General features: G+C 40.3%; 3 protein-coding genes across 3 annotated transcripts; 1 reads left to right on the top strand and 2 right to left on the bottom strand.

Moving 5' to 3' along the window:
- Positions 1-8,964: 8,964 nt before the first annotated feature.
- Positions 8,965-12,558, bottom strand: hcar2 (hydroxycarboxylic acid receptor 2). The gene has a single exon (XM_004910517.4). It carries the CDS (start codon positions 12,169-12,171, stop codon positions 11,182-11,184), a length of 990 nt encoding a protein of 329 aa, XP_004910574.2. The 5' UTR covers positions 12,172-12,558; the 3' UTR covers positions 8,965-11,181.
- An 8,913-nt stretch (positions 12,559-21,471) lies between these two features.
- Positions 21,472-33,164, bottom strand: denr (density-regulated protein). Its single transcript, NM_001006813.1, has 8 exons — positions 33,154-33,164; positions 31,084-31,204; positions 29,031-29,050; positions 27,627-27,711; positions 26,705-26,788; positions 25,331-25,447; positions 22,318-22,457; positions 21,472-21,736 (listed from the first exon to the last, which is right to left on the bottom strand). Exons 2-8 carry the CDS (start codon positions 31,193-31,195, stop codon positions 21,692-21,694), a joined length of 603 nt encoding a protein of 200 aa, NP_001006814.1. The 5' UTR covers positions 31,196-31,204; positions 33,154-33,164; the 3' UTR covers positions 21,472-21,691.
- Positions 33,165-33,281: 117 nt separating this feature from the next.
- On the top strand, positions 33,282-54,334 carry ccdc62 (coiled-coil domain containing 62; the record flags this gene model as incomplete). The annotated part of the gene is given in 10 exon segments (NM_001112963.1): positions 33,282-33,603; positions 35,576-35,639; positions 38,519-38,711; positions 39,931-40,109; positions 40,617-40,718; positions 45,016-45,148; positions 46,913-47,014; positions 49,859-49,947; positions 51,355-51,455; positions 54,106-54,334. Coding segments are annotated over 9 exon segments (1,116 nt in total). The 3' UTR covers positions 54,287-54,334.
- Between the last annotated feature and the right edge of the window lie 9,556 nt (positions 54,335-63,890).

Here is a 63,890-nt window from a genome sequence, read left to right as displayed (position 1 = left end):
ACATTCAGAGAAGAGTCTGGCAGGTTAACCATGTCCATTCTGCAAGGTTCATCTAGCTCTTAAGATAGAGGTCTCCAAATAAATGAATTTTCTCCTGATATGCTAAGGGTGAAAATAGTGGGCATAGGCACCGTTGGACTGCATCAATGAGCCGATGCGGCCCCTGAGTCAATGGAAAATCAAACCTGCCCAATTGAGATCTAGCCAATTTTAGGCCAGATGGTGGTCAGTAAGGCCCTTCGGGGATGGCAGGTAAGCTGCCAAATAGGTACCCATAGCTTCTCCCTGCACATACAGTATCCCTTTTAAATGTACTTAGAACTTCCTTTATCCTGTGCTTTCTGCTAATTGCACTTCTGGTTAGACCTAAACTGCATTTCGTTGCCTTGTACGTGTACATGTGTAATGACAATAAAGTTGAATCTAATCTAATCTAAAAAGTGGTCTGAAGGACCAAAATCGGCAGGTTAAATCTGCCTGTGTACGCCCACCTAAAGCCAATCTGCCCACAGTATTGTAGCTTTGTTATCTTAAAGGCATTCTGTCGTGATTTTTATGGTGCACTTTCTAAATTACACTGTTTACTTAGCAAACAATGTTACACATTAGAACTGTTTCAGGTAACCTATTGTTTCTCCTACTCCCATGTAACTGGAAGAGTCATGAGTTGATTTTCTGCTATTGAGTGCTATTCTGATATCTACTACTTTTAGCAATACAGGTGTCAGGCTGCTGCTAACTTGCTACCTTCCCATTGTTCTGCTGATCAGCTGCTGGGGAAGAAAAGGAGGGGTCTGATACCACTCCAACTTAAAGCTCAGGAGTAAAGCGTGACTGATGTTTATCAGAGCACAGGTCACATGGCTGTGGCACCCTGGGAAATGAAGAATATGGCGAGCTCCATGTGAAATTTTAAATTAAATATATAAAAAAAATCTGTGTTTTTGAAAAACTGATTTCAATGCAGGATTCTACTGGAGAAGCTCTATTAACTGATGTGTTTTGACAGTAATCCTGTGTTAAGTGATATGAATGGTTGGGGAAACTACCCCAAGAAGAATAACAACGTCAATGTTAGAGAGTTTATTTTAGTTATATTTCCTGCCTCTTCACTTCTTCCAACCACTTCCCCACTTTTTACCGCTACATAAGTGCTAGCATTGCTTCTTCAAATCAGGAGGGTTTTTTTTAAGGCGGTTATAGATTAATTTTTCCTTAAAAGGACTGGTTTAACTGTAGAAAAAAATAGCAATTTTAAATAGACACAAGTCATCTTCATTTGCTTTGAATTTTCTATTTTCTACCATCTTCTTCAAATTTAAGTTTTAAAAATTTTTTTTTTTTCATTTTTAACTCTCTCTCAGGTGCCCCAGTAGCAGGTTTGTAATCCAGCTGCCTGACTTTCTTTTAAGGCGGTAATAGATTCATTTTCCCTTAAAAAGACTGGTTTAACTGTAGAAAACAGTATCAGTTTTTAATAGTCAGAAGTCATCTTCATTTGTTTTGCATTTTCTATCATCTTCAAAATAAAGATTTAAAAATGTTTTGTTTTTTTTTCTTCATCTTTAACTCTCTCAGTGTCCCAGTAGCAGTGTTGTAATCCAGCTGCCTGACTTTCTTTTATTGAATCTGATACCTTTCTCAGCAGCAGCGACCCCTACTCACCATGCACTAACTTAACAGCACATCCGATCAGTCACACAGTAACTATTACAGCTGCTAGGAATCCTCTGATGATGCAGACAGCCTCTATGTCTCATTTTACCAGTTTAGAAGAGATCTAACGTTTAGAAATAGTAATGAGCGACTTTTTTCAGCAAGCATGGATTTGTGGTGAAATTATGCCTTTCACCATCAGCTTATTTTTTGTCCGAAACTAGAAAAATTAAACTGAAAACAAAATTTGCCAAAAAGAAATTGAGTGGTACGTGTGGGGAAAAAAACACCCATAGACTTAAATGCACACAATTAAGACAAGTCATACTTTAATAATGTTAATGAAAATGATGTCTTTTGAAAAGGTGAACTACCCTTTTAATGTTTCTCAGAAGCTCCATAAAGCCACAGTCGTTTATTGTCAGAGAAAGACAAAGCCACAGTTGTACAGTTACGCTCATGACTATAGAGTTATTTATTTAAAGTATGAAGGTAGTACAGGCAGCCATGTATAGATATACGGAACTGGGCAATATAGCTTCATTAAATCCCAAATTGCTCCATCATTCATTAAAAGGGTGGTTCACTTTTCAGTTACCTCTTAGTATGTTATAGAATGTCCTATTCCTAGCACCTTTGCAACTGGTCTTTATTATTTATATTAAAAAATCACCAAACCACAGTGGGATGTTCACGTTAACTTTTAGTATGGGTCTTTATTATCTATTTTTTATCATTTGCTTTCTGCTCTCAAATGGGGTGTTATTGACCCTGGCAGCTAAAAACTATTGTTCTGTGAGGTTAAAATTTATTTTCTGTTACTTTTTATTCCTTATCGTTTTATTCAGGAACCCCGCTATTCATATTATAGTCTTTCATTCAAAACACTGTCTGGTTGCTAAGGTGGACAAAACTACTAGTTCCAAACCAGAGCTGCTTATAAAAATAAAACTGAAATATCACACAAAATCAAAAACAATAGCAAATTGTCTTTTAATATTAATGTCTATGTCATCCTAAAAAATACCCCTTTAAGTTGTTGAGTTGCTTTGAAGGAAAGATGTGTTCACATTGTTTTCAGGGCATTGAGTCAAGTTGGCCATAGATTAAAAGTTCTGCCAAATGAGCAGATATTTCCCCAATATTCCCACCTTGAAGTGGGCAATATTGGGCTAATCTGATCATTTCTCCCTCGTGCCAAAGGATTGGATCACAGCATCAGAAATGCAGGCTGTGGGGGCAAGGACCACATCAATGAGCCAGATATGGGTGGGGCAGGCCTGTTGGAGGGCCCTATTCATTAGCAAATAAGCTGCCAACTAGGTTTAAAGGGGCCAAATTAGCAGCTTCAATCTGCCTGTGTATGAGCACCTTTACCTATGTGCTGTTTGTTTCTGTGGCATGGGAGATATTGGCACCCATATGTTCTCTTATGAATTCATGCTACTATGCAGTTCCTATTGACTGTCAAATTCCTGGAATGTTTTCTTCATATGATTCGCTAAAGAATCCATTGTAAATCATGTTTAGCTCTAAACGAACTAGTTTAGACAGACTTTAGACTTCTTGATAGTACCTGGCATTTAAAAAAATGCTAAAGCACTGCAATTAATCTCTAGCCAGTTATTGGCTGGATCTAAAAGTGACATGTAAGTAGCCACAGAATTTTGTTTTCACACCTCTTCGATTGTTGCATCAGTGGAAGCTGAATTTAAAAAGGAGTAAGTTGCTGTTTTATAATAATCTTCATATAGATAATCAGGATAACATGACATAAGGGCACTCAGCTTATATTACAGGATATAAATTGGTATGGAAGAGGCAGGAGCATAGAATAACTACATATGTAATACCATTCAGAAGCACCTCTCATAATGCTGGTGTATATATAAGACAGTGGAAGGGTTTGTATGTGCAACTATTATTGTGCCCCCGAACAACTACATTGTAGCCTTGAATGGAGAAGGAAATGACAAAAAAAAAATTTGAGCTGTTTGCATGCATTGAATTTATATTTTTTACTTCTCTTGCAAACTGTAAAGCTGTTATAAATCTGGCTTACCAGAATCCCCACAGAGGAACATAAGACAATATTTTTTTCCTGTTGCTATAGTAAATGATAGCTAAATATTGCTGCCTGTACAACACATGCAAGCAAAGGACTAGCAGCAAGGCACATTTCACTGTAGTTCTGTGTGTAATTAGACACTGCTGTGGTTATTTTTGGAAACCACCACGCCATGGCTTTGAAGAACCCCAACCACCAAAAAGAGACTACAAATAAGGTAACTAAAATTGCATTTTCTATCACTTTAAAGACAACAGAGATGAAAAGTTATTTAAAACAAGCCATGTAACTATAATTCTCTAAGGTCTATAATATCTGTAAGTTGATGTTATGTAAAAGTAAAGCCTGTCCGTGTTGGCAAGAACCTGAATCTGAAAATTTGTAGGATTAGAACCATCTATTTATTCATTATCTGTCCCAGCTTGTAAAAGGTGGGCTGATGATCATGGTTATACAGTAGCTGAATAGTATACAGCACTTTTGTGCAGTAAACAGAGTGGCATAATTGTACCTAGATTAGATATGGTTGCCACCTTTCTTGATAAAAAAAAAATGTTAAGGTGGCCACACACGTGGCGATTTGCGATCGTTCGTGCGACCATCGGTCACACGAAAGATCATTAAATCCACCACTAACCTTCAGGGCTGAAACGGCAGATAAGGAGGTAGGAACAATAGGATTTCTACCTCCTTCTGCTGATTCAGCCCTGACGGCAGATTTTGCTCAGGCGCCTTCTATGGCGCCCGATCAAAATCTTTTAACCTGGCCGATCGGTGAGTCGACCAATATCAGCAGCCTTCTGCGATATCATGCAAAGTCGCAAAGGTTTGCCCGCTGTTTACGAGCGCTCAATACGAAAAAGTCGTAACGGCGGCGAAAAAGTCGCGACAATTTGCGGAAAAGTCACGACGGTGACGAAAAAAATACGAAAAAGTCGCAAAATGTTTGTTTCCAATCCGATTTTTTCCCATTCGGGATTTGGATTCGTGGATTAGTAAATGTGCCCCCTAGAGTTGCAGCAGGAAGCTTTAAAGACCAAGCTAAAATGGCAGTTGTCTTAAACAAACAGAGAAAGCTTCTAGGGCTCTTTACTCAGGTATGGTAATGCTTTCTGCAGAATAAATATAGTGTTCTAGGTGGCATTAATGTGGCAAATCTATTGGCAGTAAAATGCCAAAATGACTTTCCTTCTCCTTTAACTGTTGAAATATATTTGGTAGCTTGGCTATTCTGTGAGCAGTGCAAGTGCAAGGTCTAGGTAATGGGTAGGTAGGCTCCCCTCCCATTCCCTTCTTTAACTTTGTCCGAGTATAAGGTTAGGCTCTCTTTGTTACAACCACTCCCCCCTAGGACTCCTGGATTAACCTAATGACTTCACTAATTCCAGTTATCAAGCCCACCTATACTGTATATAGAGGTATTTCACATAAACGTTACAAAGTGTGGAGTTGCTGGTGGGAATCAGGTTCAGGTGAACTGACATCAGCTGCTAGTAATACTGCCAGACTCAATACCAGACTCATGTGTGTCATTATTAAATAGCTCTGGGGTGGATAAATGTGCCATAGCAACACAAATCATAGATACTACAATCTGCAGCACTTTAAGGTCGGTGTGCAGAGGCATAGCTTTTCAACTAGCAAGTTCACACTACTTCACACCTTTTTAAACTTGCAACTATACACTGCTTCACACCTTTTTAAACTTGCAACTATACACTGCTTCACACCTTTTTAAACTAGCACCTTCTTGCAGGCCTAGCACCTTATCACAGCCCCCTAACAATCACAAACTTGCTTTGCCTCTGGCCCACTCCAGCACTACTCCTGACTTCTGATTTAAATCCAATTGAGCATGCTTTTCCAAATGCTGAAGAGTAAACTTACTGTAAAGGGACAAGCCCCAGGAACAAGCAGCAGTAGAGGTTTGGCAGAGTATTACCAGGGAAGATACGCAGCACCTGGTGATGTCTATGAATCACAGACTTCAAGCAGTCATTGCATGCAAGGGATATATCTACCATTACTTTGTCCCAAACATTATGGTGCCTTGAAATAAGGGGAATTATGTATAAAAAAGTGTTAGAATTTCTACATGGTGAAACTGAAATGTATTAAAAAAAACTTTAAATTAAAGTCTGGAATGTTCACTTTAATTGCATTTGAATTGTTTCATTTAAAATTTTATACTGAGGAACAGAGGGGTAAATCAGAGAAAAAGTGTCTTTGTCCCAAACTTTATGGAGGGCACTGTATATATAATATACTGTATAACATAGAGTGACATCTGGGACAGTATTCTATCACCCGATAACTATAGTGTAGCATTAATATAGAAAAAGCTTATTGCAACTCTGAAATGAGAACATGAGGGGATTATAGGCAGATGGTGGGGGTGTTCTTTTTTGCCATAAAAATGATCAGCGTAGGTGGTTTTTCACGGTGAGGGCAGTGAGGTTGTGGAATGCCCTTCCTAGTGATGTGGTAATGGCAGACTCTGTTAATGCCTTTAAGAGGGGCCTGGATGAGTTCTTGAACAAGCATAATATCCAAGTCTATTGTGATACTAATATCTACAGTTAGTATTAATGTTGGTATATATGGTTTATGTATGTGAGTGTATAGATTGGTCAGTATAGGTTGTGTGTGCTGGGTTTACTTGGAAGGGTTGACCTCGATGGACTCTGGTCTTTTTTCAACCCTATGTAACTATGTAACTATGTAACTATGGGTATCTACAGTACAGTATGATTTGCTAAAATAAATGTAGTGATGCATTAAAAATTTGAATTGTACTTCTTTGGTTTCTATGCAAGACAGGACTCTCCATAAAACTATAAATAATTGTATTAAATTAAAGTATTAGTGTGCTCAGAAGACAATGGGCTTTTTAAATTAGCTGTCATATTGTGCACTTAATAAAAAAAATTATATATGAAGTAAAATTATAAAATAGTTTGCAACTTACATTGAAAGCTTAGATGGACTTAAAGAGTTATTATCATTAAGGGATCAGAGGATGTTGCCCCTGTGCCCTACTGACTGCCTGCATTTCTCAGGGGCCAACAAACTCCTATCCCTTCGTTTTCTCTGTCTGTGACATCATCTGGCTCGGTTACAAGCAGGGACGCAATATCATTGGAAGGCAGGACAAGTGCCTGAATCCTGCTAGGAGTTCAAGGGAAGCTCTGTGAAAGAAAGATGAAAAGAAGAAGCCTGAGTTTGGTGCCAAAACTAGAGGGTGGGCCATCAGAGGTACTTAGTAGAACTATTTGAGGTAAAGGGACAGGAACTAAACTGCGCAATCGTTATTGCCATCTGAAGTTAAAGGGATTCTGTCTTTTTATTTCTAAATGACACTGTTTACATAGCAAATAATTCTCTCTGTCATTTAAAGTATTATTCTTGAACCAACAAATATATATTTTTTAGCTGTAATGTAATGTTATCTTTGTGTTTCTCCCCCCCATTTTCTTTCTTTTCTCCTGTTGACTATACCCTTCTCTGATGCCAGCTCTTCTCTACTCCTCTCCCAGCAATCTTTTTTCCCATTTTTCATATGTTCTTTTTCCTTTTTAACCTCTCTATTTGCACGCAGGAGTGAAGAGGAGAAAAATAAAATTCTGGTATTACAAATAAAAAAGTTCTGGGACTTTTTCACAAAAATAAAGTAAATTGAAGGAATCACTGCATATCCCTCCCAGATTACAGCACTTGTTCTACTGTATTATATGCCCTTTGCCTTGGGGGAAGCCACTTAGAGGGGTAACTCTTAGTAACCACTTGGTGGAGGCGCTGTGCTGTAAAATCCCATATTCCCAGTCTCTCCCATCAAAATGGAGGCTTCCCAAGTTTGACTGAATCCTAGAAATTGAAGGCTACAAATTCCACCAGAAATTGTTATAATGGCTCTCACATTCACTAAAATTGGTTTTGCTTGTGAAGTTTATTACTTGTCACTTTCTTGTTGACTAATATCATCTTCATTTTGTTTCTCAAATGCTGCATGGGAAGCAGATGCAACAACAAGGATTTAACAATGATAGTTAACTGGGACCCAGGGAAAGGCAGCTAGGTTGGTTGGATCCAGGATTGAGGATTCTATTGCAACCCATCTGGTGGACAGTTCAATATGAAAGAGTGAAGCTAGGGCATCCATATCAACTGCAAAATATTGTTTTGTAAGTTCAAAACATCCTCTGGGACAGCAACAAACAGGGCTTGAAAGTAATATAGAGGTAATATTGAGGTTTGAAGAGATGTGTCATTTTTATGATAGTATATCTTCCAACCAAGGAATTCACATGTTTAGTCGAGCTTTCTAAATGATTTAGGGGGTCTTTCCATAGGAGAGGATGGTTAACTCTATATATGCTGGATACTTTAGGTACGTGGGCTGTCATTAAACTAAAAATGAGGTTCAAGTCGTGATATTTGGTGTCTGAGATAGTACTAGAGAAGTATCCAAGGCATTAATGAGGTTGGGGAGAATGGTGAACAGTTTAGTTACTAGAATCAAAATATCATCAGCAAATATACACTATTTATGTTGCAGATTACTAATATTTATCCCCAAAATATTAGTTTTATCCATGTTTTATTGAGGCTTCAAAAGTGCTTTATCGCTAAACAGTGCAAAGGTTCATTAGAAACACAGTGAAAAAAGGTCTCACCTTAAAAATGGCAAAGTCTTTAAAAATTCCAGGTCACCTGGCCGAAAGGCCCATCTTTAGGCCCACCTTTTGCTAGGACTAGGGTGGGTCCCTTTATCCTTGGCCCACCCCCAACCAAAACAGGTAACAGTAATGTGCGGATGGTGGGGGAGCAAGAGCCCGGAGTAGGGGTAAGCAGAAGAGGTATGTGCCTGGCACCCCCAATGGCTGCATCCTAAGCACCTACCTCTGCTGCCTACCTCTAGTTCTGCCCATATAGAAGTGGGGGTAAACATAGTACATATTCCTGTGTATGGCCAGAATCAGATATTTTTAACTTTTTTTTTAGCAGTATTTAACATTTTTGCTTGGCAGTTTAACATAAACACTATCATCATTGAACCTGGAAGATAAGCTATATAACAGCAGTAACAGGTTGGTCTGACGAGTATCAGTCTAACAGCTGCTAGGGGTTACTGGCTTGGGCAACCAGAATGCATGGTAAATGTATGTTTGGAAAGAGACAGGACAGAAATGCAATTAAAAATAAATAAATAAATAAATAAATAAATAAATAAACAAAGCCAATTTCAAAGCAGTTTAGGTTTAATCCACCTATATATTGCTAAAATATCATATAAAAGTGTACTTCCCCTTTAAAATGGAAAGCTAATGACAAACCTACACATATAATAATGCCCATTAGTCCTGTGGTATCATGATAAAAACCATCCATGGAATAGTAGATATATTACTAAAATGCTACTTACTGCTGGGAATTGCAGCTGTGTCTATTACATATAAATTCTGTAGAAACCCAAAAGGAAAACTAAAGCCTGAACATGAATATGGCTGTATTTTATATACTGAACCTATTATACAAGCACAGAGGCTCAGCAGCCCTAAAAAAGTAACGATCCAGGTCCCTATATTTATCAACATGTCCAGTCCGACCCCCACTGTGGTTCATGTTAGGCCATGTATTGAGTGTAATTGACATTGCACATGCCCAGTGTGCTCTGAGCAGCTGCTGAGAAGCTAAGCATAGGGGGTGTCCACAATTATGAAGCTAAAAATCAGGTTAGGCTATCACAGAAGCTAAAGCTACAGGGCTGATTATTAAATTCTCATGCAGAAGTACTCAGTGGGACTTACCAAAAAAGGTTCAGTTCATTGAATTGATGAAATCCTGTTCATTCCAACATTTTGGTTGCCTTCCTCGGCTACAGGTGGCCATACACGTACCAATTACTATCTTTCCTGTGACCTATGGTTGCAGGAAAGATTGTTTGTTCCCTCCATTGATGTTCAGGGTGAATAGTCGGATATGGAGGTAGAAACAATAGGGATTCTACCTCCACCTGAAGATTCAGCCCTAAATTCAGATTTTTTGTCCAGCCGATCGATGAGATGACTGATTCCCGAAGATTTTGAGATATCGGTCGTCTTGTCGATCTGCCATACACATACCGAATAGGTCTTGTACGATAATATCAGTGCATGTATGCCCAGCTTTACTCATGGAGGCAATTACCTCTAAAACTGATATCATTCTATCCACTCAAGTGTTTTTAGGTGATATAACAGGTTTGTTTTTTTGTCATTTTGATATCTGCAATGCATTGTTTCACCCACAATGCCTGGCACGTATCTGTCAATTTCCATCTCAAAGCTAATAAGGAACCTTCGGGCGACTTTGGAAAACTGCTTCAGGCAGCAGCAGAGAAGGGCCAGCCTGAGATCCCTGCTGAACAAGGGCAGCTGATGGATATTTTGGTGACTTGGTGGGAATAAACATAGATAACTGGAAAAGTGCTCAAGTGCAGTAACAGAATGAAGCAAGGCATTTTATTCCATTAGTCAGAAGTTGGCTATACAGAGACCAGTAAAATTTGTTGGCTTGGTCCTTCCAAATTGAGACAGCAGCTTAATGGCCCATGTACAGTATGGGACAAGCCAATGGGCCTGCTTGACTAATATTTGAGTAAAAACTAGGCATTTGCTCAAATCAGCCCTATATCACCCAACCTGAAGTTGCAGTATGGCTAGTGTTGGACTGGAGTGCCAGAGGCCCACCAGGGCTGCCACCTGGGGGCCCCCACCCCAGTCGTGAGGTCCTATTCCAATGCTAACACCCTCACACCATGTACACACTTGTGGCCACAGAGGTGGGGAGAAGTGCTGCACATTTGCAGACCAGGGTGCATGCCTGGGGGAGGCAGCAGGTTTTTTCCTGGTGCCTTTCTGGTCCAGTCTGACCCTGCACATGGCAGCAAGGTCCATTTGTTTGGTGACCTAGCCAATGACCTTTAGGTGTATGGCCAGCTTTATTGTTTAATAATAAGGATTAGTCTAATTTACCCACCAGGGGTGCTAAAAGCAGTGGCCCTATTGCTCACCTCCCCACACTATATAGCCTAGGCCGGCAATCTGCATATTCGTGCCAATGCTAGAGGGGCTCCTGTATTTGCCATAGATCAATATTTTGTATTGGGTCTGTGTGAGGCTGAAAGATACATGGGCAGGGGAATCTGGGATCTATGTATGAAGCAGTGGTGTAACTAAAAGGTACAAGGACCCCAAAGAAATCATTTTTGCCCCCCCCCCCAAAAAAAAAACTTTGTAAAGAATAGATTAATTTCCTTACTGGACCCCCAGAGGTGACAAGGTCTGCTCCTTCTGTTGTTACCCCGAAGAACCCCCCAAGTTGCACTTATCTGCAAAAACATAGAGTGAATGGGTGGATGTGGGCTCACACAGAGCTCTTTAGTAGCAGGGGTTAGAAAGTAAGCCTGGTGTGCATGGTCACTGCTGCAGCTGCTCATTAGTCTGGTATGTGTTGGCGACTTGATCGTTGGTTTCAGATTCGGAAGCCGCCTGGTTAGGGCACTTGGCGATCTTGAGGTAGAAAGCCTGGAATGAGGGGCTGGAGAAGTAATAGAGCAGCGGGTTGCACATACTGTTCATGTAAGTCAGGCAGATGGAGATGTAGAACGCGGTGTCGGCGCCCCGGTAGATGTTGCAGTCCTGCCACTGAGGAGAGTCCAGCAGTCGCAACATCTCGATCCTGGTGGAGACGCTGGGAAGGAAACAGAAGCAAAAAGCCATCCCGACCAGTACCATGCACTGTACCGCTCGCTTGATCTTCGCATGCCGGTCCAGGTTGCGCTGTCGGAGCCGCAGGATAACTCTGCAAGAGCAGAAAGCGACAGTGGCCAGCGGCACGAAGAATTGCACCAGGTAGATATAGTCGTGCTGCTTTTCCGAGTAGTCCAGGCATATGGCGAAACTCTCACACGCCAGCAAGCCCTCACTGCCCCCACTGAACTCCCTGCGCTTGGTCAGAATGAAGACGCTGCCGGCTATGGTGATAAGCCACACCACACAGGCGATTCCAGCTGCGCACATTGTAGACACGGAGTTGATTCTGTGGTGCGGGTGGACTACCCTGAAGTATCGGTCAGTGGCCACCAGAGTGAGGAAGAAGATGCTGCCGCTGCGGCTCATGGAGAGCACGAAGAGCACCAGGCGGCAGGGTATGTCCCCGTACTGCCAGTGCTTGTGCCGCAGGTAATAGTCCGTGCGGAAGGGCAGGCACACCATCAGCAGAAAGTCGGCCAGTGCCAAATTGAAGAGCCACACGGTACTTGCCTTCCAGGACTTGTTGTGAAAGCAGAAAATCCAGAGAGAGAGGCCATTAAAGAGCGAGCCCAGCACGAACACCAGTATAAGCACCGGGGGCAGCAGGTAGGAGAGAAAGCGCACCTCAAAGTTGCAGCAAGTCGTATTGGTCATGGTCAGTGTGCAGCCGCTCTGCGCTCACTCGCTCGGGTCCAGCCTGGAAGAAGGAAACCAGGGTGTAACCACATGTGAGACCCACGCATTCTCATCACTAGCACCCTACCTCCTCGTCTGGCCTCTGCAAGCCTGGCACCCTCCAGCTACATTGCCCCCTGCCAGTCCCCAAAGCATTGGGCCACTAATCCCTTGGGGGCAGTCAGCGCCTGGAAGCTCTCCATTCATTATTGGGAACTTAGTGGTACCTTGGCTTTTAGCCCTGGAGACGAGTCGCTGCTAAATACCGGCTGTCCCTATGGCCTCTAACCCGACCGATAGCTGGGGGGCCTCATCCCACTCTCAGAGCAGCAGCGGCGCAATGGGACTCCGTGTCCCTCATACTGACACCATACAGTACCACTGAGGGACACAAAGGCACTTTATGTAAGGGAACAGAGACTGGCACCACCCTGGCACAACTAAAATACACAACAGTCTGTCATAGATTACAGTGGTGTGAAAAACTATTTGCCCCCTTCCTGATTTCTTATTCTTTTGCATGTTTGTCACACTTAAATGTTTCTGCTCATCAAAAACCATTAACTATTAGTCAAAGATAACATAACTGAACACAAAATGCAGTTTTTAAATGAAGGTTTACGTTATTAAGGGAGAAAAAAAACTCCAAATCTACATGGCCCTGTGTGAAAAAGTGATTGCCCCCCTTGTTAAAAAATAACTTAACTGTGGTTTATCACACCTGAGTTCAGTTTCTGTAGTCACCCCCAGGCCTGATTACTGCCACACCTGTGCCAATCAAGAAATCACTTAAATAGGAGCTACCTGACACAGAGAAGTAGACCAAAAGCACCTCAAAAGCTAGACATCATGCCAAGATCCAAAGAAATTCAGGAACAAATGAGAACAAAAGTAATTGAGATCTATCAGTCTGGTAAAGGTTATAAAGCCATTTCTAAAGCTTTGGGACTCCAGCGAACCACAGTGAGAGCCATTATCCACAAATGGCAAAAACATGGAACAATGGTGAACCTTCCCAGGAGTGGCCGGCCGACCAAAATTACCCCAAGAGCGCAGAGACAACTCATCCGAGAGGCCACAAAAGACCCCAGGACAACATCTAAATAACTGCAGGCCTCACTTGCCTCAATTAAGGTCAGTGTTCACAACTCCACAATAAGAAAGAGACTGGGCAAAAACGGCCTGCATGGCAGATTTCCAAGGCGCAAACCACTTTTAAGCAAAAAGAACATTATGGCTCGTCTCAATTTTGCTAAAAAACATCTCAATGATTGCCAAGACTTTTGGGAAAATACCTTGTGGACCGACGAGACAAAAGTTGAACTTTTTGGAAGGTGCGTGTCCCGTTACATCTGGCGTAAAAGTAACACAGCATTTCAGAAAAAGAACATCATACCAACAGTAAAATATGGTGGTGGTAGTGTGATGGTCTGGGGTTGTTTTGCTGCTTCAGGACCTGGAAGGCTTGCTGTGATAGATGGAACCATGAATTCTACTGTCTACCAAAAAATCCTGAAGGAGAATGTCCGGCCATCTGTTCGTCAACTCAAGCTGAAGCGATCTTGGGTGCTGCAGCAGGACAATTACCCAAAACACACCAGCAAATCCACCTCTGAATGGCTGAAGAAAAACAAAATGAAGACTTTGGAGTGGCCTAGTCAAAGTCCTGACCTGAATCCTATTGAGATGTTGTGGCATGACCTTAAAAAGGCGGTTCATGCTAGAAAACCCTCAAATAAAGCTGAATTACAACAATTCTGCAAAGATGAGTGGGCCAAAACTCCTCCAGAGCGCTGTAAAAGACTCGTTGCAAGTTATCGCAAACGCTTGATTGCAGTTATTGCTGCTAAGGGTGGCCCAACCAGTTATTAGGTTCAGGGGGCAATTACTTTTTCACACAGGGCCATGTAGGTTTGGATTTTTTTTCTCCCTAAATAATAAAAACCCTCATTTAAAAACTGCATTTTGTGTTTACTTGTGTTATCTTTGACTAATAGTTAAATGTGTATGATGATCAGAAACATTTTGTGTGACAAACATGCAAAAGAATAAGAAATCAGGAAGGGGGCAAATAGTTTTTCACACCACTGTATATCATTGCTAGTGTGGTGCTTGCAGGGAGATTTGGGTAATCTGGCCATAAGGTGAGATTCCACGTTGATAAATAATAACCCACATCAGTAGGGCTCTGTGCCTAATGCATACTAGGGAGGACTATATCTCATCAGGTAACAACTTTCTAGAGCAGTTATACATCTACAGGGTTGGATTGGCTGAACATGAAGTTCCTGTGACTCTATTGCTCTGGGATCATTTTTAAAATTCCCTCAAATTTTAATGAATGCACCTTAGGAGTCTGATTTGGTTTTCAGCCAAATCTTTTGTGGAGGATTTAGTATTTGGGTAAAGTGATGCAGGCATACCTTCAGTTGTCTCAATAGTGCCCTTAAGTCTCCCCATATTTCACCTGCTCAGATGATCAGAAGCCAAACAGGAAGAAAAAATGCTGAGCTGGGTAAAGAAAGTTCCCATAATGCCTCACTCCTGCACTGAGACCCAGACCGATGTACATGCTTAGTTAGTTAGACTAAGTTAGCTTCCTGCTGATTGGCTCAGATCCACATTCCTAAGGGGGGGAGTGAGTTCTTAGCATTCTTGAGGGAGGGGGGAGCAGGAGAGGGGAGAGCAGAGAGCTGCGTGTCTCTGGCACATGAGTTACAGACACAATAAATCTTTTTTCAGAGAAGTCAGTGCAGCATTTTTCTGAGTGCTTATGGCTGTATTTACATAGACCTTTCTGATAAAGCTTACTTAGTTTTTACCTTTCTTTCTCCTTTAAAGCGAGATACCACACTCACAGGGCTTAAGGTGGCCATACACTGGCTGATTCTAGCTGTCGATATCGGCCCCTTAGACCAGGGGTGTCAAACTCAATCACATAAGGGGGCCGAAATCTAAAACACAGGCTAAGTCGCTGGCCAAATTTTTTATTAATATACTTAAGATACTAAGGGGTATATTTATCACAATGTGTAAAAAGTGGAGTAAGACATTACCGGTGATGTTGCTCATAGCAGCCAATAGATGCTTTGCTACTGTTGAAATCTGATTACTGATTGGATGCCTTGGGCAACATTACTGGTAATGCTTCACTCCACTTTTTACATAGCATGATAAATATACCTCTTAGTCTTAGTTACTATGTGAGGAAAATGGAAATTGATCAGGCTGGATGGTCAGACACACTCACCAAGGGCCACATAAAACAGCCAAGTGGGCCGGATTTGGCCCCCAGGCCTTGTGTTTGACATATATGCCTTAGACCAGTGCTGTCCAACTGGCGGCCCGCGGGTGTGGCCCCCCACCTGTCTGCCTGCTTTGATGGCTTACTCTTGTGTAAGCTTTAAATGGTATCAGTACTGAGATTAACTACCCCCTTGCATGGTTCTCACCTCAGATTCAGGCTGTAATCAGGCTGTATTGTTTAAACATGTAATCCCCTGTGTTGTTCACACCTTTTAATCTCTGCATTGTTTACCCCCTGCAGTGTTCACACCTCAGGCTCAGGCTGTAATCACTCCCATTGTTCCCCTGTTCACACCTCAGGAGCAGTAGAAACCCACAAATAAACCCTGCGCACACTACAAAAAGAACATATACTGAGGTGGTACTGCAATTAAAAAGTTTTTTAATATATAGTTATTGTGCAGACTGTAGGAGCAGTGCCAGCATTGTGTCACTGTAGGCTGCCTGTGTGTGCCATACACACAGGCAGCATAGGGCAAGCAGAGTATGGCACACACAGGCAGGGTAGGGAAGGCAGAGTATGGCACACACAGGCAGAGTATGGCACACACAGGCCAAGTTTGGCACAAACCAGCCAAGAATGGCACACACAGTGAAAGTGTGGCACGCAGGCAGGGTAGGGCAGGCAGAGTATGGCACACACAGGCAGGGTAGGGAAGGCAGAGTATGGCACACACAGGCAGAGTATGGCACACACAGGCCAAGTTTGGCACAAACCAGCCAAGACTGGCACACACAGTGAAAGTGCTGCACGCAGGCAGGGTAGGGCAGGCAGGGTAGGGCACACACAGGCAGGGTAGGGAAGGCAGAGTATGGCACACACAAAGGCAGGGTAGGGCAGGCAGAGTATGGCAGGTTTTTGCTGTACTACAACCATTAATATGGGTATGGTCATGTGATAACATGGGTGTGGTTTCAAGTGGGTGCGGTTTCAAAAAGGGGAGTGGTCAAAACTGGCTTCCATTATCGGCCCTCCACCACGTAGGTCAGAAAAATTCCGGCCCTCGGTACAACAGAAGTTGGACAGCACTGCCTTAGACCAATTTGCAGGGTCAGACTGGGCTGCTGGAACACTGGGACAAATCCCATTGGGCCCTAGCGGCCGAGACCCAACCCTTGCAGGTGCTCCCCCTTCCTGGCCGTTCCTCCCCTGGCGTGTTAAACTTTCGCACACTCAGGGGAGGCCATCAGGGGACACGGCCGGCGGGGGCACCTGCAGGGCCCTGCACAACCCAGTCCCCACCCCAGTGTGAACAGTTACAGGGGATTACATGTTTAAACAATACAGGGGGATTACAGCCTGAATCTGAGGTGAGAACCATGCAGGGGGGCAGTTAATCACAGTACTGGTACCATTTAAAGCTTACACACAGGTAATCCATCAAAGCAGCCAGACAGGTGGGGGGCCACACAGAGGGGGGTCACGGGCCGCCAGTTGGACAGCACTGGCATAGTGTATGCTTATACCTCCTCCCCACTCCTCTCCTCTTCTGATTGTCCATCCCTCTGTCAGTATGCAGAGGGCAGTGTTAATGTGTGAGTTCTATCCTCTTTCCAAATATCACACACACTCTCATTCTCATGTATTCCAGTTCTAACATGACATCTCTAATACACAGTCTGGCTATTAGTGCAGAATGCACTTCGGTGCTCTCTAAAGGAAGCCACAAACAGAAAGATATGCTTGTTTGGCAAGGTTGCCAGATGAGCAGATCTTTCCCCGATATGCCCTCCCTGAGGTGGCCGATATCATATTGATCTGATTGTATGGCCTTCGGGCCCAACAATTGAATTACATTGACTGGAAGGAGGCCATCGGGGCAAGGACCGCATAAATGTATCCCCTTTGCCCCAATTGGATTTTTATACCTGTCTGTTCAACGTCTGTACAATTTCAGCCAGATATAGGTCAGGTAGGCCCATCTGAGGGCTCCATAGACACGCCATGTGATAATAAGGTATGGTTAGAAGTTTTTATAGGGACATTGGTAGTTAATGATGTCAGACCCAGTTCTATTATTAGTAATCCAAGCTACCGTACAATAATATATTTAAGAGTTCCTGTGCTCTACAGCTAAATATTGTCTGGCACCTTGCCCTATTGTCCTTCCACAGTGTCCACAGTTTTTTATTCTCACCATTTTGTACCTCCCCTATACAGTAGCTAATGTGTATAAATGTAGGATTTGTAACTTAAAACTAACAGACATTAGTATAGGCAGCGCTGCAATACTGTATGAAAAGCTTTCCCAAAATCAAAATAGATCTTATCTACTGCAACCTGCCTGCACAGTTTCCTACTGCCTACATCATCAAAAGCAAGTCGATTTGTTTGATTGTATCTGTCCATGAAACTACGCCAACACCCCCATTCTGCAGAGCATTATTGTGTTGGGCTGAAAAACCCCGACCTACTGTTCTTCAACTTCAGCTTTTTCTTCTTCCTCTTCTTCTTCTTAGCGCCCCCCATTTTCTAAACGCTACTCCTCCTACAGTTTTAGGGGTACAACACCCTAACTCCCCACACATCTTCGCTCTATAGCGGAGCAGGTTGCTTGTGCTTTTCTAAGTGATCCCACCCCCGTCTTTTTGTGGCGCCGCTCTGAACACCCCAATTTTCCCATTGACTTTGACAGGGAAGATTTTCAAACTGCTGCCACGCTTACAGCTTTGAAGCTACACCCCCCAAACTTGAATAACATAATAATGGGATCACCCCAAATGAAACAGTGACATTTGTTGGAGGACCCAAAGTGGGAGGGGCCAACAACAGCCAATCAAATTTCACCCATTGACTTTAATGGGGAAATTGAAACTGCTGCCACACTTACAGCTTTGAGGCTGCACCCCCCCCAAACTTGAATCACACAGTCATGGGGTCAGCCTGAATGAAAATATGATGATTGTTGGATGCCCAAAAGTGGGCAAAACTGTGAACAGCCAATGAGATTTTACCTATTGACCTGGCGGAAATCCAACCTGCTGCCATTCTCACAGTAATAACGCCGGGGTCCCCAAACATTGCAGTTAGGCACCAGGTAACTGCAGTTCAAGGTTAGAAAAAGTGGACGGAGCCACTAACAGCCAATCAGATTTTACTTATTGATTTTCAATGGGGAAATCCAACCTGCTGCCATTCTCACAGTATTAACACCAGGGTCCCCAAACTTTTCACAGTTGGTCAGTCACTGGGTGAGTACGTACTAAAGGTTAGAAAAAGTGGACGGGGCCACCAAAAGCCAATCACATTTCTTTCATTGTTTTCAGTGGGGAAATTTTAACTCTTGCCATTCTCACATGTTTAATGTCAGGGTCCCCAAACTTTGCACAGTTTGTCACTGGGTGACTATGTCCCAAGTTTATAAAAGTGGGCGGGGCCAACAACAGCCAGTCAGATTTCATCTGTAGACTTCATATGTTTAAATTTTAACTGCTGCCATTCTTTAAATAATATTAATACTAAGGTCCTCAAACTTTGCAGCGCTAGTCACCTTGTAACTGCGGTTCAGAGTTAGAAAAAGTGGGTTGAGCCACCAACAGCCAATCACATTTCACCTATTTACTTTCAATGGTGAAGTGTAAAACGCTGTTAAGGTGGCCATACACGGGCCGACTATAGCTGCCGATATCGGTCCCTTGGACCGATTCGGCAGCTAATCGGCCCGTGTATGGGGAGAGCAGAGCGGCCTGGCCGACCGAGATCTGGCCTGAAATTGGCCAGATCTCGATCGGCCAGGTTAGAAAATCTGGTCGGATCGGGGACCGCATCGGCTCGTTGATGCGGTCCCCGATCCGACTGCCCCATTGCCGCCCACATAATCCGATCGTTTGGCCCCAGGGCCAAACGATCAGATTATTTTTTTTTTAACCTAAATGCTCCCCGATATCGCCCACCCGTAGGTGGGGATATCGGGGGAAGATCCGCTCGCTTGGCGATAGTCTCACAATTTTTATGCCTGAGTCCCCAGACTTTACAAAGTTGGTCACTGGGGGACTGCAGTTCAAAAATAGTAAAAGTGGGTTGGGCCACTAACAGCCAATCAGATTTCATCCATTGAATTTTGTTAGTTTAAATTTAAAATGCTGCCATTCTCACACTATGTATGCCAGGGTGCCCACTGTTTGTCACTGGGTGACTTTGACTCAAGGTTAGAAAAAGCCCCCACCAACCACCAATCACAATTTACCTATTGACTTTTATTGGTTTAAATTTAAACTGCTGCTGTTCTTAAACTATTAATCCTAGGGTCTCTAAACTTTGCAGAGTTAGTCACTGGGTAATTGCAGTTCTAGGTTAGAAAAAGGGGGCGGAGCCACCAACCGCCAATCAGATGTCACTCATTGACTTTCAGTGGGGAAATTGCTGCCATTCAGACACTATTAAAGCCAGGGTCCCCAAACTTTGCACAGTGGTTTTTACTATATAACTGTGGTCCAAGGTTAGAAAAAGTGGTCGGAGCCAACAATAGATCAGATTTCATTCAGTGACTTCACGTTTTTCAACTCAACATGAAGTTTGTTCTCAAACTTCCCTTTCTAGTCTTAGCAAACCTTCACATAATTTCCCTACAACAGATGTAAAGCAGCTGTCTATTCGCCAGGCTTAGTAATCTCTTTTTAAATATTGGAATTACATCAGCTTTCCTCCAATACAATGGTGCCACACAGATGAAAGGCTCTGAGAACATGAGAAATTTTGCCCTGCTAAAGCTAAACTAAGCTAAGTGCTACAGAGTGTTTTTAATCAGATTCTATAGAGATAGACAGGCAATCAGGAGTTCCAATAAAGTTGAATTAATGCTCAAGTATAAAGTAAATTCATTGTGGTATTTATTGATAAGTACACATATATGCTAAAAAGCCTAGGCTTTAAAGTTTCATTTGACGAAGTGCCATGGTGGAAGATTATCTGATTAACGGATAGCTGTCAGCTTGCTTATAAAATATATTTAAGAGTTCTTGTGCTGAATACAAGCAGCAAAGTTATCATAAAAGCCAGAGGAATTTTGTCTCAGGGCATCAACTTATTGCCTACCACAGTGTCGTCTTAGTTTGTTAACTTTTGGTTCCCCCCATACAGCAGCTAATGTATATACAGTATGTAGGATTTTTAACTATTTGTAAAAAAAAGTTTCCCATATGTAGGAGGGAAATCCCTGATTTGCATATGCCAAAGAAGTTGGGTATACCTGACCAGATAAATGCAGGACGAGAATCTGCCTACGCTTGAAAAATCTGATAGTTGTGCCTGCACACAAAGCCATTGCATTGGCCCAGGTGCAGGCAGACTAGGCAGAAGTTGGTACAAAATTGCTTGCCTATGCAGTATCACATCCACTTACTGTGCCTGCACCCAGGCTGACACAATGGCTCCAAGTGCAGAACAATCAGATTTTTCCAGTGTTGGGGTGGATTCTAGGCCTGCATTTAAATTACTTGCCTTTTTAAAGTGATAACATCATGGGTCACAGGGTGTCAGTAGGTATCTTCTTGCCTGGGATGCCAATATTCACGGCCTCACAAGGTACAATGTGCTTGAGTTTACTCTGCTCACTTGCCTCTATGCACTTGGAATGCCTTTTTCCGCTGTCTGTCTCTGTATATCATGCACTTGGGGGTGCCAGAACCCACAGCCCTTTAAAGCATAATCTGCTGGGTGACTGTACTCAGTGCCTTTGACTGTATAAAATGTACTTGGGGAGCCAGCACCCACTGTATTTGGGGAGCCTGTACCCAGTGTCTTTCAATATATGTGACTGTGAAACCTGTAAGCACTGCCTTTCACTGCATAAAATGTACCAGAGGTGTTTGCACCCAATGCTTCTCACCGTAACAATATACTGCTGTCTTCTAACAAAAACTATATGCAGTTAGCCAGCATAATGGTTTTTAGATAAGCTTTGACGTCATCAGATACTAGAGAGTGTTGAAAAGTGCCCCCTGGGTGTCATGAGATTAAAAAAGACAATCATGGAATGATCAAAATTATTTTATTATTCTAAACAGGTAATGCAGGAGAAAATGTTATATCCAGTTGAGCAGTTGGAAATAAAAACAAATGGCAATCTATAGAGATCTGCAGGTGCAAAGGATAAGGCTGCACTGTCTGACTGAATTGAACACAAAAGTTCCTCCTTGCTTTGGCTGCAATGACTGTTACATTGGGTTGTGATATACAGGCACAATGTCAAATTCATTTTTTCACTTCACCCAGATCTTCAATGCTGTCATCATCAACCTGCCAAGAAGAAATAAGCAAGAATGTACTCTTTAAATCATGTTTCAGCTACACAGCGTGTGAGTGAATTGTCTGTGAATTCATTGTGTCAATGAATCGTATATATCTTTATACACATACACAGTGTAATACTGACATCTAATGCTCACTTTTGATATACAATATGTAACATAACACATATGATGCTGTTTAAGCCTTCTAAAAGACTAACAATGCCACTAAAAATCATTACTGGAGGAATAACTACATTATTATTATAATGTTTAGCAGTACAGATACAAATTGTGGATTATTGTACGGAGATACTCTGGTAAAACTGCATTACAGAGAAATGGACCCCAGAGTACACTCTCATACACAGAACCTTTAAAAAAAAAAAAACTTTCTAATTTTACTAAAGAAAAAATCCTGCTCTGATATGTCCAATGGTCTTACAAGGGAAATGGGAAAGGAAATATTGTAAGCACAAAAGTACATTTAGAGGGAACACTGGGTTGTATTAATATTTGCAAAAATATATGATGCAGAATTCTAAAGCAAAAGATTCAAAATAAAGGGGTTTTCTCTCTTTTTATTTTTACCTCTGGCCATTTTTCTTGAATTACATCAATAATATCATCTGTAAAGTCCCCCTGAATGATGATTTCATCTTCCCCTGTTACTGAAGCTCCGCAGGAAAATTTCTGGGCAAAAAATCTTTGTGCATCCTTAAGTTCAATTTCTGGAGACAAAAACAACAAATCAGGTTATTCACATTTATGAACAAATTACAATGGATTCAGTGCAACAGAATAAAACTGTCCTTGCACAATTCTTCATTAAAAAGAGGTGTATATGTGCGTGGGTATACATTTATATAAATATATATATACAGTGGCTTGCAAAAGTATTTGGCCCCCTTGAACTTTTCCACATTTTGTCAAATTACAGCCACAAACATGAATCAATTTTATTGGAATTCCACTTGAAAGACCAATACAAAGTGGTGTACACGTGAGAAGTGGAACGATAATCATACATGATTCCAAACATTTTTTACAAATAAATAACTGCTAAGTTGGGTGTGCGTAATTATTCAGCCCCCTTTGGTCTGAGTGCAGTCAGTTGCCCATAGACATTGCCTGATGAGTGCTAATGACTAAATAGAGTGCACCTGTGTGTAATCTAATGTCAGTACAAATACAGCTGCTCTGTGACGGCCTCAGAGGTTGTCTAAGAGAATATTGGGAGCAACAACACCATGAAGTCCAAAGAACATACCAGACAGGTCAGGGATAAAGTTATTGAGAAATTTAAAGCAGGCTTAGGCTACAAAAAGATTTCCAAAGCCTTCAACATCCCACGGAGCACTGTTCCACCGATCATTCAGAAATGGAAGGAGTATGGCACAACTGTAAACCTACCAAGACAAGGCCATCCACCTAAACTCACAGGCCGAACAAGGAGAGCGCTGATCAGAAATGCAGCCAAGAGGCCCATGGTGACTCTGGACGAGCTGCAGAGATTTACAGCTCAGGTGGGGGAATCTGTCCATAGGACAACTATTAGTCGTGCACTGCACAAAGTTGGCCTTTATGGAAGAGTGGCAAGAAGAAAGCCATTGTTAACAGAAAACCATAAGTCCCGTTTGCAGTTTGCCACAAGCCATGTGGGGGACACAGCAAACATGTGGAAGAAGGTGCTCTGGCCAGATGAGACCAAAATGGAACTTTTTGGCCAAAATGCAAAACGCTATGTGTGGCGGAAAACTAACACTGCACATCACTCTGAACACACCATCCCCACTGTCACATATGGGGGGGCAGCATCATGCTCTGGGGGTGCTTCTCTTCAGCAGGGACAGGGAAGCTGCTCAGAGTTGATGGGAAGATGGATGGAGCCAAATACAGGGCAATCTTGGAAGAAAACCTCTTGGAGTCTGCAAAAGACTTGAGACTGGGGCGGAGGTTCACCTTCCAGCAGGACAACGACCCTAAACATAAAGCCAGGGCAACAATGGAATGGTTTAAAACAAAACATATCCATGTGTTAGAATGGGCCCAGTCACAGTCCAGATCTAAATCCAATGGAGAATCTGTGGCAAGATCTGAAAACTGCTGTTCACAAACACTATCCATCTAATCTGACTGAGCTGGAGCTGTTTTGCAAAGAAGAATGGGCAAGGATTTCAGTCTGTAGATGTGCAAAGCTGGTAGAGACATACCCTAAAAGACTGGCAGCTGTAATTGCAGCAAAAGGTGGTTCAACAAAGTATTGACTCAGGGGGCTGAATAATTACGCAGACCCCACTTTGCAGTTATTTATTTGTAAAAAATGTTTGGAATCATGTATGATTTTCCTTCCACTTCTCACGTGTACACCACTTTGTATTGGTCTTTCACGTGGAATTCCAATAAAATTGATTCATGTTTGTGGCTGTAATGTGACAAAATGTGGAAAAGTTCAAGGGGGCCGAATACTTTTGCAAGCCACTGTATATTTAACACCCGGGGGATAAATTAAGAATTACATGTGAATTTGTGATCTCTTATGGAATCCTGTTATCCAGAAAGCTCAAAAGTACAGAAAGGCAATCTACCTTAGACTCCATTTTAATCAAATACTTCACATTTTTTTAAAATGATTTTGTCTCTGTAATAATAGAACAGTAGCTTGTACTTGATTCCAACTAAGATATAATGAATCCTTATAGGAGGCAAAACAATCCTGTTGGATCTATTTAATGTTTAAAATGATTTTTTAGTAGACAAGTATGGTCATCCAGATTACAGTAAGACCCTTTATCTGGAAAACCCCAGGTCCCAAGCATTCTGGATAATGGATCCTACCTGTATATAACATGAGGCCAAGCATTGCTGGGATGATATTATAAGGAGCACATACAACTTCTCAGCTTAACGGGCACCTGCCACCCCAAAAATGTTTCCCCCATCAGAGATGTAGGCTAATAGGGGAAACAATGGTTTTCTTTATAAAAAATGCCCCCTCACACAAGCACTAGGCCACCTGTGCCGGGAGAGAGCTCCTGTTGCACATGGACATGTTGTGGCACTAAGGTTAAGGGGACATTATGTGCACCCCTAAACATGGCCCTCAGGGAACAAATTAAAAAAATAAAACAAAACTATTGTTTCCCCCCAATCGGAGTGCAGGTTCTATTAGCACTTTAAATTTCTGAAAATAATTAACTCTGTGATGTCTGGAGCTAATGGCATATGAGGCTTTTTAATTTGCCCAGATTTTTATGGCAAAGAAGCAACAACACAGAATCATCATTTGTGGATCACTTTTCAAATCATGTCAGGGTAATCCTGAAAGTTAAAAACACAGATGTACTTTATTAATTATTAATGAGAGAGAAAATCCCTATTTAGACAACAATTCTAGTTCTATTAAACAATAATTTGAAGTTCAGTATGTAACAGAAAATATCCACTTTCTCATTATTCACTTGGTGTCTCTAAATCATCCGTTTCTATGATTAGATTCTGGCACAATGGACAGTTACCAATTATCAGAACCAAGTGTGAATGAGGTGGCAGACAGACAAACATACAGACATACATACAGACAGACAGTGCCAAATGTACTTACCAAATGTGGCAAGGCCGCAGACCCTTGTGACATATTTCTTTTTGGCTCTCGGAATTTTTGCTATTGTAACCTTTTGAGGTACAGTCTTTTTCTTCTGTTTAATTTGACCTCGGCCACCAATAGAATGAAAATATACACACAGTAAAGTTTTGGCAATCAAAGCAGCAAATCATACATATCTGCTGACATTTCCTGGCAAACAGTACATTTTAATTTTTATCTGGTTTTCCTTTCCAGCCTCTCACAATAGAATACTGTAATTTCATTACAACAGGAAAAATGATTGATCCTTCCTCCAAGAAACACTATAGCATGGCATACATGATAACTCCAAGATTTCATTTTCTTCCTGACTGCAACACCAAAGATTTGCTGTCCTTCTTGGCACTGACCAGGGGAATATTTCCTCAAAAACATTTGAAGATCATCGAAAACCTGCTACCACATCCACATGTGGTTCAATGTGCAGGTGATAGCAATCCCTTGGCTACATTTGTAAAAGGAAGGGGGGGGGGGGGGCTAAAGTAAATAGCAGCCAGGTTTCAGGGATCAGTGCTGCTGTTATTCATATGGGAAATTCTGCAACCCCAACATTTTCTGACAATGTTTTTCCTTAACTTAATTTCTTTATAGGGCTAAAGTTGGTACCTCTTGCTTTCAAAATGATTCCCTGAGTTTGAAACAGACATTCACAAGTGCTGAGGTAGAGTGGAAGTAAACTAGGTAAAGGGAGTGAAATGTAATGATGTTTAATCTCAGTAAATGGCTGTGCAATATATTGTCACTATATAAAGGATAACAATTGCATGGACATAAAGTGCAGCATACTTGAGTATGCACTTATGCACCAGCAGTGATACAGGGATTATAATGGCTTTTATAATCACCGCTTTTAAAGGAACAGTAACACCAAAAAATGAAAGTGTATAAAAATAATTAATATATTATATACTATTGCTCTGCACTGGTAAAAGTTGTGTGTTTGCTTCGTAAACACTACTACAGTTTATATAAATACCCTGCTGTTTAGCCATGGGGGCAGCCATTTAAATTGAAAAAAGGAGAAAAGGCACAGGTTACTAAGCAGATAACAGATAAGTAGCATAGATTTCCATTGTATTCTACACAGTTTATCGGTTATCTTCTTATGTAACCTGTGCCTTTTCTCCTTTTTTCAATTTAAATGGCTGCCCCCATGGCTACACAACAGCTATTTCTATTAACTACAGTAGTCTTTCTAAAGCAAACACACAACTTTTACCAGTGCAGGGAGACAGTACATTATATTTTAATTATTTTAAAACATTTTTATTTTTTAGTGTTACTGTTCCTTTAAGACAATGGAAGACACAGAGAATGCCAAGATTCCCAAACCTCTTTTTTGCTTCTTTTTCTCTTCTTCTTCACCAGAAGTTGCTTGGCCTTCAACAGTACCAGTTTCTTGTTTTGGAGAAATTCCTAGGGAAAAATGGTAATATTAGTGAACAATAAAACACTTTCAACGAAACCCACAAATTTTCTCAACAAAATCTTGGAGGGTCAATTATCATTTATGGATTCTCCATTGTGCCATATGGGGGATATATGTTCCACAAGCTCTTTTGGGCAGAGCCCTCTTTACCTCTTGTATTGGTTATTAGTTGTTTTGTATGTTTTCTTGTATGTTAAGTGTATACAACCATTTATTTTAAAGCCCTGTAGAATATGAAGGCATTTTATAAATATGGGTTAATAATACTAATAATAATGTTAACAGTAATAATAATTCATATAAAGCCGACAATACAGTGGATCAAAGCAGGCTTTTGTGAGATCTAACAAACAACTGTTATGAACTATTTGGATAATCATCAAGTTCTAGATTTACATGTTCACTTCTTAAAAGGTGTTTTTTGGGGGGTTTAAAAACCCATTATGAGAAGCCAGAATGGGCCAACGTATGGCAACAGTGGGGAAGCAGACAAACTTGAACAGCCTAAGGATATTGTCATATGCTGCTCAAGAGAAACCAGCTCTGGTTCTGCCTAATGCCAAGCCCGTGGCCATGTTCCAGTGACATATGCATCCCATTCATACCTGTTTATACCCACAAGGATGGCACTTGTATTTATCTGCCACCAACACGTGAGATTAGCCTAATACGAATTGGTTAGGTATAGAATTATTGAAGGTTCTTCACTCTGCTATACAGCGCTGCATACATAAATAGTGCTATATAAATAAAAATATACAACCATACTACACCAATGGCACTATTATTATAAGTAAACTATAGGCATGCAGATAGAGACATTACCTAATGTAAGCTTTGAAAATTCGTCTGGAAAATTCTTTTCAAGCCATTGTCTACACTTTGCAACATCAGGCATGTACTCACAATACTGCAAAACAGAAAGAAAACAAAAACATAACTGTCAAGAACCAGGAATGTTCTATATTTAAGGTAAAGGGTAATTATATGGATATTTTATACCTCTTTTCAACATTAGCTCAAAGAACAGGACTTATGCTCAAGATGACCAGTTGGGGGGAAGTTCCAGCTTAGGGGTTAAGGTGTGTCTCTTTTGGTGCCTTCCAGGGCACAGCAGGGACCCCAAACTTTATCAAATTTAGTAAGTGCACCTCTAATCTCATATGTAAGTTTATACAAAGGAATGACCTTAAAATTTCCATAACCTAAAATACAGTCGGGAGTTGTTTTGCGAAATTATACTCCTAGCAAACAGGTTGCAGGTACAATTACAGTAGGAAATGATAGGTTAGCTGAGAGGAAGATAATCACTGCTTCCCAGAATATAGAAATATGGGGACAAAACCAGATCATGTGAAGAAATTAGCAAATCTTGCTCCACATCTGGGGCAGCGGTCTGTCTGGGTAAGGGCCACGTGGTGTAGCCTTAATGGAGTGATGTAGAGAAGATGCTGTATTCCCTAAGGTCTCCAAATATTTCATATTATGACATGGCAGAATATGAAATCCTGAAGTATTGATTTATCTCAATTAATTTGGCAATTAATTAAGTCCAGAGTAATTGCATTAGGGCAGTTAATGGCTCCCTGGGATCTACAAGCTGCCTTAGTTTTAATCATGAAAAAAAAATCTATAGATGTATGGTTTTTATTACTAAAGCTAAACAGTGAGACTGAAGCTACTCCAAGTGATCTATTCATCTGTTTCCAACTAGCATCTGATAACTGTAAAGCCCTGCCCCATCTGCTTAACATGCTCTTAGGCACACAAAGATTTAAGGAGGCACATTCATCTGACACTTAAAGGACATGTCAACCCCCCATATTTTTTTTTTGCCTAATAAAAGAAAACATGATTTTAAGCAACTTTCCAGTGCATTAAAAGTTATTTGTAAATGTAATTGCTATAGAAAGCAGCATTTGCTGAACTCCTTGTTGTTTCTTTTTAAACAATGTTGCAAGTGCCAGGCTCCTCCAGCAAGTCAGGGCTGTCAGTCTGCTGCCTTGTGTTACATTGTTTCAATTGCCAGAACCCCCAGGGCAAAGAATAGAAAGGACAGGCAGACTCTGCTTTTAATAGCAATTATATATACAAATAACTAAAAAACATTATAAATATGTAATGAATGTATATTGAATAGTATAGTTGCTTAGAATTAAGCTTTCTTTTATTAGGCAAAAGTTTTTTCAACAACAAACTATTTAAATAAAACTATTTAAAATGTCTTACCTCTGTTGGCAGAGAACACACTGTAAAGGAAAAAGCAAGAGTAGTTATTTAATATCGAGTACACACAGAAGAGATTTATTTATTAATACATTGCTACTAGTAAAATTCTAAGTTGCAAATCATGAAACATGGTTTAGGCCAATAGTGCATTGGAATACATCAGCTGCTTTATTTTACTCAAAGCAGGGTCACTTTTAGGCTTTAGCCCTGTTGTTTGTGAGACAATTCATGATAAAAACATGAACTGATGAATTTTTAAGAAGAGAAGACATGTGGCATTTTGATGATGCGTGAAATAAGTGAGTAAAATGTTGCAAGGCAAAAATCTTCCCATTGTCAATTGTCATTAAAGGAGAAGGAAAGGTAAGCTTTATCAGAAAGGTCTATGTAAATACAGCCATAAGCACTCACAGAAACGCTGCACTGAGCTCTCTGAAAAAAAGATTAGTTGTGTCTGTAATTCCTCTGCCAGAGACACGCAGCTTTCTGTTCTCTGCTCTTTCCTGCACCCCCTCCCTCAAGAATGCTAAGAACTCACTCCCCCCCCTTAGGAATGTGGATCTGAGCCAATCAGCAGCAAGCTGACTCAGTCTAACTGAGCATGTACACTTTAGTCTGCATGTCTGTGCAGGAGTAAGGCATTATGGGAACTTTCTTTACCCAGCTCAGCGTTTTTTCTTCCTGTTTGGCTTCAGATCTTCTGAACAGGTGAAATATGGGGAGACTTAAGGGCACCATTGAGACAACTGAAGATATGCCTGCAGCTTGAGATTAACTCTTTACTAGCCTTTCCTTTTCCTTTAATGGCTGGAAATGTTAGACTAATGCTACATGGGTCAGATTCTTGGCCTGTGGATAAATGGAGGCTGAGATTCCGGCTCTATGCTCAAAAAGCTTTTGGCTGTGCCTGCACCTGGAGCCACTGCATTGGCCTGGCTACAGGCACACACAGCAGAATATAAAGCAAAACTGCTTGTGTATGATTCCCATAATGCATCGCTCCTGCACTGACTGTGTGACCGGAACACTTTAGGCAGCGCATGCGCATTGCTGTTTTGAGTGTGACAAGCAGGCGCGCTCCCCCCTCCCCTACCCAGAGGACACAGAATGAGGAGTGATCAGAAGCACAAAGCGAACAGGCGAGCGCTGTGGGGAGCGGGGGGTTTGAGAGTGTGGCGCTGGGGGTGTTAGGTCGCGGGGGTGTTTTTTGGTTGTGCAGGGACGATGCTGGGGGAGCCGGGGGAAAAATCCAACATGGTGGCCACCACAGAGCGCAAAGAGGGGGAAGTTTGAAGGCTCATTTTGGGACAAGGGAGGATTATTTTTTAAAAAAAAGTTGGCGATCTGCTACAGGCAAGGGGGCTCTACAATATATTAAGGGCTTTAGTAGAAGCCTTTCCTTGCTCTTTAAACACTAGTTTCCTGTTGCATGTTTACATTGTAATCTGACATGAGATCCATAACATCATGCCAAATTGGCATAATAGGAATGGAAACATAAAGCATTTGATGTGGACAGATCAGTTCTAATGTGTTCAGCAATATCAATAAGATGTTTTGTCCGTGCTGAGAACATAATAGTGCAGCCTGGTGCAAAATAGAACAGATAGGATCCTCACTGAAAAATGGATCCAACAGCACCAGGACACAGAATGAGCTCACTGAGGATACAAACACACAGATGCAGAAGACAAAAATATATGTTACAAACTCTAATAGATGGTTTATGCCCACATAAATAATATTTGCCTCTATTTGTATTGTTTTTGAGTTACTGTAGAATTTATCTCCCATAGTTTCAAAGTATAATTTACACTACATATAACAGTTGCACCTCTTCTATTAAAATAATGAACTGACTCTGAGCATTGGCTAGTAGTGTAAAGTTGCACCTTTTTCACCACCCTGATATTCCATGCACAAAGGACCCTGGGCCAATGCATTTTTTAATAAGATATAGGCATTCTGGCCTCTTTTATAAAACTGTCTAATAAAAGCATTTATTGAAACCCTATATTATTTATAGCAGTACTGTACAGCAAAATGCACTTGCCTCCGCAGTAAAGAACTTTAAGTGGTAAATCTCCATCAAATTTGGAGATTTTTAAATCTCCTTTGCAGTCTGATGGTACTGGCTCTGCATTCTCAATAGCTATACTGGCCATCTGTTAGACCTGAGGTGAAAACAAAAGCAGATATGGTAAATATTCACTACATTCATTTTAAATGAAAAGCTTAGCAAACACAGCATTGCTTAATAAGAAAACCAAATTAATGTGAGAAAAAATGACTTGAGAAGGATATACCTAAACACGTGAACATTTTCACACCATACATAGCTCTTTGCAGGTTGCCTATATTTTGTTTTAGTATATTTTTTTCTTCGAATTAGTATTTAAGTTTTTAGCGAGTTTTTCTGACACTCTGCTATTTGTTTCAGGGGATGGCAATAGAGAAATGAATTCTGTAAAATGTAGTCCTAAATCTTGTGGTTAACATTCTTCAAGTCCCTTCTTGATATCAAAACAGGGCTCAATGATAGTGATAGAAATATCTAGAATCGTATATAAACAGCACTTCAAGCTTGTCTTCCAAAAGTATGATGGAGATGAAATAGGCACTCTTCCCATGGTTTAGCACTATACAATTTTTAGAAACCACTGTAATGGCAATAAAGGTAAAGGAAATGGTTGCTGCTGTTGTTTTTCTGCTGATTTTTACTTTTCCAAACATAAGGAATAGGGTATAGTCACTTTAAAGGAACAGTAACACCAAAAAATGAAAATGTATCAAAGTTAAAATATAATGTATTGTAAGGCCAAAGACACTTGAAGCTACTTGTTGGGGTTACAAAAATAGACAATGCTGATCATTTACTGATAATTGTGTCTATGTCTGTTTTAACAGAGGCAATTCTCAGTGTTGTCTATGGCAGGGTATTTTCTGGCATTTAGTATCTGTGACATGTAGCTGCTACTAAGTAGCTCTGTGTGTCTTAGCCCTAAATGTTTGTTTGCTTCATAAACATTATTATATATTTTATATAAACAAATCTGCTGTGTAGCAACAGGAGTAACTATTGTAACTGAGGGCTTAATGGCACAGGTTACACAGCAGATAACAAGCTCTGACTGGTGGAAAGCTTCTGGTCATCACCATACCAGATGTCTCGCCAGATGCATTTCATTACAAGAACTGCCCCATGCACCCTGGACTTAATTGCATTTCTAGAAGTGACTTTTTAATGTGCTCAAGACATTTTTATATATCTATATATATATCTTCTTTTATGCCAATAAAAACAATCACTATGGGCCCTGCCCCTGTTATTAAATTGCTTTTATAGAGGAAGAACTTTGACATGTCCCTTGGATTTGTTTTGTACTACTGAGAAATGACAGATAAATCACACATACAAAAGACAAGGCTTCAGGGTGAAGACACACGAAGCTACTAGTACTTGCCATGGCTACTAAAATAGACATTGCTGATCATTTACTGATAATTGTCTCTACATGTATTTTAGCAGAGGCAATTCTCAGTATTGTCTATGGCAGGGTATTTTCTGGAGATTAGTAGCCATGAAAAAGTAGCTGCTGCTAGTAGCTCAGTGTGTTTTCACCCTCAGAAGAAGGAAGTTCTAATATGTTCACTGTAACTGTCATATCACCGAAGTACACACACACATCACCAATATGATCAGGCCACACTGAATCATGCCTAGGGCATAGTATAAAAATTACAAGGATACTAATAACCCAGTGCATTTGGGCTTACAGTGTTTAGTTCAGCTGGCAGTGGCATCTCTGCAATAAAGTATTTTAGCCACTTTGGCCCCTAGACGCTCGCGGTCCATGTTCAAAGAGGTAAAAATCATTATGAGACAAGCCATATTTAAGCCAGTGTAAAGGATCATGCAGCTGTGTGATTAGCCCGTGGTGTCTCATGCTGCACTAACTACTCAATCCCTGACTAAGCCTGCCGAACCTTACGATCCCCATAACCATGCTACATTAGAATCACAGTTCGCGGGTTCGCCAGGCTACATTTCGGCAACTAAGCACATGAAATATAACGGACATTAAGCGTTAATAAGCAAAATCACCCACTATGTTTTTCCTACCTCAGTAATGCCAAATTGAGAAGCAGGGAAAAAGAGATCCTCCTCCAAGCCTCGCTTTAGGGTAGGCTCGACATTGATTGGCTCTGATTCGTCATGTGCTACAACATGAGCTTCTCACCAGCGCATACTGGGAAATGTAGTTATCAGTTTCTTAAACTTTACTGTAAAATGGACATCTGAAATACAAGTCCCAGAATGCTACTAAAATACAGGCGTGACTTGTGAATTTGTCCAGTTTTAATTTGACTAGGAGCTCGTTGGTAGTACTTAAAATCTGCAGCAGCAACTGGAAACAAAGCTACTACGTTAGTAATACTTGTTACTGTCATAAAGTATGTGTCATAGTAAGAAATAAGAACTGCTGTGAAGTGATGGTTGCAGGAGCTCCTCTTCTTCTGATCCTGACTGAAGTGAGAAAGTTGAAAGGTTATTCTGGATATTAATATTTATGTAAGTATGTTTATAATATGTATGTTTATATGTGGCTTTTACTGCTTATTAATATGTACACTTAAACTAAACTGAGGGTGCATAAAAATGTGGTTACTAACTTAGTATAATGTTGGACCTAATAGGGATAAAACCAAGGTTAATGTCACAGAGTTGCAACTGGTCAGTATTTACAGGCCTGAGACTGAAGTTGGCCATAAACTGTCTGGTTCAGAATGTTATCCAACTGTCACGCATCCTGAATGGATGGATATGGTATGAGTGGCTATACATGGACACCCTTCCATTGATATATGTATATTTAACTTTATTTATAAAGCGCCACAAGGGTACGCAGCGCTGTGCAATCTTACAATACACAAAATTACACACAGGGAGGACAAGTGTTATAATAAATAAATAAAATAAATATATATAAATACACAGGGAGTAAGTGCCATGTGGTATGAGACACAGTTGGAAGGAGGTCCCTGCCCCGTAGAGCTTACAATCTAAGTGGTTGGGTAACATACAGGCACAAATTGGAAGGTAAGAATTTACCAGGTATGGGTATTTGCCCTTAAAGGAGAAGGAAAGGCAAAGTTACTTGGGGGTGCCAAAATGTTAGGCACCCCCAAGTGACTTAAATCGGCTACCTTTTACCCCAGGCTGGTGCCCCTGTTAGGAGAGAACAGCACCCGGGGTAGCTGCAGCGCTTCCTCCTTCCTGTTCGCGTGAGCGCACATGTGCAGTAGAGTGAAAATGCAGAACTTTAACAGAGAAGTTGGTTTTTCACTCTACTGCGCATGCGCCTGTCGTTTAGTCCTTACAAAACGAAGCAGGAAGGAGGAAGCGCTACAGGTACCCCGGGCTGGTGCTGTTTTCTCCTAACAGGGGCACCAGCCCGGGGTACGAGGTAAGTGATTAAAGTCACTTGGGGGTGCCTAACATTTTGCCTAACTTTCCTTCTCCTTTAAGCACAGGACTAGGCAAAATAATGTTTAATGCTCCAGAAATTCATTTGGACTAACTGCCTGCCTAGTCAACAAACTGGGCAATATTATTAGTACATGCATATCTGTCTTGATCATTGGCCCACCATTAGTGATGTGCAGACTGGCCTGCGCATCAGTCCATATATGTACCTTACATGTACTAAAAATCATGCAAAATTTGCAGTAGGTGTATGGCCAGCTTGAATTAGTCACCACCTGTAGAGAGTTTGCATGTTCTCCCTATGTTTGTGCAGATTTCCTCCAATTGTGGGCAGGGGTGTATTTTGGTCTGGTGTTGCCCTAGGCATGTTACATCACGCGCACGACATAGATGTGTATGATGTCAAGCCCACCAACGTTGCAAAAGTGATGTCACTTCCACAGAGTTCCGTGATCCTCTCACCCCCCCAGCTCTGTTGCTGTAGTATGGAATTCCATGTCGGAGGCTGGGGACATATTTACTTATCTATTTAAAATACAAAGAGAAAATATAGGCACCCGAGCCCCCCCCCCCCCAAAAAAAAACCTGCCGCCCTAGCACCATTGGATGCCTTATAAATACACCCCTGGTTGAGGGTACTCCAGTTTCCCACCACACTTCACAAATATAGTGGCATGTCAATTGGTTCTTGATAAAACTGCTTATTGAGAATGTGATAGAGACTTAGTAAGATCCACAGCAGCAAGAACTGCTATGAATTGCATATAATCTCTGTAAAGCTCTGCAGAATATTTTGAAACTTGATCAATAAAGTATAATAATAATTCATAATAAACAAGTGCTTATTCAACATCACTCTCCTGGATGGCCAAAAGTGTTTAACGTAAGATGTAAATATACCCATTAGACTTGTATAACCTTTGAAGAGACCCACATTTCTTAACTGAAAATCAGGAAATGGCAAGCATCCAGAGCACCAGCATTCCTTTAAATTACACCCCCCATATTTTTATATCAGCATAACATTAATTATTTTCTAAACATTTTATATCCACAGCACTGCTAGTTCCAGTCACAGAATACATATGAGCTCATCATTACAGATCACTTCTTCACTAAAGGTAAAGTAATCTAATAATCGGACAGTTTTTCTTTAAAGGGGACATATCAGGAAGAAATGAAAAGAGAAATCAAAATTTTGTTATGAAAAATAAGCTTTGTTATATGCTTAAAAATATGATTAAAAACCATGCATTGTTTTATATAAAAAGCAGGTTTTTGTAACATCCACCTGCCTCTTCTCCCTCACTCCACATGCAGTTCTAAGCGGCCTCTGACTGCAGGACAATGAACGTATCAGCAATGCTCTGAGTTCCAAATCACAGAAGAGCTTCATGCTTGTCTGTTTCTTCTTTAAAACAGGTAGTAATCTCCAAAACAGGCAAGCATTTTGCTTTTGTGTGATTTGGAACTCAGAGCGACACTGTCACCTAGAACCGTAGAAGGAGTGATTGTGAATAAGCAACCTGCTATTTCAAAAATCTTTTCTTTTTTTTGTTTTATTTATTTATTTATTTTTTTTAATTTCTATAAAACAGTGAATAATTTGTAATTAAAACATATAGGAAAGTGGCTTGTTTTTTCAAGGGAATATGGGTTTAAATGTGTATTTTTCATAATATGTCCCTTTTAACTTTTTATGATCTATTAGCCTATTATAAGCTTTTGCCATGTGTTTCTAAAAGGGGTTTTGCTAATTAATATTTTAAAGTTGCTGACTAATATGGAATAGAAAAGTGCTTACTGAAATTCATGAATGAATAAAGAGTAACCTAAGTATACATAAACTGTATAGTCTATATGGCACCCCAAGTGTTTATGTGGGGTCATTTTTAACAACAAGATCACCCAGGTAGGCCTAACCCTGGTCACAAAGGACAATTAGCTAATGGGCCAAACTATATATATATTTTTTTTTTAAAGGTTTATTTTTCTGAATTTGTAACAGTACATAACAAAGGTACAACATAATACTTAATAAAGCAGGTTACATAAATGAAGCAAGAGTTTGGTACATTTATTTCACATTTCCAACATATTTACTCATTATTGTGAGATTGAGTCTGGCCTTGGTCTTTGGCATTAAGTTGGGGATGGCCCATGTCAGTTGGTTGGGGGTCCGTTGGACTCTCACCACATGCCCCAAATTTTTTCAAATTTCCCGTGTGCCCCTCTAGTCTCATAGGTGAGTTTTATAAGAGGTAAGGCAGTGTTAATGAGCTGGTACCAGAGTTCGAGTGTCGGAACGCTGTTGCCCATCCACCTCATTATGATCGCTTTTTTGGCATAGAATGTAAGGGACCTAAACGTTGTCCTAGCTGCATTGGTGGGGAGTATGTCTTCCACCGTGCCTAGAAGGCAAGTTATTGGATTAAGCACATTAGGTAGCGCTAGTTCTGTTTCAATGGTGTTCATCACTGTGGACCAGAACTGCGCAATGGGGGGACAGCTCCATATTAGATGGAGGAAGTCTGCTTGGGGGGCTTTGCACCTTGGGCAGGAGTTGTTAGGTATTTTACCAAATTTGTGAAGTTTGTTAGGAGTAATATACAATTGGTGTAATACTTTGTATTGAATCAGCCTGTCCCGTAGTGAAATTAAGAACTCATAGCAGCTATCTGTGGCTTCCTCCCATTGTTCTGTCGTTAGGTTAGGGATTGAGGAGGTCCACAGTGTACGGGCTCGTTCGAATGGTTTAACATTGGATTCCAAAAGGTGTGCGTATAGTCTGGATAGGAGTTTGGGGGCTATAGGTTGGTGTCCAAACTATATATTTAAATGGAAACTATAACCCTGAGCATTGCAGGTGTCTATAAAAATATATTTCCTTATGATATTTAAACATTTCTTCATGTAAATAAACAATTTCTTAAAAAATAGTTGAATGTGCCAAATGATAATCCTAAATAGAAAATTGTCATTTTAATTGTCAATTTAAGGGCCACCTCCTGGCTTGTATGATTTAGTGTGCTTACACACAAATGAAGGGCACACATACATGTTAGGTTACATTAGCTAGTGAACGGACAGAGCTCCCTCATATCTTCCTAGTACAGTTAAAGCTGCATTATTTCCTGTCGGGTGATCTCTGAGTCTCTGAGATCATTTGGAAATGGTGGCTAAATGTAAAAAAACGTTTATTATATTTATATAAAAAAAAAAAAAAAAAGAACCCATTCAGTCTTGTCATTTATTTAAATACAAATGACAGTTTGATATGTCCTGGAAAAAAACACACATTTGCAATTTTATTCAAAATCAGCTGTTAAAAAGATGGCTAATGTCACGTGGATTCCATTTAAAAAAAATTACAGGCAGCAACGCCATGTTTGGGCTTTTTTTCCTGGCTGAAAAATAACGCATGTGAATGTGCCTAGTGTGCAATAAGCTTTGCAGATGAAGTGACCCAGAGGAGTCATGCAAGGGCTACCTGACTCACCAGACTCCAATTCTGGACACTTCTAAATCTCTGCTATCTTAAAGGCCATTTGATATTTTATCATAGAGATGAAAAAGGTAGTTTTGCATTTCATTCTTGTTTTACTGTAAAAGAGTTTGGGCTTTAAAGTCCTTCCATAAAACTGGCTTGGTTGATGAAAGGTATTTATATTTAATCTGTTTTAAGAGTTTGGTTAAAGGGTTCTCCACCCTTTTTGCATAACCAATTTCTCTTCATATATATATAGAAACTAATAGAAGCCACTCTCACAGGTCTTATGAAAAAATAAAGTGTTTTTTTAATTGAAGAAAGTGAACTAACGTTTTGGCTGTAGCACCAGCCTTTCTTTTTGAGAGTGGCTTCGATCAGTTTCTACATTTATTTATTTTTGTTGAAGACACAGGCATACTAGTCTTCTAATGACGTGAGTGCCTGCAACCCCCTGTTCGATATATATAATGACATTCAGTGTTTTGATGTTTGATATTTTTGTTTCTTTAGCTTCTTGATACAGACCTGGAGAATTCTACCATCCAGAAGCAGAGGAAAGAGTTGCAGTTATTAATTGCTGAGCTGAAGGACAGAGACCAGGAGCTTAATGATATGGTAGCAATTCACCAGAAGCAGATGCTGGCTTGGGAGGGTGATCGGCAGCAGGTTCTTTACTTGGAGCAGAAATGCAGTAAACTAGAAAGTAAGTAGGATATAAAACTCTGTCGATTTTACAGTCTGATGCAGAGAACAAATAGTCATCTCATTCCAAAATGAAAGGTGCTTTCTATATATCAGCTAGGGTAGTATAGGTGTGTATACATGCATTGCAATGACTTTTCGATAAAAATGTATTTAAGACTGGCTGCCAGTTATTGTATGTGTTGTTAATTTAAGTTGTAACTGATGCAACATTTATTATACAATAAGTAGAGAAGAACACAACACTGCTATTGTAATAGTATATTTAAAAGGCATCTGGGCCTAAGAACTATAACTTGGGGTAGTTGTGTATAGTTATCTTTACTTTTATGAAGCTCTTTTCACCCACAGAGATGCATCAGCTCTGTACAGATTATTTTTTTCATATATACTAACATAGTAAGTTAGGTTGAAAAAAGACGTACGTCCATCACGTTCAACCATAATGCCTATATATAACCTGACTAACTTTTAGTTGATCCAGAGGAAGGCAAAAAAACCCATCTAAAGCCTCTCTAATTTGCTGCAGAGGGGAAAAATTTCCTTCCTGACTCAAAGATGGCAATCGGACCAGTCCCTGGATCAACTTGTACTAAGAGCTATCTCCCATAACCCTGTATTTCCTCACTTGTACTGAGAGCTATCTCCCCTACCCCTGTATTCCCTCACTTGTACTAAGAGCTATCTCCCATAACCCTGTATTTCCTCACTTGCTAAGAAGCCATCCAACCCCTTCTTAAAGCTATATAATGTATTAGCCAGAACAACTGATTCGGGGAGGGAATTGCACAACTTCACAGTTGTATTATAAATATATGTTGATATTTAGACACTTTCACAGTCTGGGTTACAAGTTGTATCTACCAGCTAATGAAGGTGACCAGAATTGGCTGGCAAGAGAACTGAGTCTTAAGTTAAATTATTTACAGTTTACTTAAATTGATCTGAATTAAAATTATAATTGTGCACCAGGTCTGTTGACTTTCCATGTTACATAAAGGATAAGGCTGCAGTCACACAGAGCGTGGCTCTGCTTCTTTCCGCCTGTGTTGTGTAGACAGTTGAAGAGAAGGCCAAACTAGAGCTAGGCTGAACATTTCTTGACATCTGTGTGTGCATAGGCACTCTCTGAAATGTGTATTTGTGCAAGTACCTTTGTGAATAGTGTATCATCCAAGTATATCATCCAAAATACTAATTGTGGTACTTATGTATTTTAGATGAACTTCAGCAAAGAAATGAAATAATCAGATCTTTAACAAAAAGGATAAAACTGTTGCAATCTCAGCAACACAACCAGAGAGCAAGTCTTGAAAACACCCTGGAGAGCACCCAGCATCAGCTTGAGGAATTGTCCCGCAGAGCATCTGCGGCATCCAGTCAATGTCAGGACCTGGAGGTAACAAAAAAAAGGTGCAAGGAATGATGAGTTGGCCATACATGCCAAGATATTGTATCACAAACAAATGGCCATAAGATCAATTGTTTGGGTTGAAGAACTGCAACAGTGTACACAATAAATTGTTATGTGAATTACACATTTCTATTAAATTAAGTGCATATTGTTGTTAGTGACCAACTTATTGAGTTTACAGGTTTCTCACCCATTAAATATGCTAATAGCCGTGTATGCTACACTGAGTGCATCATGAAGTATCCCACGGGAGCTGTATGTTCGTGTCGCTCCCCTGATTATTAACTGCTACAGCAGTCAGCAGTCAGAGAAAACTGGACTTATAAATTTTACTTTATGTACTGTATAATTTCATTATCCTATTATTGTTTATTATTACATAAACCTCCTACAATATATTTTAATTTTACTGATATGCCCTAATAAAATATTTTGAAGTACAAAATATTGTAACTTGTTAAATGTCAAACCTAAAATGACTGTGTTCTGTAGGAGAAAAATCGGAGTCTGAGTGATACCGTTTTGGAGCTTTCCGGACATGTCAGACGATTGCAGGCAAGAGAACAGGAGCTGGCTACTTTGCTGAGACTGAAGGTAAACAGCACTGGGCATTTTATTTCACGCCTAGTACTGCATTTTTTTATTCATTTAAATCAAATGCAAAAACTTAGACTCTAAATCACTGGCCATTTGTAACTATTTGGTCAGTGATGTAGATTTTGCAATTTGTGCAAGAAAACATTAAATACCTTGTACCCCGTGCTGGTGCCCCTGTTAGGAGAAAACAGCACCAGCCCCGGGTACCTGTAGCGAGCGTTTCCTCCTTCCTGCTTCGTTTTGCCGGGACCCCATGACCGGCCCATGCGCAGTAGAGTGAAAAGCCGACTTCTCTGTTAAAGTTTGGCTTTTTCACTCTACTGTGCATGTGCACGTGAAGCAGGAAGGAGGAAGCGCTGCAGCTACCCCATCTGGTGCTATTCTCTCTGAACAGGGGCACCAGCCCGGGGTAAAAGGTAGGCGATTTAAGTCACTTGGGGGGTTCCTAACATTTTGGCACCCCAAGTGACTTTGCCTTTCCTTCTCCTTTAAAGGAATACTGTCATGGGAAAACATGTTTTTTCAAAACTCATCAGTTAATAGAGCTTCTCCAGCAGAATCCTGCATTGAAATCTGTTTTTCATAAGTGCAAACAATTTTTTTTTATATTTAATTTTGAAATTTCACATGGGGCTAGCCATCTTATTCATTTCCCAGGGTGCCACAGCCATGTTACTTGTACTCTGACAAACTTCAGTCACACTTTATTGCTGAGCAGCAAGTTGGTGTGATATCACCCCCACCCTTTCCCCCCCCCAGCAGCCAATCAGCAGAACAATAAGAAGGTAGCAAGATAGCAGCTTCTTGACACCTGTATTGCTAAGGGCTCTGGCACACGGGGAGATTAGTCGCCCACGACAAAACTCCCTGTTCGCGGGCGACTAATCTCCCCGAGTTGCCTTCCCCTGCCATCCCAGGGAACCCGCGAACAGGGAGTTTTGTCGCGGGCGACTAATCTCCCCGTGTGCCAGAGCCCTAAAAGTGGTTACACTGAGCAGGGGAAATAATAACTTGTTTGAATAGCAGCTTGAATGCAGTTCTAAGGAGCGCTGGCTCCTTTTGAAAGCTCAGACTCAGGCACAATGCACTGAGATGGCTGCCTACACTTCAATATTACAGCTAAAAAATACATTTGTTGGTTTAAGATTAAAATTTTAAAAAGTAGAGTAAATTATTTGCGATGTAAACAGTGTAATTTAGAAATAAAAAGTACACCATAAAAATCATGACAAAATCCCTTTAATTGACTAGTTCACCTTGTAAATGAACCAGTATTTGGATTGTGTAACGCACAGCCATCTTTAAATTTTCCTCAAAGGTGTGACCTGATAGACATAGAGACTTAGAGAGTAAGTACCTAAACAGTGGGGAGGAAAGGTGGCAGTGAGGAGTTGGTGGGGTGGGTTATTCCAGTGCAAGGTGGTGGGCCCAGTCCGAAACTACCAAGACAGTTTGCAATTGGTCTTCATTTTTTGTGGGTTTTGAATAATTTAGCTTTTTATTCAGTAGCTCTTCAGTTTAGAATTTCAGCAGTTATCTGGTTGCACTTGATCAGCTTATCCTAACAACCAAGCAATTGTTTGAATGAGAGACTGGAATATAAATCGAAGGGAACCTGCATAGAAAGAAAAGCTATAAAATGTTGATGATACCCTAGATCTTGTATTAGACAGTGATCACTGACCAATATATAGATATGTTACCCTAGCAATACTGTACCTTTTAATTTAAACTTTTAATTTCTTCAGAAATATATTTAATTTTATTTTTTAAAGTGTTTTGTTTTTTTTTAAGTTAGTTCTTTATAGTAACTTAGGATAGAAAAGGACATACACCCATCCAGTTCAGCCTGTCTAGCTGCTAGCACACGATTTTTAGATTACTACAGTCTATTTCATAAAAAAAGATAATTTTGCAAGTGAAAGTGCTATATGGAGTGTTCACAGCACCATTAATTTCACAGTGAGGCTTAAGTACCTTTATAAACAGAGGATGGCAGCACAGGAGTAGATTTGTACACATCTGGGTGTTGCTGTGGGAGGCAGATAATGTAGAAGAGCTGGGCAGGGCAGGTTTATGAGTCATTGTTGTCTGTTGCAGTTTCTGCCTTGCAGGCTTCCTTAACAGAATCTTCCTCTCAATAACTTCCTGGGATTGCACAGAGCAATGTTGTGAAATCCTTTTCTGAAAGAGATACTGACACCTGAAATTAATCATTTTTGAAATATATCATAACCGTGTCTTTGCATGCTATTTATAATTTTGCCATGAAAGTATTGCCTGATACTTTTACCTTAGCTATCCAATCCCCCATGTTCCTCTTATGAGGGGGGCCATATTTGTGCAGCAGGAGTCTGTTAAGTCTGCATTAGAAGCTATAACTGACAGGCTGAGAAAGGACGGTCAGGTTGGCAAAACAGTCAGGTTTAAGAACTTCAAGTAACAATTACTTACAAAAGCAGCCCTATCGACAAAACACGATCAACATGACCTATAGGTAACTTTTTATGCATATTAATATTTTGAAAAGTATTTTTTTTGTGTCAGTATCACTTTAAAGTGAAATCAACATAACTAAATGAATGTTCTAGATGGAATAGAAAACATAGACATTATTTTTTGTGTTCCAGAATTTATAACTTTGGCACATGCTTTGTACTCCTGCTTATTAATGGTCTTGCAACAGCCTTGTTGGTTATTAAATATGTGTGGATTTATGCTGCTTTCCTAATGACCACAAATAGTGGAATTTTCTATGTCTGCCTGTTCTTACGCTAAAAGAAAAGCAGGGGCATCTCTGGAGAATTGCTGAGCACACACCTTAACCTTTTCCCATAATCTTTAGATCTCCACACTGAGCAAACTGCTCTGCCTTTTTTATTTTCATTATAAACCAAGAACACTGCCACAGTGTTGCTTTGCAGCCATTCAAAGAGGCTATATCTAGTACTGTCTGAATTAATCCATGGTTTGTTCAATCAAAGTGACAGAACAATGCATTTGAGTTTCCTATAAGTGGAATGTAGCTCTGCCAGTACATTGTATAGTGCAGCTACGTCAGTCCCAAAGTTTAGAAACCACTGTTTTATCCCTCTGTACAGTTTAGGAGCAAACTTCATACCTGTATTTGTACAGCAATCGATGGTTAATCTGTGCTGTCAGTGGGAACAGCCGATCAGATATCCCTGGCATTTTTAGGTATTTTTAATTTTCTATTGAAGTACAGCAAAAAATAAAAATATTGTACTTCATACACACATATTCCTCCTCTCCTCCTTTATATTAAACAATAGGTAAATGTGAAAGCTGCACCTTTAGCTTATTGCAGCTCCTCTGGGGTTACACTTATCTCAGCACTTGGTCGTCTTTAGAAAAGTTGCATAGACCCTCTCAGAACTAACACAAAGAGAAATGTTCTTTTATTTTTTTACTTTACATACCTGATTCCCTTGATTAAAAGGAAACCACGATAGACATACAATCTATTTCCCAGCCCCTCTTAGGCTCACAGTGTAATGCAATCCCTCTCTTGTCTTGTTTCATTCTGAAGTGATGGATTCTGGGACAGGGAATTTCCTCTGTTTTCTGTTGTGGCTGGTGCAAAGGTTCTGTAGAAAGCAAAGGCACTTCCATATCCCAGAATCTATCGTTTCACATTTCGGTCTTGCTCAGAGACTCATCTGGAGTGAAAAACAAACTTCATCTTCACTCCAGATGATGGTTATAGATCCTATACAATTGTTAAAGATCCTATACAATTGAATATTTGTTGGAGAGTTCCCCTCTGTTGAACTACAATAAAAATTAGCATTCCAATGAAAATATTTAGTAGGGATGCACCGAATCCCAGATTAGGTTCAGGATTTGGGCTGAATCCAGCCTTTTTTCAAAGTATAAGAATGGTTAAATGTTAGGGTGGGAATTTTCCCTTACTGATCCTGATTAGCATATGCTAATTATGATTCGGATTTGGCCGGATTCCTCAGGGTGGGTTTGGCTGAACCCAAAAACAAGGGTTTGGTGCATCCCTGATATTTATGTATATACAGGAAAGAAACTTTAATCATTTTTATTGGTGCTGTTACTAGCCCTTTAAGTATGGTCATTGTGTGCTTGACTGGCTTCAGAAATTATGAATCAAATGAAGTTTGAATATGATGTATTTTCTGGGGACAAGAGCATCAGTTATAAGCAACGATACCCATTAAACAGACCTGGTGAAACCATATGGTAAGGTAAACCCACAAGGTATATTAGAGGCAAATGTTTCACTTTTAACTTCTGTTTGCTGCAGGACAATGATATCATTGAAGCAACCAATCACATTACAGAATTTACATCCCGATTTAAGGAGTTAGAAGCAGGACTGAGAGAAGCTGTAAAGTCAGGCTTAAATGGGCAGAAATGTGAAGTTAATAAACTGAAAGGTAATCCTATTCCCAGCAATGTTCTAAAGCTACAGTATGTAATCATTATTCCTGTATCAGGATACATTGGAACAGTAACAGACAAATATTCAAGAATTCCATATCATCCATAATTCTTTTAGCACCTTTAATTATGTAGACAAGCCCTACTGTTTATTTTAACTGCTTTGAAGGAGAAGGAAAGATTAAATCACTGGGGTGGCACATGTTCGGTACCCCCCAAGTGGCAGGCGCAGTAAACTGAAAAGCTGAGCTTTACACAAAAAGACAGCTTTATCATTCTACTGCATCGGTCCAGGGCCATTGGAGAATGAAGAAATGTAAGAAGATAATCACTTTATGGTGCTCACTCAGAAGTACCCCGCGCTGGTGCAGTTTCCTGGTAACTGCAAGTAATTGATTATATTTATTAGGGGGTGTCTAATATTTGCCATCCCTTCAGTGATTTGAAGAATAAATTAGCCTTTTGTTAAAATCCCCCTAAACAGCCCTCAGAATAACATACCTTTCTCCTTGTATGCAGACTTATTTTGTTTCTCTGTTACAAGCAGCTGAACTGTAGCTCTTTTACTGACTTCCTTTTCTAGCGTGCAGCTCCACACTGCTCTCTCCAACTATGAAGACCTCATAGATACAACATATATTTATCAATTTTTTTCAGGATTTTGTAAATGTAAATGCTACTGGAATCAGTATCTGTCTGTCTATTGCTGTATTCAGTACTGGTGGTTCTGGCTATTGAAACCCTTTAGTAGAAGCCGGCTGGTAATAAAAAAAAAACAAAAAAAAAACAGTCAAGGCACTGGGGGTATCGGCTGGTATAGAGCTGTCTTTTGATACATTATTTCAAGAACCAGGCCAGAGATTACCTCCAGTTTCAATTGCAATTACATTTACAAACACCTTTTAAACCATGAAATTGTTCAGAATATGATTTTCTTACATAAGGTGAATTTTTTTGAACACCGCCTTTAACCCTTTTCATGTCAGCTGTGTAGGTAGTACAGTGATAGCAGGGTATGCGAAATCCTGGCAGCAGCAACACCCTTTTTGACATAGTACCTACATTCCTGGGTTTATGCTTTTCCCATAGTGAAATGAAACCTGCTAGATCGCTGGAAGTTAAAAGGCTAAACGGGTAGTTCACCTTCAAATAAACTTTTTTATAATGCAGACAGCGATATTCTGAGATAATTTGCAGTTGTTCTTTGTTTTTTATTTTTTGTGGTTTTTCAGTCATTTAGCTTTTTGTTTGGCAGCTCTCCAGTTTGGTATTTTAGCAGCTTTCTGGTTGCTAGGGTCTTTTTTACCCTAGCAACCAGGCAGTGATTGGAATGAGAGACTGGAATATGAATAGGTGATGGACTGAAGAGAAAGATAAGTAATAATAAGTAAGAATAACAATAAAAATGTAGTCTCAGAGAGCAATAGATGTTTGGCTGCCGGGGTCAGTGACCCCCATCTTAAAGCTGGAAAGAGGCAGAAAAAGAAGGCAAGAAACTTTAAAATATAAATAATGAAGACCAATTGCAAAGTTGCCAAGAATAGAGCATTGCATAACATACTAAAAGTTAACTTAAAGGTGAATCTTTATTAATAATCTTCCTTTTTTCTGCCAAGATTTTTGAATATCCATAAGCTGCTTTCTGCCATTTGTAGATGACTGTTTGCATAAAGTGCACCTGCCTTTTATACACGCTGCCCAATGCCGACTGAGTTCTGTGCTAGTTAATTATTAGCCACTGCTATGATTTATGCTTTCAGATGACCTCAGCCAAAAGACTGCAGAAAACAATGAGCAGAGAGAGGAAATCATCCGCCTAAAGCAAGAAAGTGCTTATTTACATTCTGAACTCATTTATACAGGTTAGCTGTTCATTTGCATAGAGAGATGAGCCAGCCTTGGGCTATGCCATACTATAAGCCATATTTGTATATATGTATATCTCTGTTGTGGCTATTGCAGGTGGTGGTGGCAGTTGTGGCCCCTGGGGCACAGAGTTCCTAGGTGGCCAATAACTGTGGAATGAAGACAGACTAAGGGGGGAGCTGGGGGTGAAGGGTGAAGCTGGGGTATGATGGAGGAGGGAAGGGATTAGGGGCAAAGAGGGGTGCACAACTGAGGGCCAAAGCAGCAATTTATCCACCCCTTGGTGATGGAGTTAAATTTGCTGATCTCACACATTATATGCTCTGCTTACAGAAATCTTTTTAACCCATTCAGATTAAGTGTTCTCCAGTAGCTGAGTGTCATATTTCCTCATCTACTTGTCTAAACTGTAAAAAAGTATTTCAAAAGGGCAGATTGGCCAGAGCAGACCCAGGTAATTTAACTGATGATCAATGAAAAGAAGAACTTTGAGCACTGGCAGGTGTCTCATTTAATTATTAATACAGAACGCTTCACCTATGTATTCTGTACAAGAGACACAAGCTTAATAATCTAAACCTTTACATGTGCCCATTTTCTACCTACTGTAGTAATGAAATTGGTACAGTATTAAAAAGCATCTGGTCTTGTCCTGCTCTTAAAGGACATGTAAAGCCTACATTTGCCTACAATGTATATCAGTTGGGCACGTCTCCCCCACCCAAATGGCATCATTAGTGCTGCATATATCCCCTCCGTTTGCCAGCACCATCACATACATAATCAGATACAGTTAAATCTGCAAGCAGCATACACGCACAAAGACCCTTATTCAGCATACATTTCATCAAGAATACAGACTCACACAGGCAGAACTGTCTTTGATAAAAGTTCTGCTTTGTTGGAGCACTTTAATGATAAATCTGAGCTCAGGAGAAAAAAATTGCAGCAGATAGCTAGAGCTGAGTTTCTATGGGAACAGCAATGCCATCTCTTTACTGGCTGTTTTTAGTGTGTTTAGTAATCTGAGTTTAGAACAACTGAGCATGTCTGGCAAGCCAGAAATCAAAGCAAATTCCCGAGGGGGGGGGGGGCAGAGTGGGTTACAGGACGAGAAGGAAATCTAAGTGATTAAGGAGATGTTGCAGCCTTAAAGGAGAAAGAAAGGCAAAGTCACTTGGGGGTGCCAAAATGTTAGGTGACTTAAATTGCCTACCTTGTAGGTAGCTGTCAAGAGCGCTTTCTCCTTCCTACTCGCGCTGCAGCCAAATGTCCCGGACAATCGCATATGCAGTAAAAAGCCGACTTCTCTGTTAAAGTTCTGCTTTTCACTCTACTGCGCATGCGCGCGCGGCGAGACAGGAATAAGGAAGCGCTGCAGGTACCCGGGGCTGGTGCTGTTTTCTCCTAACAGGGGCACCAGCCCGGGGTAAAAGGTAAGCGATTAAAGTCACTTGGGGGTGCCTAACATTTTGGCACCCCCAAGTGACTTTGCCTTTCCTTCTCCTTTAATATTAAACTCTGGACAACCAGTGTGGCAGGTATTGAAAGATTTCAAAGAGGCTGTTCACTGATTACATTTTTGTGGTGGGGTTTACATGTCCTTTAAATGTGTAGTTAACTTTTAGTATGTTTTATAGAATGTTTTCTTATTTGCAACTTTTCTACTGGTGTTTATTGTTTTAACCATTATTCTTCAAATTCTGTTTCTTTCAAGCTTGTTCTGTAAAATATGATCAGGTTTTTATGGGGGGGGTCAGAAACTAACTTTTGCTTTGTAAGGCTACAGTTTTATTAATATGGTTACTTTATATTACGTAGTTTTCTATTCAAGACTTCTTTTATTCCTCTCCAAACCTGTAAAGTCCTCTTGGACTCTTGGTAAATTGGACCCTAGCAACAAGATTAAATTTGAAATTGAACAAAAATATTAAAACACCTGTAAAAAGACCAACTGCAATTTGGCTTAGATTGTGACTATTTACATCATGCCTAACAGGCACAGAGGTCTATTATTAGAACTGAAAATACCTCACCCGCATTTTAACCCCACCCAGATTTAAATAGATGACTGAGCTCAGTTAAATAAAAAGAACAATAGATACCAAAGGAGGTGTGCTTATGAAACACTGGGACAGCTGACAGATTTGTTTAAATAATGCTCCCTGATGATTTGTGTATGTGTAAACCTGCCTGAGCATCAAAGTGTGTGGGTTCGTTTACCTGAAGTCTGGGCTAAATCTGCATATTCTGCTGTTATACCAGAAGCACTTCTGTCCTTTCCCAAGCTCCCCGACAATCTCACTTTCTGGTTTTTAGCTTGTGGAGGGTATTTGTTTAGGTGTGGGTTGCTGGCAGCTTTGTTGGTTATTTAGAAGTGCCTTGGAGGGGGTCAGTTGCATGAGGCCCCTGCAGTTTATATTAGGACATTTAGGATTGGTAGCAAACTTACACCAACTAAAGTACTAAGTGCTCAGTTACCAACTGTACTAATGGCTGCTAGATGAATTAATTCAGTTAAAATTAAAATTAGAAGTAAAATGGTATTCCAGTGTGCATCTGACCCCATTCTTATTCTATAACCCTTTTGTAAGACCCGTGTTTGATGTATATTAATGTAAAACACTGCATAAATATAAATAAATGATGATGCTAGTGTCTAATTTAACCCAGCTTGTGCCTGGCTGCAGTTACCTGAACCTGCCATTCCTAAATCATATAAAAGCTAGTGTAGGAAGCAAACCAGGTGCTGCTGTTTTATGATTGAGTTATATATCAGCATAATATTCTATGATAGCACAATCCGAATGATAGTGTAAAAAGGTTCATTTATGTTACAGCTGAAAGGGAGAATCGAAAAGATCAGCTACTTCAGTTGGCAAAATCTAAGCAAGATAGAACTGATACTGAATTACAGAACCTTCGAAAGGTAAGGGCAAGATTCAGTTATTTGTGTATTGCAGCTGGTGGGCTCATAAGGTATTTATGCACTCAGTCAATTAGAATCAGTCAAATGCTTGCACAGAAAGTAGCAAGAATAAAGCTATTTATTAAAGGGAAACACAACTTAAGCTCTTGAAAAGTAATCATAATTTCAAGCAATTTTACAATATACATCAATTAAAAAATATGCAGTCGTTTCATGATTTTCAATGTAATAATAAGGATTGGAACAGTTAACTAAGCCTAGCTTTCTGTTCTCCTGCTGATCTTGCTGATTACATTGAGACTTAAAGGAAAAGTAACACTAAAAAGTTTTAAGTAAAAAATCTATTCTACCCTGCCCCAATAATTGCCCTATCCTGCACACCATTTATTATTACCTGCTAAAACTTGGCTTCCATTGAAACTTGGCTTTCCATTTGAAATAGGGTGATACGGCGATGCAGGGCCGAATCCACTATGCGATGATCGACTGATCGATCCTAGCCTTCCTTCTGTATAGGAAGGAGTCGGGCTGGGATTGATCAATTGATCATCGCATAGTGGATTCTGCCCTGCATCGCCGTATTGCCCTATTTCAAATGACCGGAAGCCAAGTTTTAGCAGGTATTTTCTAATAAAGCATTCAAAATAATAAATGATTTGCAGGATAGGGCAATTATTAGGGCAGGGTAGAATAGATTTTTTACTTAAAATTTTTCAGTGTTACTTTTCCTTTAAATAAAATGTAAAGTAGTTGACTGTCCTCAGTTTGCATTCAGCCTCATTCTCCAAATCCCACAATTCCCTGCACATGTGATGTCAATAAGGAAAGGAACATCATAGTACAATGCACTGTGGGTTATATAGTTCTTACATGCTGTCTGTCAGCTGTGGAGAATTTGTTACAGTTATTTTAGACTCTTCTCCCCTGCCAAGATTTCAGATAATGTAGAAAGAGAAGAACTGTTTTGCAACTGGTTTTTAGCATATAAACATGTTATCTATTCATGCTTTTTGAAGGAACAAATTAAAGTGATAGGTATAGTAGGAGTTTCTGTGTTGTGTGGGGTTCTTTAATAAATATTGGTTCGAAAGCCAGAGTTCCCCTTTAAGCAAGTCCTCTGATTGGGGGAGATTTGCATGTGTTGGAAAAACACTTGTAATTTCCCTGAATGTTAATTGCCTGTATCCTGCTGGTGCATGAGGGTCATGTGATTATGATTCCCAAACATGGCAGGGACCAGGACATTGCCACACCAAGAAATATTCAAAGGTGTTTTGAGAATAGCGCCAGGGTTATTTGATAAGTGGGTTATTTTTTTTTCCATTGATACTGAATACATTATCTATCAACCTTTCGTAAATAGACCTCCAGTGTGTGTTTTTTTTTATTTTTTTTTAATTCTTACAGATCTATGTTAAACAGCAGCATGATATGCAATTTCTACAGATTTCTTTGGAGAGTTCCAAGGATGCAGTGCCAAAATATGAGCTGACAGAAGATGAAATCAGGTAAAGCAACTTTTAGCACTAAATATTTCCATAGTAGTGTAGGACAGAAAAGCACAGAAACACGTTGCCAATATGAACAGCACCCCAGCAAACCTCATTTGCCCCTCTCCTTTAAAATCCTGGCTGGTCGTGGTTACAGTGTCTTCTTGGCTGCTGTGTGAATGATGTCTTGTGCTGGTATACATTATACCAGTGCTGTCCAACTTCTGTTGTACCGAGGGCCGGAATTTTTCCGACCTACGTGGTGGAGGGCCGATAATGGAAGCCAGTTTTGACCACTCCCCTTTTTGAAACCACACCTACTTGAAACCACACCTGTGTTATCACATGACCATACCCATATTAATGGTTGTAGTACAGCAAAAACCTGCCTTACTCTGCCTTCCCTACCCTGCCTGCGTGTGCCATACTTTGACCGTGTGTGCCATTCTTGGCTGGTTTGTGCCATACTTGGCCTGTGTGTGCCATACTCTGCCTGCCCTACCCTGCCTGTGTTTACCATACTCTGCCTGCCCTACCCTGCCTGTGTGTACCATACTCTGCCTGCCCTATGCTGCCTGTGTGTGCCATACTCTTCCTGTCCTACGCTGCCTGTGTGTGCCATACTCTGCCTGCCCTACCCTGCCTGTGTGTGCCATACTCTGCCTGCCCTACCCTGCCTGTGTGTACCATACTCTGCCTGCCCTATGCTGCCTGTGTGTGCCATACTGTGCTTGCCCTATGGCACACACAGGCAGCATACAGTGACACAATGCTGGCACTGCTCCTACAGTCTGCACAATAACTATATATTAAAAAACTTTTTAATTGCAATACCACCTCAGAATATGTTCTTTTTGTAGTGTGCGCAGGGATTATTTGTGGGTTTCTACTGCTCCTACAGTCTGTCTGAGGTGTGAACAGGGGAACAATGTGGGTGATTACAGCCCGAGCCTGAGGTGTGAACACTGCAGGGGGTGAACAATGCAGAGATCAAAAGGTGTGAACAACACAGGGAATTAAATATTTAAACAATACAGCCTGATTACAAAAGCAAAACTAGTGCAATACGTACAAAACTTTCTTTGTGACTAAAACGCTAAAAGATTTTTAGCGTTCTAATTTGGTGCAAAATGTGCAAATATATTAAGTGAATCGGACAATCAATAGTGCTTATATATCAGCCCAATGCAGTGTATCACACCCACACGATGTGTCCAAAGTAAATGCTCACCAGATTTGATTAAAATAAGAGCATGTAGAGAAGTCAATTCGGCTATTGAAAATAGTATAAAAACGTTTAATATATAAAATAAAGCCCCTGCACAATGCAGGCTACTTACAGTGTGAAGCAGTTTATCAGACACAACAAAAAGCCCAACGCGTTTTGCGTGCTCACGGCACGCTTCCTCAGGAGCAAATGAGCCCACCATCAATCCCCCCTGGCTATTTATACCCTTCCCACTATTTTTTTTTTTAAACTTTACGGAAACATACATAGTAATTTCACACAGTGGAAATTGATTAAAATCGGCGAAATAATAAAATAAAATCACAGTACTGATACCATTTAAAGCTTACACAAGAGTAAGCCATCAAAGCAGCCAGGCAGGTGGGGGGCCACACAGGGGGGGGTCGCGGGCCGCCAGTTGGACAGCACTGCATTATACTATACAACTAGGTTGGCACATTCACAGCACTGCTTCCCCCTTGGCTCATTTTACTGTGATTTGGCTGAATTGGCCTTAAGGCAAGATGATGCTGCCAAGCTCTAAGAATATGCACTGTCCAGTGTTTATAGGTTAACTGCTGGGTTTCCTGGGAGTTTAAAAATTGGCACCCGTGCATCTTTCTGGCCTTTCCTTGTTTAATAAAGACATGTCTTTACTATGTAACTTTATCTTAGATTTCTACTAACTACTTAAGGCTAACAAAACTATACTGAAAAATGAAAAAATATTTTTTGCCATCTGTATGGATTTATTTAGTTCAGTAATGAATCCCATACCATTTATGCCTTTCCTATGGTATAGATTATTTGATAAATAATATATAATATGAAATAACACTAGGTGGCACAACTCAATCCATTCTTGCTTGACTAATAAATGACCATGTTATGAAACCATCCCCACTGGAACCTTCTTTGAGGATGGATCATACTGATCAAAAAGTTTAACCAAAACTGGAATAATATAATGCACATATTAAATTTAAATATTTTAAATGTATAGAAGTACATTTGCTGTCTAAAACCAGGCATACTATTTACAGCTTCTGCTACATTAAGATTTTTTTTTCTCATCAGCTGCATAATTTCTAAACTTCCTAGTGAAGATGTTTTCAAATTAGTGTTAAGAAAATGCGCCACTTATTTGTGCAGCTTTATAAGTTGCCCTATGCTACAGCAGTTGCTTCATTTCTAAACGGGCCCTAAGAATAATGAACCAAAAAGGTTACTTTTAGTGCAGTGACTGTGTAGAAATGGTCTCTTTAAGGGGTGCCCAATTTCATTCTTATAAGCAAGTAGTTTGATAGGATGGTGACTAATAACTACCAGGACTGGGGACCTCTCGATGCTATGTTTGGGCCAGACTAGGCTTCATTATAAGGAAAAATAGATTAAATACAATAACAAGTTGTTTATTGATTGTTTTTGTTCTCCTTTCAGCGAGGGTCCTTTAAATATAAGTTCTCTCTTTTTGGACTCTGTTGGTAAAGATGGCTTCTTAGCAAACAGACAGAACCTTCATTGCAGTCTTCCAGTAGATCTGAAAATTCCCCTGATGCAGTCTACGCTCAAAGACTCTGACTGTCACAAAAGTCCAGTGAGTTCTTGCATGCACGATTAAAGACATCAATCGATTGCACACAATTAAAAAGAACTAATTAAAATGCAACTTGGTTTCTGTTTAAATTGTGTTTTGCATAAGTTGTTTTTTTTTTTTTTTTTTTTTTATTAATGGTGCTGCTACTTGAATAATGGTATTTGTTGCGACGTCCTCATGGCTGAATTAGTGCCATGATTTTTATTACAATGTAATAAAAGGCACAAGTTTGCCCAGGATTAGTGACCAAAACAAAGAAACCATATCTCGGTTTTTAACTTCTTCCCATCTTGTATGTTTACTACATTGTTATTTCATAAACTTGTTGTGTTTCATTCTCATTTGGTTAATGATTATACTGCAGCAACAAACAGAAATCCAGATTAATTCAGATGAATGGCAGAGATTATTATTTAATGATGTGACGATCTGCAATGGCTCAGTGCAGAGTTAGCTGACTCCAAGTATCATTTTGCTTTTCTCTTCTATAAACAATTAATCCAAAATATACAGGTATAAAGAAATATATAATGGGGTTATGTCATAGCTATAAATATGCTGCCAACGGGAAGTTGATATTTAACTGTTTTAAGTGCCACAAAGGTAGTACTGATGTACAACAGATTGTAGAGTCTTTGTTCTGAGGAACCTTCTTGTCAGGGTGCAGGGGAAGGGACATTGCTTTTACAGCCTCTCCTGCATACCACTGTCACCCCCCATCCGTGGCAATAAGCAGACACGGGTAGCAATGGGAAATCATTTGTATGCTCCTGTCTGTACTTCCAGCAGTACTTCTCCAAGGATCCTTGCCAAGATGGTGACCCTCTTGCCAGTCTGTACCCAGTTAAGTGTCGCACGCACATATACACAGGCCCAGACTGTCAATTTGTAGATTCTGGCAGATGCCAAAGGGGCTGCTGTAAGATGCCATAGACAGTCACTGTTTATTGGGCTGTGGGGACTTTCTGAGACTCTGTGTACTTGTACAGGGCCTATTTTGAATCAGAATTGCACTTACATTTACCTTACATACTTATTTGGTGATAGGGTAGTTTGCACACTTTCAGCACTCTCAGTTCAACGCATAATTTTGCAAATTGTGTACACAAATATACACACATACAATTGCCAGTGTAACTAATGTAAACACTAAGGGGCACATTTACTTACTCACGAACGGGCCGAATGCTTCCGATTGCGGTTTTTTCGTAATGATCGGTATTTGGCGATTTTTCGGAAAATTGTCGCGACTTTTTTGTTGCCATTCCGAATGTTGCGCAAAATCTGGCGATTTTTTTCGTAGCGTTACTACTTGCACGAAAAGTCGCGACTTTTTTGTAGCCTTCGCACCGAGTACGAAAGATTCGGATTCATTCAAGCTTCAGTATGGTGACTTTTCTTGGGCCAGGTTGGAGCTGCAGGGTGCCATTGAGTCCTATGGTAGGCTTCCAAAATCATGCTAAGTCTGAAAGTTTCGCCCGCCGCTTACGAGCGCTCAATACGAAAAAGTCGCGACAATTTCCGAAAAGTCGTAAAGGCGCGGAAAAAAATCGCAAAAAATACAAAAAAGTCACAAAATGTTCGTTTTCCAATCGGAATTTTTCCAATTCAGATTCGTGGGTTAGTAAATGTGCCCCTAACTGTACTGCATGAATCCTTTCATAAATACTTCAGTGTTTATATCATTTTTTATTTTTTTTAATTGAATTTTTAGTGATTTTTTTTATCCTTAAAAGGGTATTTCACATTCAAGTTAACTGGTCTTTATTTATTTTGTTTAGTTTTTGAATTATTTGCCTTCTGACTCATTGTAGCTTTTAAATGGGGGTCACCGACCACAGTAACCCCTAAACTATTTTTCCGTAAAGCTACAATTTTATTGTTATTTTATTATTACCTATCTTTTCATTCAGGCCCTCTCCTTTTTTTTATATCAAACAAGTGCCTAGTAATGACATACCTGCTAAAATTCCAGACTGAAGAGCAGCTAAACAGTTGAAAACCAACAAATTATGAGATAATACCAATTTCAAATTAATTCAGAATATCACTCTCTACATCAGGGGTGGGCAAACTACGGCCCGCGGGCCACATCCGGCCCCTTGGCCTTTTTAATCCGGCCCGCCGACGACGCCAAGTCTCATCACGCGAGACTTGGTGTCATTGGCGTGCCGGAATTAAAGAGACGAAGGGGGCGTAACGCTGGCCTGGCCCGGTCCGGCCCGGGGGTGAGTAAATGTGGCCCGTGAGCCAAAAAGTTTGCCCACCCCTGCTCTACATCATAGTAAAACTTCATTTAACGGCAAACAACCCTTTTGAAGTGTCAGCCATGAAAATGCATATGCACTTTTTTCATTTTGTGGTTTCTACACATTACATACTTTGGGCATCCTGTGCATACTGGGCATCAAATAATTCAGAATACCCCTAGGGTTCATAATTGTGATAATGTACCTTTTAATGGAAGGGTATGTGGTGAATAGAATACTATAAAATTTGAAAACTTTGACAAAGTTGTATAGTTTGGTGCTCAGAATAGCAAGGCATAATTATGAATATGGGATTCATATGGGAAAATTGATATTCTCTGGGGGCATTTACTATGCCACGAGGCAGAGGTGCAAGAGGACTAAGGGGCACAAGAGCACTTCTGCCTGGGGAATGGTTGCGCTCTGCACCTTGTGCCAGAATGGGGTGCATGATGCAGTGCCATTGGGCCAGCACTGTCCTTACTGCTGCCACAGAGACCTATGAGTGCAGAGACCAGCAGCAATTCTTTTAACATGGATGGCAATGTGCAAACAAAATGGCAGAATAACGCACGCTGTTATTATGCAGTAGTTGCTTTTTCACTAATACGTTCGATCAGCTGTACTATACTAATTTTTAGTTCATCCTTATCTACGGACACATTGTAGTGCTGAATATTGAAATTCCTTTGTTTTAAAATTTCAGAAGTCCCTTTCCCCTACACTGAAGCTCCAGCGCTTGATAGCTGATTCACGGCAGATGGTGGCAGATCTGGAGCTCAGTGATCTGCTTCCTGGGCCATACCAAGTTTCCAGCAGCAGTCAGGTATGATGCATACTACACAGTGCTAGAGGCATATTGCTTATCTGATCTGGGCTGTGCAGGCTTTAGCCCTCCCAACTTGTGGTAAATGGGAACTATACAAAAATGTGGATTGATGTAAACTTACTGATAGCCCTTCTTTGAGCATCTTTTAGACTGCTTATATAAGGATTTTGGCTAAACCAAAAGTGACACTTCAGGGGGTACACAGAAAATACATACTATAAATCAGGGGTCCCCAACTTTTCTTACGCGTGAACAACAGTCAAATGTGAAAAGACTTATGCTGGCCATACACGCACCGATATTATCGTATGAAACTTCATTTCATTTGACGACTGATATCGCAAAGGCAGCAGATATTGGTCGTCCTGTCAGTCGGGCAGGTTAAAAGATTTTGATCAGGTTGAAGGCGTCTGAGCAAAATCTACGTTTTGGGCTGAATCAGCAGGTGGGAGGTAGAATTTCTTTTGTTTCTACCTCCACATCTGACAATTCAGCCCTGAACGTCAGTCGAGAGTGGGAACGATCTTTCCTGCGACCAATGTTTGCAGAAAAGATAGTTATTGCTACGTGTATGGCCAACATTAGAGAGCAACACCAGCATCATTAAAGTATATGGAGGTGCCAAATAAGGGTTATGATTGGCTAGTTGGTAGCCTCTATGCACCCTATCAGCTTGCAGCTTGCTTTATTTGGTAGTAAATCTTGTTTTTGTTCAACCAACTCTTGCCACCAAGTCAGGAATTCAAAAATAACTACCTGGTTTGGGGACACTGAGAGCAACATCCAAGTGTTTGTGAACAACATGTTGCTAACGAGCCACTGGTTGGGGATCACTGCTATAAATAGTTAAGCTGGCTATACACAGGCTGGTAAAAGCTGGCGACTCAACTCCTCCAGACAGAGAACGTGGCTTATTTGTCCATGAATTTTGCACTTATGACTGCCTGCCTAACCAGTACCTATCTGAAAAAAGGCATAATTGAAAATCCCATGAGACAAGTACTGTTTTGGCACGTTGATGCAATCCTCACCTGATTGGTCCTCACAGGCCAACAGAACCATCCAGTTGTTGGTTACCAGGTTTCCACATAAAAGGGCAGATCATTAAATAAACTTAACAGCTTTAGGGTCACTGACCCTAAAGAGAGAGCTATTAGCAATCTAAAACTGTCTAAGGCTGGTGCCACACTGGGAGATTAGTAATGTGTGATAAATCTTCTTTACCACGAGGACTAATCTCCCTGAAATACCTTTGCTTCGGTTTTCCGAAGTCTTCGGTAGCATGGATTAACCACGAGCGTCTAATCTCCACATATGCCATCAGCCTAAGAGCTAAGAGACAAGGAGTTCCTTGTAACCAGCTACTTGTTGTGGCTACAAAACAGACAATACTGTTAATTACTGATAATTGTCTCTACATGTGTTTTAACAGAGAAAATTCACAGTATTTATCTATGGCAGGATATTTTCTGGTGTTTAGTAGCCGTGACAAGTCTTAAGTTGCCCATACACGGCAGATCCGCTCGCTTGGCGATGCCGCCAAGTGAGCTGATCTTCACCCGATATCCCCACCTACGGGTGGCCGATATCGGGTAACATGTAGGCGAATTCGATCATTTGGCCCTGGGGCCAAACGATCGAATTCTTACGGCGGCAATGGGGCAGTCGGTTCGGGGACCACATCGGCTCGTTGATCCGACTGAATTTTCTAACCTGATTGATCGATATCTGGCCAATTTCAGGCCAGATATTGGTCGGCCAGGCCCCTTGTTTCTGCCCCTACACGGGCAACACCATATGAAAAAACTTTGTAAAATAAGATTTAAGTAGTCCTTTGCTAACTGCACATTATTATATAATACAGCTAGTACAGTGAACCTCCATTGCCTGTTTTGCCTGTTGTAAAGAAAAATATTGCATGCTTCTACCAGATGCTAAACAGTCATGATTTTTTAAGGATGAGACCATACGATATTAGCTTCTGTGTGTGATTTTTCCTGCCTTCCTCCCTCTGAATAACCAGACTCTGAATCTCTTCATATATGTGATTAAATTCAGTCACCTACCCATCAAACTGCAGAGTCTCACCTGCTCACTGACTTGGATATCGATCAAACAACAAACCGTCACAAATCACCCCCTGTGTCATAGCTGTAGATTAAAGGGCTGCTATGTATACACATTTTTCAGCAGAACTTTTTTTAGTACATGGTAATACCTATACTGTCAACACTATTTTCATAAGATATACAAGGAAAACAAAAGGTTAGGATCATGAAAACTCTGCCATGACACTTTGTACCTTTCATTACATTTTCCCACACTGGCTTTTTCTTCATGTTTGTTACCAGTGAAGAGCATAAAGAGCGTATGTAGCACATAGATACCCTGCTAGAGACCCTTGGGCTCTGTTCTAACATTTTTGTTTTCACCCGCAATTTAGCATTCATCCCCCACTTTTGTATTTGCATTTATGCAGGGCCTGTTGTGGTATTGTTTGCTTTGGCTAAAGTTTAACACGGGTTGCCAACTAAGTCCATCCAGAGTAAGTTGGCAGGATCTTGGCCTGTGTGTGGGGTCCTCCCGACAGACTGGATGACTGATATCTATTGGCAGGTTAGAAAATCTCAACGGTTCATCACAGTGATTTGGTCCTCTCCCAACTGGTCTCCCTAGGGCTCCATTATAATATCATTGTTGGCCCTGGTGCCAAACGATCAGATGGCCAAATTTGGTAAAGATCCATTTGTTGGGATACTGTGCAGCTCTCTATGTACTTGACCAGATTTATATGTGCATGTTTATCAAAGGGTAAGCTGAGAGCCATGGAGTTCCCTCTGATGAGGTGACCTCTATACTCACCGTCTGATAAATATAAAGATACAACATAATACGTAATTCTGCAGTATACACAAAGCAGAGTTATTGGCAAGGTGTGGCCGGTCTGCAGGGAAAGGAAGAGTTAAGGCAGAGCAAAGCACACATTTGTGTGTCTCCAGTTGGGGTGAACTTAACAGTAACTTTCATTTAGCAAGTTAAATGTGCAGGCAACAGCCATGTTCATTTATTGTTTGTCTTGCTAACATTCTATGGGCAGAAAGCACTTACTGGCAATACACTAAGCCCATTTACTTGGCTCCATATTTTCAGTAAAATAAATAAAGGCTAAACACTTTACGAGATTCAGACATGTCAGTTAAAAAAAATAGTTCTGCCTAAAATTAGGTTCTAATTCCCATATACACAGTTTTGTATAACAATTTTTATGCAAAGGAGCTATTTTATAGCATATGTATTGGCTGACCTGAAATGTAATCCCAAGGAACAGCCTAATCTTCTACGTCATTTTTTATGTTCGCCTTGATAATATCAGCCCCTGGCTGGATCTGAAAGCTGCATCACCTGTTGCCAGTTGCAGTTGCTGTGGGAGCATTATATAGTGAGGTATGGTGAGGTGTGCCAGCCTGTCTATTTACTTTATAGCTGTGATTACTGTTTGGGTAGAACTTTTGTTCTTAGGAGCGACTAAAAATACACTAGACAATACAATATATGAAAATTCTGTATAGCAGGAATGTGGAACATGGTTTAGCTTAGGTGCTGCTTAACTATACCTCCCAGCATTCCTATTGTAAGGCATATTTATTTGCTATTATGTTGGAGGAATATGAAGTTCATAAAGTTTCTGCTTCACATTTAATCAACATTGAAAGAAGAAATGCAATACATTGGTAACACTGCACTGTCCAATTAGGATCTTTCTCCTTCAGGACAGCTATACATTATTTCCCCCTATGTCAGACTTAAAGGAGTAGGAAAGGTTAGACACCCCCAGTGAGTATAGTCACTTACCTTTTACCCCAGAATGGTGCTCTGTATCTTAAAAAAAATGCAGTAGACCAATTCACTTCTTGCAGAGCACCTCACCACCATGTTTTTTTTCTTATCCTGGGTGACCTCTTCAGTGATTTTTTAGAGCATGTGCACAATACAAATATCTTAGGGAAGTTGTATTTAGCGTGAGAGAATAGCAATACAGAATTTCTCCCAAAACCAGAAGGAAGACGTGGCTTGGTAAACCTCAAACAGTGTAGTGTGTTTGCCCTTAGTTGCCATAAGCTAAGAAACTAGCACTGAAGTGTTGTGTTATATTACACAGAAAACTAGGATCTGAGAGTTGTACCTGGCTGGCAATTCATTTTCTCATTTAGCCGTAATATGTTTGCTGCATAGAAACAGTCCCCCAAATTCTAACAAACTACAGTTATGAGCTGCTGTGTGACAATATCCTACAATAAAAAGTAAATGTTATTTCTGTATTCACAGGTAGCTGACGTGCATCAGAAAAGAAAGCCCCAAGAAATGGACAAAGAAGCTAAATTATCAGGTTTTTCTTGATGATATGTGTAGGTGTGTTTATGACACAACACAATAGAGCAGCAGGCAGTTTTGCATTCATAAACATTCTATTGCTGTATATTTTGTCTGCTCACCTAACAAAGCTACATTCCAGGGCTTTGCTGTTATTACCTTCAAGGGCACATACTCCCAGTGTCTCCCACTCATGCTGGAATGCATTTCCATATAAATGTGCTTTAACACCTCTGATATTTCAAATATGACTGTGTTTGGATCACACACGAATCCTGTGTTTTTATTGCATTCTTATCCTGACTGCTAGCACTGTTTTTTCAAGGTGACATTGTGCCCCCACATACATGAGCCAATGAATGGACAGAACTGTGCGTTTTACTCCCACACTTCTTTCTGTTACACTAAGGGGGTGATTTATCAATGGTTGCGTTTATTTTTCTCGATTTCAGTTTTTTTGGTGCTGAAAATACTTTAATTTAAATTATGTTTCAAAAACTTGAATGTCTATAATTTATTAAGTACAGGTATTGGACCCCTTATCCGGAAACCCATTATCCAGAAATCCTTATTGGAGTAAAAAAATCCTATCAGGTTTAATTACTGTTCAAATATTTCTTTAGTATACTTAAGGTAGGAGATCCAAATTCAGGAAAGACCCCTTATCTGGAAAACTCCAGGTCCCTATCATTCTGGATAATGGGTCATATACCTGTACAAAAAAAACAAAAACTGTGTGACAGTTTATAATTGTTGCGTATGTGTTGTGTGGCCAAAAGTAAGCATCTTAGCATTTGCCCAGTAAGAAAGAATTGTCATAGGTAAACACTTACAGAAGAATTCAGCCGTGAAGTTCCCTAGCTTAGCAGCGACCAGTAGTGGGTTCCTGTGATGAATAATTGTTGACTTTTGCAGTTTTTAAACATTGCAATAATAAAGGGATTTTCCAACTTGCTCAGTTGATATCTCAAGGAGGCCCTCTCAAATGTGGGTCAGATATGGAGACATACTTTTGGGCCCAGACATGTTCCAGTAAGCTGCTATGTATATGTGCACCTTCATTTACTAGTGTGGGCTACTGGGTACAGGTGGCATAGCTTTAAAGTTCCCTAGGTGACAGCTCAGTGTATTAATTGGGTCTGTTTGGTAATAAATAGAGAGATGATATGAGTTATGGCAATAAAATCCTTTTTATCTTTCCATAGATTGCTACATGAGTGAAGGTTTTTCTGAAGCTAATTTACAAGACAGTATCCAGAATAATTAAATATGTAAATATGAAACTACGTTATAGTAGTTATTTTTTATTTGTTTAAATCAATGCAGTATACAGACATCATAATTCAAAACTATTTTTGTACATTCTATTTTGTATTCACGTTTATGTTTACATCTGCAAAGCAGCAAGCAAGCCGAACCAGCAAGTCATAGTGTACTGTATGTAGTGGTGTGATCTCCAATTGTAAACATCCAGGCGCTGCCTCCTAACCCTATGTTTGTGTAAGTCTAGCCACCATGAAATTCCTAGCATCTGCATGGCTCCTTTATGTTGGGGTTATAAATACTAACTGTATATTATGAAAATCATATAGTATTCTCTAACCTGAAATAGTTTTCAGTGATTTTTTTTTATAGGCCATGGGTGCTGAGCCTTCAGGTTTTATTAAAAGTTTGGTCAGTTTTGGGAGTAAGAAAAAAATGTATGTTTTCTGTTAATTCATAAGTGACACTAAAACTGCTGTTCCCTAGAGTATATTATGACTCTTGAAGATATTCATGCAGAACATTCATTACAATAAAATGTTTCATTTGGTTATGATAATGGTATGTTTAGCTGCCTGGTGCAAAGAAATGCCGCCAGTGCCAAACCTTAGCAATCATGCATCCTAGGCACAGACTGCCCCTGTTGTTTTTTCTGCATTTCACCCTATCCCCATTCTCTAAACTTAGGTCACCTGATTGCATCCTGCCCTGCTGCTCAGGGCCACCATCAGGGGGGGCAGGGGGTACAGTTGTGCCAGGCCCTGTGAAATCTTCTTTCCTAAGGGGGCCCATTAAGCTTATTGTGTAACTTACGCATAAAGTTACACCGAAACTTATGCAATTTACATAACTTAAGCAAAAACTGCTTCGTAGTTACATAACTTGCCTAGAACTTAAGTAACTTGCATATGAAGCA

Source organism: Xenopus tropicalis, chromosome 1 (assembly GCF_000004195.4).
Source record: "Xenopus tropicalis strain Nigerian chromosome 1, UCB_Xtro_10.0, whole genome shotgun sequence".
Taxonomy (NCBI): Eukaryota; Metazoa; Chordata; class Amphibia; order Anura; family Pipidae; genus Xenopus; species Xenopus tropicalis.
The sequence above is the reverse complement of the archived record's forward strand: the minus strand, read 5'-3'. Positions and strand labels throughout refer to the sequence as shown.

What these genes read in the sequence shown, in the direction of transcription:
- hcar2 (XM_004910517.4), bottom strand. Translation starts at nt 12,171, where the DNA reads ATGACCAATACGACTTGCTGCAACTTTGAGGTGCGCTTTCTCTCCTAC.
- denr (NM_001006813.1), bottom strand. Translation starts at nt 31,195, where the DNA reads ATGGCCAGTATAGCTATTGAGAATGCAGAGCCAGTACCATCAGACTGC. An exon ending in TAAAGTTCTTTACTGCGGAG is followed by an intron (nt 29,051 to 31,083) that starts GCAAGTGCATTT and finishes TTTCCTTTACAG; the next exon opens with TGTGTTCTCTGCCAACAGAG. An exon ending in GAAAAAGAAGCAAAAAAGAG is followed by an intron (nt 25,448 to 26,704) that starts GTTTGGGAATCT and finishes TTCATTCTATTG; the next exon opens with GTGGCCGAGGTCAAATTAAA.